The sequence below is a fragment of the Asterias amurensis genome, chromosome 12 (assembly GCF_032118995.1).
Source record: "Asterias amurensis chromosome 12, ASM3211899v1".
Taxonomy (NCBI): domain Eukaryota; kingdom Metazoa; phylum Echinodermata; class Asteroidea; order Forcipulatida; family Asteriidae; genus Asterias; species Asterias amurensis.
Genome location: NC_092659.1, coordinates 5,466,989 through 5,527,936, shown reverse-complemented (window position 1 = coordinate 5,527,936; position 60,948 = coordinate 5,466,989). Strand labels below are relative to the sequence as shown.

Here is a 60,948-nt window from a genome sequence, read left to right as displayed (position 1 = left end):
TATTATATTTTTTTCAAAATTGCGCGCGATCCTTACTTTGTTCCTCTAGCAGTATTTTATGAAGATTTTTTTCTCGTTCACAGCTCAATGAAAAAATGCTATCTTTAACCCCCCCCCAAAAAAAAAAAAAAACAACTTTAATAAAGACACTGGACAGTGGACACTTATGGTAATACGACCAGTCTTCTCACTCTGTTTATCTCAATATATGCATAAAGTAACAAACCTGTGAAAATTTGAGCTCAATCGGTCGTCGAAGTTGCGAGATAATAAGGAAAGAAAAAAATGACCTTGTCACACAAAGTTGTGTGCTTTCAGCAGATGCTTGCATTCGAGACCTCAGGTTCTAAATCTTAGGCCTCGAAATCAAATTTGTTGGAAATCACTTATTTATCGAAAACTACGTTACTTCAGAGGGAACCGTTTCTCACACTGTTTTATACTGTCAACCTCTCCCCATTACTCGTTACCAAGTAAGGTTTTGTGCTAATAATTATTTTGAGTATAGTTACCAATAGTGTACACTGCTTTTAAAAATTTAGTTATAATTAAATCTGTCAGTAATTAGAAATACTTGTTTCGTTATTTTCTGTGCGATAACTCATGCACATTATATCTTGAATGGATTTGATAAAAGTCATAATGAAACTAACGTTTTGATCTTTTAAAAAAATGCTCCATCTGGCGCGAAGTTGAAATGTTTAGGGAGAGCAAAGTTTATGTTTCACAACAGTCTGTACTTGCAACAGGTCTGTTCGCTTTTCCTTCATTTCTTATCCCGAAGAAAGACAGGACATTAACTCTTGCAAAGAAGCAAAACGTTTTCGTTAAATATACCATTATAAATGTAGTTCTTAGGGGGGGGGGGGTTGATGCCTCGATTGTTACTTGGCTTTCCATATGTTGTTTCAACTTACAGTGTTCGGCGATCTTGACAAGTTCAGACCTTGTTTGTATTCATCAGTGATAATATTTACCTACACAAAGAAAATAATTATTCTAAGTGTCACCGTACTTTTTAAAGAAGCATGTAAAATCAAAATAGTAGCAGCTAATTCCGCTTGATGTTGAATGAGAGACAATTTTGGCGCTCCATACATCGTCGTCTGCTGGCGGCTACTGTGTCTGTTGGATATCTGTCCAGGGTGTGGCCGAAGAGACAGCGAGACACGAAGTGACCAGTAGACTCATCTACTGTCAGGCCATAGACGTTACACATTCGTAGTGTATTAACCACATCTAGCTTGACGGCGACGCTCACAGACGATGAACATTTCATATGGTGCCCAAACATCACCCCAATAACCAAGTACGTCTGGATTCTTCCCATTGAAAACATGGGTTATCATGACGCCATAATCCTATACACCTGAATGTTTCTCATCATCAGGTTGGTCTGGCTCCCACTTCCGATATTCAGTCGGTTTACCATCCTCGTAACAGTTCCATTCACCTTCAACTTCAGCATCATTACAATTGATCCAAACACCTATTGGACCACCTCGGTGCTGAAGTGAAGTAAATATGAATTTATTTTCCCAATCTGAGCTCGGGGCCATTATAGATGCGTTGTTTCGATCACACTGCATCACGGCGGTGGTCCAGTTGCCCTCCATGGATCCATCCAGACCCAAGTAACAAGACTCAGCATAAGGCACCCATCCATAAGGGCACCCTCTCGCTGCAAACACACCATTGGTTACCATGATGATAACAAATAAAGTAGTAACTGCCTTAGAAATCATCATCAGATGCAATGAGCACACTTAACAATTTAAAACTGTCAGATTTCTTGACGGTATTTTGAGAGTTGACGATTCTTTGATGTAGTGTGGTGCAAGCAAAAAGTCAGAGTGAATATTGGAACCTTGTGACGCAGTATTCTATCGGCTTGAATTTTTCTGCGAAATATGGTCCTGTAGAAACAAAAGATAAATTGATTCAATTAAAGTACGCATTATTGGGTAAAAAGGAATGTTTGGTTATTAGTCGTTACTGGGATTCGGTTAAACCTGATTACCGTCATCAACTCACGCGGCCATGATTACAAAACACAGTTTGACAATCGAGTTTAATTTTGCACCAGCCACCAGGGAAATCAGTCAGACCCGTTATACCGGACGTTAACTAAACCACCAAGGTGATGTGTTCTTTTCAAATTCAGTGAAGTATGGACAATTTGATACGTTTTCAAAGAAACGGTGGCATAGGAAACTATTCAAGTGAGAAAAAGTGACCTTTGTTTCTTTCTCCTAACTTGTTTGACTAAAAGGCAGTGAACACTATAGGTAATTACTTAAAATCATTATTAGCTTAAAACCTTACTTGGTAACGAGTAATGGAGATCTGTTGATAGTATTATAAGACATTGTGAGAAACGGCTCCCTCTGGAGTAAAGTAGTTTTCGAGAAAGAAGTAATTTCCACGAATTTGACTTCGATACCTCAGATTTAGAATTTGAGGCCTCGAGATCAAGCCTCTGAAAGCACACAACTCCGTTTGGCAAGAGTGTATTTTCTTTCATTACATATTATCTCGTAACTTTGACTACCAATTGAGCTCAAATTTTCACAGGTTTGTTATTGTGCACATAAGTTGAGATACAGCAAGTGATGAGGAGACTGGTCTATGACAATTATCAATATAGTGTCCAGTGTCTTCAACTTAAATATTGCCCCTGCATTTAGAACACAGTCTTTCCCGAAGGTCTAACATATTAAATTTGCCATTCAAACCGTCGATAAAACAGCATAGTTTCAGCAAATACAACTCATTTGAAGTGCTACCAATAAATCCCTTCACAGTCTGAACGGAATGACGGACCCGCCATTTTGATCTTTGATTGTGATGTGGTTGGGTTCGTAAGCAATCACACCACAGCTGGTAACCGAGTTAATTGAAGTCAGAAATTGTAGTTATTCGTGAGTGTCATATATCATGGTCGCCTGCCAATGTCCACCACAATCCCAATGTTAGTTTAACGGCATGCGCTGGTATATGAGCGCATTTTATTGCTATTTATAGCTTGAGTGTTCGTTGCATCCAGCATGTGGTGCGGATGATATATTATTAAATGATAGTGAGCAAATTGGTGCGCCCTCTACAGTTTGTCGAGTAGAGACAGTTTTGACAGTGCATCATGGGAAAACGCCGGAATATTAATTGAATCGCCTATTAGCGTACGAACTGCGTATTATTTGGTTACGGCGACATTTTCTGGGCCGGTGAAAGCTTTTCTGAATTCCATGTCATGATTTGAAAGGTCACAAACCACACGTGTGTTGCTGAGTTGTGAGTGCGTTCGCTTTTGGATATTTGCCTCTCGGGAGAACGGTAGAGGGCGCAATGCTTTGGGTATCACCAGAGCTGTGTATTGAGAGAGTTGCGACATGGAGGGACCACTTTTCTTTGGTCACGTGGTTGCTGGGCGCCATGTTGTCTCCAAACGCAGCACAACCCGATGGGCAGACTAGTCTGGCACCCCGTGTTCGCCCATGGGATTCTTGGAAACAAAATTGCTTCTAATCGCAAGTTGTCGCAACGATCCTAGCCTTGCTCAAGGCAGTCGCATTATTCGCTCCGAAAAGACGCAGCTGTAAACCCACCCGCCGTATACCCTGTGCATGGTGTGTGCGATCACACCGAATGACCCACCCGTATACACACTGCCACATCGCACGAACTGTTCACACAAGTCATCGCACTCGTACACCACTAACCGCATGCGGAGGCCGTCAGGCCGACAGCCTTGTCGGGTCTGTATCTTCCCGTTTTAATGTGTTGTATTGAAAAAATTCCAATAGTGGACGAAATTGGGGGGGGGGGGGCTCTAGGATATGCTAGTATGCAGCTCATGAATATGTATATCGTTCGTCAGACCTATCAGACAACACAGGATGTGAGGCAAATGAATTATTCATTTTGACGTCCAATCACACACGCCTATCATGCTCGCTGAGCGTCCGTGGTGGTGGTGTGTGATGATGTAGACATGTCTCATCTTTCGCGGGCATTATGGTAATGAGCTGACCGTGGGAACTCTTCGCTTATTATAGTAATGAGGTCAGTGGCTTCAACACAGACCCTACAAGGCTGTCGGCCTGACGGCCTCCGCATGCGGATAGTGTACGGGGGCATCGTGTCGTGCGATGTTACGCACAGTGAATACGGGTGGGTTTTACGCACAGTGAATACGGGTGGGTTTTTATACAGCGGCGGTCTTTTTTCGGAGTGAATAATTCGACTGCCTTGAGCAAGGCTACAACGATCCAAATATACGGCTCTGGGTATCACCTATTTGGAATGGAAAAATGCGCTGAGTGAAAACAAAATAAACTAGAGGGGAAATGCCTTAACAGAATTGTGTATCCATTTTAAAAATGTTTAACACCAGCAAAACGCACAGGACCAGCCTAAACAATACACCGCTCATCTTGTGACACAAACAAATGGTAAAGTAGTCGCAACTCTATCCGCTCCCATGAATGTCAAGATATTCATTACAACTCAGAGACATATTGAACACAAAACAAACAGTCTATGTTAACATTACATTTTTTATTTCTTTTGTGCGAATTTCGTGAACTACAGTAAAATAAGATTGTCATCATTGATTTCAAAGTGCGTTGATAGACCATGCCACTTACGGCCCTTTTTGAAACAACGGCTTCGGATTTGAATTTGGCCCAGGCTAGCTTGGCCCCGCAGTTGTTTTGACGTTGTTGCGCGTGCTTTGCGTAAGTGCTCAAGGCTTCAGACGAGAGAACGGAGCCTGAGGCCGAATCCAAAGCCGAAGCCGTGGTTTCGAAAGGGGCAAACGTTGCCTTTACGTGTAAAGGAAAAAACCCGCGCACCTTGGTGCAACCCAAATTTTGAAAACACGCGATAATTGCATTGTCCAGTGTAATAAATATGATTGTTGGGGATTTGACATAATGTTTTTTATCATATTATATTTTCTATTTACAACATTCGGATCGTTATTCTCTATCAAATTGAACATGTGGTTCAACTATCGAAAAAAATAAAAATTATAATTAGCAATATTTTGCAAATTTTTGTCAAGTTTGTGGTTCATGTGAAAAACAATTTTATCCCGTCCTCCTTTTCTCTTGGTTTGAGCAGCAAAGGAGAATACAAAATATACTTTTCCACTTTTTGGCTGGGTTTGAGCAATAAAGGATACCAAAATTGAACCCCTCCTATTTTCGGCTGAGTTTGAGGAACAAGAGATACCAAACATATATTCCCCTTCCCTTTTCTCGCTCGATTGGATGAAAAAGGAATACAAAAATCTACAACATTTACTTAAAATTATCACCACATGCACCACAGTTTAACTTTGCTTTTTGCTTTCCCAACAATGCAGCATACATTGTAAACAAAAATGTTTGCGTAACTGAGCGTAACTATAGAACAACATGTAGTCTTGCTAACACAAATATATATCAAAAGACCTTTAAATTGTTTTTCTAAAAGAGAACACGATCTTTACTTTGTCCCTCCAGCAGTAATTTTATGAAGAAAACGTTTGTGTACACAGTTTCTTGAAAAAATGCTATATTTTACCCCCCCCCCCAAGAAAAAAAATTAGAAAGAAAAACAAAATGAAACATTTAAAAGTGTAGTTAAAATTGAACATGCAAAAAATAGTTAATGGCCTGACGTTTCGACCCTAGCAGAGTCTTTCTCGAAGGCTAAAAATTGAACATGTTAGTAATCAGAAATAATGTTTCGTTATTTCCTGTGCGTAAACTCATACACATTATTATATTGAATGGTTTTGATAACTGTCAGTATGACACTAACGTGATGATCTTAAAAAGCCAAACAAGGACTGGCGCGAAGTTGAAATGTTCAGGGCGAGCAAAGTTGATGCAACAGGTCTGTTCGCTTTTCCTTCATTTCATATCACGAAGAAAGACACAACATTAACTGTTGCAAAGAAGCAACACGTTTCCGTGAAATATTCCATTAAAGATGCATTTCTTAGGTGGGGGGGGGGGGGGTTGATGCTTTGATTGTTAATTGGCTTTCCATATGTTGTTTCAACTTACAGTGTTCGGCGATCTTGACAAGTTCACATCTTGCTTGTATCAGTGACAAGTTAAATACACAAGACGATAATTATTCTAAGTGTCATCGTACTTTTACAAGATCCAGGTAAAATCAAAATAGCAGTGAATGAGAGACAGTCTTGGCGCTCCATACATCGTCGTCTGCAGGCGGCTACTGTGTCTGTTGGGTATCTGTCCAGGGTGTGGCCGAAGAGACAGCGAGACACAAAGTGACCAGTAGACTCATCTACTGTCAGGCAATAGGCGTTACACAATCGTAGAGGATTATCCACATCTGGCTTGACGGCGACGCTCACAAACGATGAACATTTCCCGTGTTGCCGACAAATCACCCCAATAGCCAAGTATGTATGGATTATTCTTGTAATCACGGCTTATCATGAAGCCATAATCCTGATCACCTAAATGTTTCTCATCATCTGGTTGGTTTGGCTCCCACTTCCGATATTCAGTCGGTTTACCATCCTCGTTGCAGTTCCATTCACCTTCAACTTCAGCATCATTACAATTGATCCAAACACCGAGTAGATCTCCATGGTGCTGAAATGAACTAAATATGAATTTATTTTCCCAATCTGAGCTCGGGAACATTATAGATGCGTTGTTACGATCACACTGCATCACGGCGGTGGCCCAGTTGCCCTCCATGGATCCATCTAGACCAAAGTAGCAAGACTCAGCATAAGGCACCCATCCATAAGGGCACCCTCTCGCTGCAAACACACCCTTGGTTACCATGATGATAACAAATTGAGTAACAACTGCAGTTGAAATCATGACATCAGCTGCAATGAGCTCCTTAATTGTAACTTTGAAAACTTTGAGATTTGTAAAAATGTAAGTTGAGGCATCTTTGATATGGAGTGGTGCGAGCAAAAGTCAGTAATGAGCAATTTTTGAAGCGGCGCAGTATATGTCTACGAATAATTGTGTGAAGCGGAATATTTGTTGTTCAGTCGTTACCAGGAAACTGTCAAACCTGGTTGTTATTAGCAACTCATACATCCACGATGACAAAAGACAGGAAGTCCAATAACAAACAATTTTGCACCAGCGAAGAAATTATTAAACTCATTAAACCACGTGACAACCAACCACTGTGAGGCAGTTCTTTTCAGATTAAAGGAACACGTTGCCTTGGATCGGTCGAGTTGGTCTTTGAAAAGCGTTTGTAACCGTTTTTTATAAAATGCATATGGGTAGAAAGATGTTGTAAAAGTAGAATACAATGATCCACACAAACATGCCTCGAAATTGCGTGGTTTTCCTTTTACCTCGTCGACTAACACGTCGGCCATTTATGGGGGTCAAAATTTTGACTCCCATAAATGGCCGACCGTGTTAGTTCGCACAGTAGAAGGAAAACCACGCAATTTCGAGGCAAACTTGTGTGGATCATTGTATTCTACTTTTACAACATCTTTCTACCCATATGCATTTTATAAAAAACGGTTACAAACGCTTTTGTTTTGACCAACTCGTCCGATCCAAGGCAACGTGTTCCTTTAAATGACGTATGAACAATTGGATACGTTTTCCAGGACAAATTGACGTAGGAACTACTCGAGGGAGACATTAATGTTTTGTTGCCAATTATTTTGTTTGAAACAATTTTATCTGACCTGGGATTGGAAGGTATAACAGTATATCGAACTCCCCTGTTTTTTAAATGTTTTTTTTTTTTGGTAAGTTGGATTATCTTTGAAATGTTGGGATGCGGGCAAAGTAAGAAATACGCAAACTTGGGCCGCAGTATCTACGTATATTATTATGTTGACGACAAAATAAGAAATACATTTAATGAAGGAACTCATCGTTGCGTGAAGCTGACTCTTTGGTTGTTTATTAGTCGCAATACCTGGATGCAACCAAACCTGGTTATTGTTAACACTTCATACGCCCAGGATGAAAAAAGACCGAGTCCATCAAATTAATGACAATTCTGCCCGCGACAACCAACCACTGAGGCATTGTTTATGTTCGTTTGAGATTAAATGACGCACAACAAATTGTGTTTAACAAAAACGGCGACGTATGAAATTACTCCAGGGAGAAAAATTTATGACCAATATTTGCATATGATGGCAATTCTGTTTGACACAATGTATAATACCTTCCCCTTATAAATAATAGCAAATACACATCATTTGAAGAGACTACGGTACGCCTACACGGTCTGAACGACGGTGTCCGCCATTTTGAACGCTGACTTTGGATGGTTTTTAGGCAATCACACCCAGCTGATAACCAAACAAAGTAAAGCCAGACAGAATACGTGGAGTGCAGTGCACCCGATGGTCCACTCTCATCATGATCAAGATCAGCTTAAAGATGCTATGTCAGATTTTTGGCCGATTTGACCCAAAAATTTTGATTAAAATTCAATAGGTATTTTGATTGGGGTCGAGAAAAAGTTACAAGCTTTCATTTGAGCCATTGTTCGAAAAAGTCTGCCAATTATAAGTAGCAGTGAAATAAAGTGCTCAAAACTATTTTTTTGTCGGTATCCCGACAATATATATCACGTGACCAATTCTTATGTGTTTTATAAGAAACGTTTTAAATTTTTGTCATGGTTCCTGGCCATTAAAAGTAAAAGTTAAACTTTTTTTCGTTAGAGCGGGTGAAACTCTTTGAAATACCATTCACTCAAAAAAATCTATTTTTTAATGTTTGGGGCAAAAAAACTGACATAGCATCTTTAATAACGACAGGCACTGGTATAGGGAGCGCCCTTTTAGTGATTCCTTGTTCTTTTGAAGTGCACCCCACTATTGGAGTTTGTATGTATAGCATACAGTGCAAAATGCTTAAAGGAACACGTTGCCTTGGATCGGACGAGTTGGTCAAAACAAAAGCGTTTGTAACCGTTTTTTATATAATGCATATGGTTGGAAAGATGTTTTAAAAGTAGCATACAATGATCCACACAAGTTTGCCTCGAAATTGCGTGGTTTTCCTTCTACTGTGCGAACTATCACCGTCGGCCATTTATGGGAGTCAAAATTTTGACCCCCATAAATGGCCGACGTGTTAGTAAAGCTCGGTTTGCACTTACTGCAAATGCGACTGCGATACGAATTTTGATATCGGGCTGTTTTCGCATGACGTTCTACACACGTACCAATTTCATTATAATGGACATTCATGCGCTATAATTATGTTGTATCCAATGACATCTTTGCATGGTTCTGTAAAGCAAATACTTGTCATTATCATTTAAAATTCGGCGTTATCATTTGGTCTGCTTTGAAGTGCTGAATGACTATGTCACCTACATATACCAGAAGTGCGTTTTAGCGATCGTCACATACAGCAACTGCTTTGGGCTGAACTTGCCATTGTGTTATCACTGTAGCCATTAAACAGAAACAGTTATTGGTAACGCTCGCCATTAGCGTATTGTTCTATAGCTTCGAAAAGTTGATAGCTCTATGCGAAAACCTACCCCAGCAGTTATCTTTACCTTATGTCGGCTGTTGCTGCGTCAAACTATGCTCGTATGTAATTATAGTGTACACGTGTGGATTGGATGATAAAATTAACAATAACATGCATTTATATGAAGAATCTGATGCAACGTAAATAAAGGTACATAATGGCAGCATCCTGTCAAATGCTTCAAGGCTGGTATCGCGAACTTCGAAGTGTGACGTCAGGGGTGCTTTGTTGGGTCGTAACCAATAACTGTTTCAGTCGTGGTCAGTAATTAACTACTTGCCGATCGAAACAGTTATCGGCTACAACTGCCAAAATACACTCCAGATGTTCAAACTAGGGCCATCTTGATAGGACATCATGGGAAAGTGTCAACTTTTTTGTATGGTCACCTCGCAGCGTAAACAACATTTTTGGGTGGGTTCGATTAGCTTCCCCGGGTCGACACCGGTCTGCTGCCCCCCTGTTCGAATAACTTTGACGTCATTGCAGGGGGCTCACTCGGGTCAGCCCCAAGTGCCCTACTTGAAGAACGGGTCACTTGGGGCTGGCCCAAGGTGCACGACGAGAGGGCGAGAGGGCGAGTGTGATCGTTCGATAAGCTCCTGCAGGAGAAACACATTTCCAAAAAGTGGTTTACAAAATCAATCTTTTTGAAAATCAGCATACGGGCAATTGTGGACCATTAGTTGTTGAAATAATAGAATTTAAAAACATTCATCAGCCTCACGAAACAAAATATCGTTTTATGTCTCCCAAAACACATGAGAAGAAATTGCTGCTCTGCGTACCGCGAAATGAACTTTCAAAGGGTGCGTTAGATTAGATTCCCCGTGTCGACCCAGCGGTGCTCATTTGGGCGAGCCCCTGACAAGAGCTAATCGAAATATCTCACTCAACCTCTCGTCATGCACCATTGGCCAGCCCCAAGTGACCCGTTCTTTAAGTAGGGCACTTGGGGCTGACCCGGGTGAGCCCCTGGTATGACGTCAAAGTTATTCGAACGTAGGGGGGGGGGGGGGGGGGGGCAGCAGACCGGCGTCGACCCGGGGAAGCTAATCGAACGCACCCAAAATGTTGTTTTACGCTGCGAGGTGACCATACAAAAAAGTTGACACTTTCCCATGATGTCCTATCAAGATGGCCCTAATTTGAACATCTGAAGTGTATTTTGGCAGTTGTAGCCGATAACTGTTTCGATCGGCAAGTAATTAATTACTGACAACGACCGAAACAGTTATTGGTTACGACCCAACAAAGCACCCCTGACGTCACAAGTTCGCGATACCAGCCTTGAAGCATTTGACAGGATGCTGCCATTATGTGCCTTTTACATTGCATCAGATTCTTCATATAAATGCATGTTATTGTTAATTTTATCATCCAATCCACACGTGTACACGATGATTACATACGAGCATAGTTTAACGCAGCAACAGCCGACATAAGGTAAAGTTAACTGCTGGGGTAGGTTTTCGCATAGATCTATCAAATTTTCGAAATCTTAAGCAATAGAACAATAAGCTAATCGCGAGCGTTACCAATAACTGTTTCTGTTTAGTGATAACACAATGGCAAGTTCAGCCCAAAGCAGTTGCTGTATGTAACGATCGCTAAAACGCACTTCTGGTATATGTAGGTGACATAGTCGTTCAGCACTTCAAAGCAGACCAAATGATAACGCAGAATTTTAAATGATAATGACAAGTATTTTGTTTTACAGAACCATGCAAAGATGTCATTGGATACAACATAATTATAGCGCATGAATGTCCATTATAATGAAATTGGTACGTGTGTAGAACGTCATGCGAAAACAGCCCGATATCAAAATTCGTATCGCAGTCGCATTTGCAGTAAGTGCAAACCGAGCTTTACCGAAAAGCACTAAAGAAGGGTGTTAAAAATGATTGTTTTGTACACGATTACAATTGGTTGAATATGGTGTGACCTGAACGTCCTTATTGTTTGATTTTTTTGTATTGTTATGACTTATGGCAAAGATAAGTTGTTGCCCTTTTTCGTTCAAGTCTTTAAAGGAACACGTTGCCTTGTTGGATCGGTCGAGTTGGTCGATGAAAAGCGTTCGTAACCGTTTGTTATAAAATGCATAGGATAAAAAAGATGTTTTAAAAGTAGAATACAATGATCCACACAAGTATCACTCAAAATTATACGGTTTTCCTTTTTCGTCGCCAACTGTCACGGTCGGCCATTTTTGGGAGTCAAAATTATTACTCCCATAAATGGCCGACCGTGTGAGTGGACGAGGTAAACAGAAAACCACGCACTTTCGAGGCATATTTGTGAAGATCATTGTATTTTACTTTTACAACATCTTTCTAACCATATGCATTTTATAACAAACGGTTACAGAACGCTTTTCAATAACCAACTCGACCGATCCAAGACAACGTGTTCCTTTAAAGATGACACTATTGGTATTAGTTGTCAAAGACCAGTCTTTTCACTTGGTGTATCTTAACCGTATGCATAAAAACAACAAACCTGTGAAAGTTTGAGAAAGAAAACATTACCCTTGTCACACGGAGTTGTGTGTAATGCTTGATTTCAGTTCTAACTTTGAGAATTACTTCTTTCTCGAAAACTACTTTACTTCAGAGGGAGCCATTAGGTTAGGTTTTATGCTAATAATTATTTTGAGTAATTACCAATAGTGTCCAAAGCTTTCAGTGGGGCATTCCATAATCATGAAGACCAAAATTAATCTGCGATCATGGTGCCAGCAAAGTCAGCGGTTAGCATGTGACGCAGTATCAACAAGTATCTCTTTTTGTAACTGCATAGTATAGACCATGTGAACTTTGTTTACAATAAGTGTGACCTTGTACATTCTTTCAGCATTCTGGCAGGCACAATGTTACACAGGTCCTATGGGAAAGTCGTCATTGTGTGTAATAATATCCACACAAATCAAAGAATTGTGAAAGTAAAAGCTGGACAAGTTTTGAGATGTGCCCCCCTTTCATCATAAATTATCAAAAGTTGGTAAGAATTAGGCAGTGCAATCTCAACAAAATATAAGGTTTTATCATTTCTTCCATTGGGCTGTGTACAATTCCTGCCTGTAGGAACTCCAGGCTCTGTGGCTCTTTTGTAAACATGTTATGTCACAGGTCACATCGTCTATACTTGCCTGGAGTATACCCATTACACTTGCGGGAAAACCCCGTAACCATTTCAAGGCATTGTTATGAAAGTAATCGTTCATAAGTCGTTACTTGACTACTTTAAAATTATTATGATTTATCAATACATCTGGCAAGGACAACATACACACTAAGTGACGCAGTATCATTGAGCAAGATACTTTACTATGATTTTTTTCTAGGCCAATTTCGGAAAAAGAGCAGCCAATTTAACCATCAAGCTCTTCTATTTCGCGTGCAATCAAATGCTTATGAAAAAGGGCCATTCGATTCCGTTTTATGATTAGTCAAATATAATGTTTCGTCATTCGATTTAACAAAATAATCATTCAATTTAACAATTCACCAAAGCAGCATTCAAAATCGCAGTCGCTCCTTGAGGCGTGTGTGTCTCGTAAAAGAATGACGATACACTAAATTAAACATAGTGCTAAAGGAATTTGACTCGACTCAAAAACGAAATTGAATGGCCGAATTCTGAATTTGAAACGCAGTAACAACTAGAGAGGCAACACAGCTTCAATTCGAACGCATGAAAATGAAATTGACTGCTCATTTGCCGAATATGACCGAGAAAACCTATAATTGCTTCTCTTCACCCAGGGGAATAAATGGGTACCTGCGGGGGTAGAGGTTGATATTGTGTATGAAAAGCCACAAGCGCCCTACAGGCAGCTCAGGGCTGTATACTCCCTAGGGAGCTGAGAAACATTAAAAAAGGGATGTTATTGGCCCTATGACCAGGGCACTAATGTAAAGCGCATTGATACGGTTATTGTGAAATGCGCTATATAAGAATGGACCCTTCCCATGAAATATGCTAATTACAGTCACGCATGCGTACAGACCCTGTGGGTTGGCAAACGCCATAGAGTTGTGCACTAAGCAGACGCAATCAATCAAATCGTCAATCAAATGGCGAAGACAACAGTGCCCAATTTCATAGAGCTGCTTAAAAAAAACGAAAAACAGCTAAGTATAAATAACAAAATTATGCTTATAGCAGTTAGGTTGACAGCCAAACTACCATATCGCGTGTACAATGTTGGACTGGCATCCTCATTTCTGTTCAGCAGAAAATTGTTGAGCAATATTTTCTGCTTAAAGGGAAGGTACACGTTTGGTAATTACTCTGTTCAGCAGAAAATTGTTAAGCAATATTTTCTGCTAAAAGGGAAGGTACACGTTTGGTAATTACTCAAAACAAATATTAACTTAAAAACTGACTTGGTAACGAGCATTGGAGAGCTGTTGAGATTATAAAACATTGTGGGAAACGACTCTCTATGAAGTAATGTAGTTTTTGAGGAAGAGCTAATTTCCCACTAAAATAATAAAAGACTTCTAGCTAGGTCTTTTGTTCCTATTTGAAGGCACACAAATTCGTCCAACAATGGTGTTTTTTTCGTTCATCATTTTCTCGCAACTAACTTCGATGACCGATTGAGCCCAAATTTCCACAGGCTTGTTATTTTATGCACATGATGGGATACACCAAGTGAGAAGACTGGGCCCAATTTCATGGCTTTGCTTACCTTAAGCACAGAATCGGCGCTTACGGAAGCAGGGAATTATGTGCTTACGGCAAGCGTATTTCACGGGTTAGCGGCGAATTTGGGCTTATTCGCGTGCGTACTCCACGTTACTAGGCATTCTACGCTTACAAGGCTAGCGCAGAAATTCGGCGCTTGCAAGTAAGCAGGGAATCGTGATCGTAAGCGCAGAATTCGGCGGTAAACAGAGCCATGAAATTGGGCCCTGGTCTTTGACAATAACCACACGTGTACCTTCCCTTTAAGCAATGTAATTTTGATTTGTACACAAATTTAACGAAATCTAGAATGGTTACAGTCACGTGTAACGGTTATTATAAACAGTTTGTGGTTAACCCTTTGGTGCACATGGCGGTTACTAGCGACCAGCAAAAACACATCAAATTGGACTTTTATAAACAATCATAACTTAAAAACTACAACCCCCATAAATACGACCCCCACCCCCTCATTCGATTGTTTAGAGCGATTGTTGAGCTTTCGTTTGGTGTGATGTTCAACAGGGGGTGCAGTTGAACAAATATGAGAAAAACACCCCCACTAAAGGGTTAAACAGCAATCGTTCCTACCAACAGCCTATCTGAGGAATGAGAAATGTAACCAGGTTCGTATTGGTCCAAGACATCACTGTCTCATTCTCGTATACAAAACAAAATGTGATAACCCGACAGAGGGCGCGCTTTTCTTCTTAAATTCATAACGAATGATCGAACCAAGAATAGACTTGCGAAAAGCTAGCTGGCGGTACGGCGTGCTTCCCATGGTAGCGAGAATAGACTTGCGCAAAGCTAGCGGGCGATACGGCGTGCTGCCCATCCCCCATGGTAGCGAGAATAGACTTGCGCAAAGCTAGCTGGCGATACGGCGTGCTGCCCATGGTAGCGAGAATAAACTTGCGCAAAGCTAGCTGGCGGTACGGCGTAGCTGCCCATGGTAGCGAGTCTTGGAAATAATCCATGGGAAGGTCGTGGAACTAAGACTATAACCAGGGCCCAATCACAAAACATGTAAGCAGCCGTTTTGCACTTACGGGTCGTCCCTTAGCAGCATTTCTATTTCATAAAGGTGTTTACCGTAATCATGGGTAAATCTTAATTAATATTTTTATCTATCTGTTTGTTGTTAAATAATTTTAAGCGTTTTTGTCTGTACTGTTTGAATCATGGCCAGTTTTAATTTCCCCAGTGTGGGATAATAAAGTTCTTATCTTATCTTATCTTATCTTATCTTAAATGCTGGCTAACCCGCGGTAACCTCACGAGTGACGTAATGCAATTGCCAGTCAATGGTGAACGTACATATTTTATGTGCGCCTAGAAAAGTTCTGCTAACTTGAGAAATCATGGTGAAACACGTTTATGCTTTTACGCACAGTTTCTGCTACAGTACGTAGCCCTATATGACTCTTTCACTGTGCTGTATAGACGATGTGACCTATGCTTACATTCAAAACGCCCCCTGTTGACAAAACACTGCATACGTCATGTTTCGCCGGGCAAAAAGGCGCGCAGTCATCATGGTAAGATTGTATACACTTTCTAGCTGGCTGCCAAAACACAAAGGTTTTGCCCGGCGGTAGGTGCGCGAATCATGTTAATGGTTTTCGAGTGACGTCAGAGGTCACATCGTTTATCATACGAAAGTGCAAGGCCACCAGGGCTACTACTGTAAAAGCACAACAACTTGCTTACTGCTGGTAAACAGCTTTATGAAACTGGGTCCAGTTCACGGCCGGGACACACAAGCATTCTTATTGACCTGCTTTGTGGGGCCCTGCTATTGTTGGTCTATTATTCCCCTTACTGGAAAACATTTCAATACTTCAATGCCGTGAAGTTCAAACATAGAGCAATGTCATTGCTCACAAATTTATTTTGTTTTACCCATTACAATATAGCCATGGCTTTTCATGCATACGCATACAATTAAAGTATACCTTTCTAAGAATACCTTTCAATAAACCTGCCACATTATGGTGATCCGGGCAGTTTGGAAAGGCAGCTGCTACACTATGGAACTCTCTGCCCACATCCCTAAGAGACATAACAGAACTGAAAAGGGAGCGCACTGAAAACTAGAATTTTTAAACTGAAAATGTTCACTGAACGGTTAATCGATTTTAATTGTTAATAATCAATGTATTTTTAGCCTCTGTTAATGATTGCAAACTTTTTGTAGTTTAGATTTTATACCAAATTGCATTATTAATTTTTTTTGGTATACCTTAGGAATTCAAATTGTTTAGTTTGTTTATTGTTTTTAAGAATGTTACTCCCATTGTTAGAATTCAATTTCTTATTTTTTATTTCGTCCATAATGCCATGTTCAGCGCCCTATAGAGCATGTCTACACGAATAGGGCGCTATATAAGTTTTTTTTTATTTTTTATTATGCAGTCATTCAATAATTAAAATACAATGTTTATAGACCTGGACCCAATTTCATAGAGCTGCCTAAGCATAAAATATTGCTTAACATTTCTGCTAAGCACAACTAAGCAGGATACCAGTCACATTTTGTTCACAATAAAATGTTATTTTAGATGATAACCTCATTCTAGCCAGCATAATTTTGTTATAATCTTAGCAGCTCTTTGAAATTTTGCCCTGAACATGTTGAGCCTCAAGCGGGAAAAATAAGGACCTTGTCAAACAATGTAAGCTTAATACAAAATGTCAACATTTCTCAATGATGTAGTAAAAAAAAATTTGTTTACTGCAGCTATACCCATACATGTGTTTTTCCGTTGGGATATGATCGAACCTGTCTATGGAGAGTTTTTAACACATTGTTAAGAATAGTCGGTTAAACTGTTTTTTTTTTTCTCACGTAGAAGTCTGGACTAAAATTATTTCGTATCTTTATGCGCATTTTTAACCCGTCACCATACAAATATATAAAATTACGTAAAGATAATAGTAAAATACATTGTACAAAATCTTGCGCTAAAAAGGTTTTGGGAGCATTGATTTCCATTTAAAAAAAAAACATGGCATAGTGTATTTTAAAACAATTAGCGGAAAAACGATCGCACGATGAAAATCAAACCAAAACACCTCTATAAAAATTAACACAGATAAAACTTTAGTTGTTTGTGTTTGTACGCCTGCTAACTTTTAAAGAAATGTCCCTGTTGTTAAAGGCACTCAGTACTTTCTCGAGTAATTTGCCTGTGATATTTTGTTCACAGGACTCGAGAAAGTTCTGATGAGTATAAAGTGCTAACACACATCAGTGTATGGGTAAAAAAATTAATATCCTCTACAACGTGTTCAAAACTAAGTTTTGCTCGAAGGTTCGCATAGTGAGTGTGGGTAAATAGGAAGAAACTATAAAAAATAGTAAACTTGTGGGTACAACACAATCACATGGTTGTACCCGCAAATTTACTATTTATTTATAGTTTCTTTTTACGAAAATGTCAAGTCGTGAAATTTGCTGAATTCCATTTCAAGTGTTTTCAATGAATAAGAAAATCGAGTCATATGATTATAAATAGATTTTGATTTAGTAAAAAAAACAATCATTTTGAATACCCTTATCCAGCGCTTTTCTGACAGATTTGCAAAAAGCCCCGTTACGTAATCACTCTCAAAACGTCATAGTTGGGAGCTCCAATTCGTAAAGCCGCTTTGTTGCAGCGTGGAGGTATAACAAAGCAAACTCCCACAAATGACGTCAACGGCATTTTCCTTTGACGCGCGCTCTCAACGGCAGAAGTGTTTTTAGTTTTTCAAAACCTTTAGGTTGGGGCCAGATTTTTTAATCGATTATTACGAACAATTCAGAAGTGTACACATAATATCAAAATTACATTAAAATGGTCAACAAGTGCATTACAAACAAGTTAAAATACCATTTCCGTTAAAAACATTCCGCTCAGGTAGCTGTCTCGGTCCGTCACAGGCACAAGAAAATCTGCTCACATTACTCCTGTGCTTACGAAGCTGCATGCATTGGCTCCTCGCAGTCAAGTTTAAAATTATTTGTAAATAATGTGTATCTGAGTTGTTAATATCTTAACGGTATTTGACCTCGGGTCTTGTTGATCTTTTTCACACAAGTTCCTCAACAACTCCCAACTTTCATGTGATATTGCCTGAACAAAAACTGTCTTATGCACAATGGAAAATAGGGCTTTTTCCTCTTATTGCCCTTAATTTTTTTTTTTTCATAAGTACCTTTTTATGCTGATATAAATCATCTTTGAACATCTTAAAATACCTCTTTAAGTTTTTTGTGCAGCTTAGTGTCTAAGAGCATTTCTCAAAATTAGATTAGGCGCTATATAAAAAAAATTAATGTATTATTGTTATTTTATTATTATTTTATATTAAAAAACGAAACAATATTACTCCCATATGCTGTATAACTACCTAATTCAAACCTATCAGGGTGTGGCCAATTGGAGAACAGTTAAAGGATTTGGGTACTTTTGTAACACAAAAAAAACAATGTCCACAGATTTTCATTAAAGGCAGTGGACAATTTGGTAATTGTCAAAGACTAGCCTTCACAGTTGGTGTATCTCAACTTAAGCATAAAATAACAAACCTGTGAAAATTTGTGCTCAATCGGTCATCGAAGTTGTAATATAATATTGAAAGAAAAATAACCCTTGTCACACGAAGTTGTGTGCGTTAAGATGGTTGATTTCGAGACCTCAAATTCTAAACTTGAGGTCTCGAAATCAAATTCGTGGAAAATTACTTCTTTCTCGAAAACTATGGCACTTAAGAGGGAACCGTTTCTTACAATGTTTTATACCATCAACCTCTCCCATTACTCGTCAACAAGAAAGGTTTTATGCCAATAACTATTTTGAGTAATTACCAAATTCGTCTCAGTTTTAGCATGTAAAACGTATTTACCAGTTGAGGTATTTTATCATAACTGGTTACTTTTAGTACGTTTTATAATTTTAAACTCACTGAAACAAACAATATGTTCGTGACTTGTTGAACTCATTTCTCAAAAACTACAGCACCTCAGCAAGTAATATTTTAAGGGAAGCTTTCTGCCATCATTATCTTTAAACCGTATAGAGTAAAGCTGTGGACCCTTGTGTTTTGTCTATACCAAAATAATGTCTTTAATTTTTAAAACGATTAACCAAACAACGACCACACGATGATAATCACACCAAAAACACATAGGCCCCATACACCCGTTATCAAACACGCCCATACACACGTTGTTAAACACGCCCATACACACGTTATTAAAAACGAAACAACTATCCTTTAAAACCATCTGGTCCCAATTTCATAAAGCCTGTAGAAGTAAAAGCTTGCTAAGTACAGACAGATCTTAGCAGCCGGGGTTACGAGCCAAAAAGTCCATCAAGCTTACATTGTTGTGACTGGTACCCCACCCAAGTATTTGCGTAGCATATCAATTTGCTAAGCAGTAATTTCTGCTAAACAGATTTATGAAATTGGGTCCATGAAGGCGGTAGGGACACATTGGAGAACAGTTAAGCCAACATCCCGATAATGGTAGACAAAGCACAGCCTGCCACAGCGAGTGACAACATCGGGTATCTTCCATTGTAGGAAGCAGAATTCGGAGTGGTGGCAGGTTTAATAGGAACATTGGACCCGATATCATCTTGGTGCCAGTCACCGCCACATCGAGGGAAATTACGTGGAACTGGTGGTAGGTCTTTATCCGAACCAACTTGAATAACCATCGTCATGCCAGCCTGAGAAACAAAGCACCAACTTTCTTTAAAGTTTTATAAAATACATGAAATTACAGACCAGATAAGCTTGCTTGTAGGCTGCCATCGCTCACGTAAAAAAAATGGATTGCACATGTCGTTGACCACCATCTTTGATGTAAAACAAAAGAAAAGTACACGCGTGTTACTGGTGTTTTTTTCTTTTTAGTAGTTCATAGCCTGAACATCTGACGTCACACATCGCGAGGCCAGTGATTTATGCCAGATACCTACCTTGAGCGTACGTCAGGATCTGTACAAATGTACCTTTGACCTTCGCAGTCAATCATACGTAAACGTATATTATGAACAGCATTAAATGCGTACATGTTCATACATGCATTATGCACACCACGCGCTTGCAGACGGCAGAAAGCTCAGCATGCAGCTGACAAACATCACCTCGGGCCAATCAAAAACAGATAATATGGAAAGCTTACGTCACTGAACATTATCCATAGAAATCATATATTCCATCCAATGAAATCGTTGGACCCTTAAGACAAGTGCCTGACTACCAGTATAATTATCATTATATGTACGTACCGTGAAGTGGAATGATACATGACAATGAAACAGCCACCATCCTGGGTTATCTGCCACGAAACGTACAATGACGTACCCACCAGATAGCGGGGCGACTGTGTCTTTGTGGGGTACATTATGAGTGCGGCGAGTGATGTTACCTGAAAAAAAGAAAAGATATCCGAGTCAACTCCACCTTTAGTTAGTTTTGTACAGTTACAGGACGTGGACAGAAATAAGTCTCTCAAATGAAAATCAGATTTAATACATAATATGCAAATCGTTAAAAACATGCAATCCCATGCTTTATAAATTGTCGTATATTAATATGTTATGTACGACTAGGCATGACCAAGTATGCGTTGGTTGGACGACATCAGAGAATTTGGAATCATCACATGGATGCGACAAGCTCAAGAAAGACCAAAAGGGAATGGTGATGAAGAGGCCTTCCTTCTGCAGTGAAGTGACATAGGCTAGATTGATAGATATGTTTAAAGACCCATGAACAATAGTTGGTCAAAGTCTTAGAACTGTACTCGGGCAGGATAGTGTTTTTTGCTAAGGGTACTCCACACAAAACTTGGCTACATCTGATTTTGAATATCTAGGTTCACTGCACATGTTTTAAAAAAAGCTTTGTATGTCGTACAATTACGATTGGTGACACTTTTTGTGTACATAACAAACAAAAAAATCATAATATATTATAGCATATTGGGACTGAAAGATGTGTAAACTATAAATTAAAATTATAAATTAAAGATACATTTTATCTAGACATTTGCATTTTTGACATGAATTCTAATCTTGTCTTTTTGTTGGTGAATTTACATTATTTTTTACAATTTTCCCTTGTACATTTTAAATACTGCTGGACTTTGAATTGTTGTTATTTTTTTTATAAATTGTGTGCAGTTTTAATGTTTTGTAATTCTACTGTGTTTTGGTGTATATGTAAAGATTGAGAGCCGACGTCATGAAATTTCCAGCTTTTGATTTAATAAAGTTGTATCAGATCTAATCTAATATAACTATGGTGGGTGGATACCTGCTTTATCTAGTCGCTTGACCTCCTCAAGTGTCGTCTCCTCTCCCAGCGTGTCTTGGGCCACTACTTGGAATCTATAGCCGTGAATGTGCATCGCATGAGCATTCTCGAAATTACCCTGGTCAACAAGTACTATTTCAACAACCTAGAAAAAAGGAGAGAATCGTAGTTATAACATTCGGTTGAATCCCGTTAGGTTTGGAGATGACAAGAAAAAACAAATCACGTAATCACGGGAAGCAATTTTCCCGCTCGGTTGCGGCAGAACCAACAGGAGGCGCTGTTTGCAAGGGATTTGGTCATGAAAGAGATAAGAATAATGCATCGGTGTCGTGTGCTGTCAAAGTAGACATCAATTTGCTTTCGCGGTTTTGGTAAATTAATAAGCAACATTTGATCAGATTTCATGTCAAAATTCCGTAACTTACTCGAATGTACTAAAATATTGAGTCGTGAATGCGTTAGTTCACGCATCAACAATTTCATGACTTATTAATATCTAATAATAATAATATTAATAAAAGTGGCTTCTTTATAGTGCTCATACCCGTCACCCATCAGTGACACAACAAGATGCTTCAACATTTCAGTATTTTCCTGCAATAATTAGCCATATGCAGTTAATCCAGCCAGGAACACCGGGGCGGACCCATCTCGTTTCGATGAGTACACTGGGTTCTTTCATACGTGCGTTAACACAACACACGGAACCAACGGCTTTACGTCCCATCCGAAGGAAGAAGCATCTTGTTCGTGGTTAAAGTGTCTCGCTAATCGGACACAAGTGTCAAGATTGTGACTCGAACCCACACTCTGATGATCAAACACCAGCGCTTTAGTCCGGTGCTCTTAACCGCTAGGCCATGACACGCCATGTGAATTGATTGATCATCAATTTCATGACTTATCGACAATTATTGAACATTACCTTCCCAAGCTCGACATGAAGAACCTGTGTACATACACAGTGCTCATTCTTACAGCGTTCCTGATGATACGCCAACACACTCTCCGTGCTGCACATTTCAAAATCAGACAAATCTTGGTACTGCGTGAGAAGCGGCGATGATGGATACTTAAACGAAACGCGATTTATCTGCGGTGATGGGACTCCTTTATAGGTTGAAAGATCACCTTTGACCCCGAATGCTGGATTGTACACGGGATGGTTGTAGTCGTTATTGTTGATCAGTTCAAGTTCAAGCACCATGTAATGAGTTTCATCTGCCTCTGGAACAGGAACTTGCTCAGTGCCGTTCACTTGACAAGAAAACACAAATGGGTTGGTGTAAAGATACAACTTTAATCATTTACATGTGATTGTTTTGCAAAAAGCATTACAACGGTCGTGAAAACGAAATCGAAGAAGGCAAAAATCAACTAAAGGGATTTGGTTGTTTTTCGCAATGAAAACTTTACTGTGATGTGCATACTCTGGTTAACAGTCTTAAAAGAACGTTTGAGCAATGGTCAACTATAAACTAACATACTTGCAGACTTGTGTCTTGCAGTTCTTGTAAGTGCTGGGCTCTCGTGGTAAATTATAAAGCTCCCAATATAACCACCTACCTGCCTCAAACCACCCACTGGACAAATATATCATTTTTTATCCCCCAAAATTTCAATGTAAGAAGATTACCGCACGTGGCTTCTTACATTGAGATTCCATTAGGGATTATTTTTCTTGTGTGGACATCGCGCCGGAGTTTCGACACAACTTTCTTTTGAAATAACATTTTCTCGGGTTACTTTTATTGTATCATGACAACTACATTATAATGATTAAACAAATCCAACGGTTCTAAAAACTAAAGGTGTACAAAGCGTTAAAGATGTCTTGTTAAGATGGAACCTCCATGGTGCAGTTGATACTATAATGTACACCATTCTAAATAAAATAAAAATAGACGGGGTAGGCCTCGGAAGAGGTGGGAAAACGACATCATCATGAACAGCACCTTCTATACCTGGAACATCGAAGAGCGCAAGATAGGCAAGAGTGGAAAAAGAAAGATTCGTTGAGCCAACGTCCTGCGGGATACGGTGCAAGATTGATTGATTGATTGATTGATTGATTGATTGATTGATTGATTGATTGATTGACTGATTGATTCTAGATACTTACTAGACTTGACTCAAGTCCCAATCCAATGCGATCGCCAGAAACCTATTGTTCAGTGATATATTTGTTTTGACGGCGAGCGAGTGATGCTATACGAGTTGTTTGCTGCGAGACTTGAATCAAGTCTAGATGCTTACCTGCTGCGCTTAAGTCGATGATATTCTTTACATACTCAGAGCTCTTCCTATTGAAAGGATTCACGATGACTTCTGATGGATAAGGCTGTTCTACTTCCGGTGGGTCGGGTTGGTCCGCTGCCCCCTCATAGACGAGAAGAGCCAGTTCCTCAAACCCGTGGCAGTCACGCCCTTTAATCCGCATCCAGTACTTTCCGATCTCGGCACTGGCGTCTAAGATAAAGTCAAATCTTTCCCCGGTTGACATACCGTACGCCCCGGCTTCCACCGGTTGAAGGGGAGCTCCATCGCTGGCGATGATGGTCAGATTGTGATGGTCGATGGACACCTCCACTAAGCAGTCCATCAAGTTATTACTGATGGTGCGGAATCTGTATCTCTTGCCCCTCTGGACGTGGAAGACCTCTCGGGGCGTAAAGACGCTCTGGTTGGAAGACTCGTCAATGAATTCGCGGTATCTACCTTTAAATAAATAAATCATCATAATAATTTAGTAATCTATCATGAAACAGCATTTATGAGGCGCACTTTACTGTAAACAATTAAAGGTGCCGTTCTGGAAGAAGTTTTAGTTGAAGTTAAAGTATTGTCAAAATTGTTTGGAAAGCAAGCGTGAACAAGTGTTTTTAAAGTTTCTGCCGGAGTATTGTGATGGGTTGTGCATTTGTCTGAGGTCTTCCGGAAGTGAATTCCAAAGTCCTGGTGCTATGAAAATAAAGTGCCCTTATTGGTTTATACTGCGCCCATTCCATAAAACGAACACAAGTGCACAACAAAATAATTACATACATTGATTAAGAAGTTAACAACTGGTGAAAATTAGGGAAATACCACACTCCCACTAAAAACAAATAAATAAATAAAACATGAAGACACAAAACCCCTACAGGATTTTCCAAACGGTAGTTAATTTAAATGCATTTTTATTTATGCAAGTCGCCAGACACACAAGGCCTGAAGGACCCTTCAAGGTGTGGGCACTTTTTTTTCAGGGGCCGCAGCCACCTTCCTGAGGCTGGGACTGGGTTACCCCCCCCCCCCCCCCCCTTTACAGTCGCTACGGATTTAGGCTTGGGTATTATCCATCTGGCTGGTACAGCAGAAAGCACTACCCAGTTAATCGAGGCAATCTAAGGGTCTTGCCACGACAGGGACTCGAACCCACACTCTGCTGCTCAAACACCAGTGCTCGAGTCCGGTGCTCATAACCGGCCAAGACACGCAATTACCTTTTCCATTGATCAACATAGAATCTGGCGCCAGCTCTAGGTCCCCATAGACAATCCTGGTGAATCTATCAATCATCAATTGATTGACCCAATCCTGCATTATTATGACATGTTCTTGCAAATCATAATCGTACAGCTGGCTGTGTATTTCGGCAGGAGCGGCTTGCCGTATGATGAGAGATCCCACGGCACCATTGGACCGGGCGATCCCGTGTGCGTGCCAGAAATGGGTGCCGACCGTTTCGGCTTGGAAACGGTAGGTGAAGCTCGAGCGATAGGGTATGGGACATTGTGTGACTAGCGGAACACCGTCCATGTAGGGTGTTCCTCGTTGGTGAATGCCGTGCCAGTGAATGGCGATACTTTCTTCGTCGATCATTTCATTGTTGACTTTGACCTCGATGGTGTCAAACTCACAAACCTGCAATTCAATACAAAGTTATTTGTGTAACCTTTAACCTGTGACCCGGGTGGAGGACCAGCTTGTCAATCATCTAATGGCTAATAATGCGCTATTTCTTTAAAGTGACCCGGTGATCTGAAGCCAAATTCTTCGACACCCTTGATATCCAGCACCCCCCCCCCCCCGAACGCTGTTCGAACTAGGGAACGAGAGATGGGGTGGATTTCAGAAAGAGTTATAGTAGTCTTATCTCAAGTTAGGACAATTACTCGTCTTAACTTAGGACAATTTAGTCTTTTGTTTTAGATATACCGCGCAAGTGTTTAGCACCGCGCGACATTGCTGCGGTGTCTTCAGTACCTAGATTTTGCACAAAGACACAGCAGTTGTTAAATTTTGTTTTGTCGCATTGGTATGCCCTAGGACTAGTCCCAAGTTGGGACTAGTCCAAAGTTAGGACTAGGACTAGTCCTAACTCTTTGTGAAATCGACCCGTGGATTTTTACCGACCTACGGAAGCGTGCCTTCACAAGGAGTTGGGACAAGTCTTATCTCGAGTTAGGACCAGTTACTCGTCCTAACTTTGGACTATCCATGCAATTTGTATATCTCCTAGGACTAGTCCTAAGTTGGGACTAGTCCTAAACTCTTTGTGAAATCGACCCCGGGTCACGCTCAGAGGCTTTTATGTTCTATTTAGCACTACCTCATACAAATACAGACCTACAAGATCTAAACCCTGTGCAGTGAGGAATTTTGTTGAAAGCAGGGGCCTTTGGTGTCAGGGCTTAAATTAATCTGCTCCCCTGGAAATGTTTCTAAGAACACTGTTTTCCCCTTTAAGGATTGTGTTTGTTTACCCATAAAGTTACGAAATAATAACGGGAAAAAACGTTCGTGTTTTTTAGATTTCCTACTTGAATACTCGGTCCGGGAAACTGCCTGTTGATTGTGACAATTCCACGAGGCACTCCATTAATGGGTATACAGTGCGGTCTAGTGCAGTCGGTCATGTTGTACGGACAGTCGTAACACGATGTAGACATGCTGTAATACCACTCCACAGTAAACTCATAGCGGCAGATCATTGGGTTCGGTGGCCACTCGCATGTTCGGAAACATTCGTGAGCTGTATAAAGAGTTAGGGTTTTCAAAATGTTTGAACATTTCAAAAGTGAACATTTTCAAGGCACTGGGGTGGATTTCACTATGAATCTGAGTTTAGTCTTATCTCGAGTTATGACGAGTTACTCATCCTAGCCTTTGCAATATTTCCTAGGACTAGTCTTAAGTTAGGACTAATCATAACTCTTTGTGAAATCGACCCCTGGAAACTTTGAGTAACTATACTCAAAAACATTTTTTGCTTGAAAAAAATATAAGGTCGAGAAAAATCAGCAGCTACGGACAAACAAACGCCACAACAATCACCTCAGATAACCAAACAAAGACTCAAGCATAATAACACAAAACAATAAAACATCTAAGAAAAACATAATACAACTTAAAGGCACTGGAGACTACTGGTAATTACTCAAATACTTGTTAGCATAAAACCTTACTTGGTGACGAGCTATGGGGAGCTGTTGATAGTATAAAACATTGTGAGAAACGGCTCCCTCTGGGGGAAACGTTGAGAAAGGGGTAATTTCTCACTCAAATTATTAAAAGGCCTGAAGCCCTCTTCAGATTGATAAAAAAAGTGAACGGTTTAAACGAGCAATGAGGGCTGATGATAGTATACAATATTGTGAGAAAATTAAGAGGCGTAGTTTTTTTAGAAACAGGTAATCTCAAATATTAAAACACTTGAAGCCTGCAGCCTTTTTAGGCATCTGGATGCACACGAATATGTGCACCAAATGTGCGTTTTCTCAACGCCGATGACCATACAGTGGACACTATTGGTAACTGACAAAGACCAGTCTTCCCACATTGTGTATCGCATAAAATAACCAACCTGTGAAAATTTAAGCTCAATTGATCTTCGAAGTTGCGAGATATTAATGGAAGAAAAAATAAAACACCCTTGTCACACGCAGTTGTGTGCTTTCATATGCTTGACTTCGAGACCTCAAATTCTTAATTTGAGGTCTCGAAATCAAATTCGTGGAATTCCTTCTTTCTCGAAAACTACGTTACTTCAGAGGGAGCCGTTTCTCACAATGTTTTATATCATCAACAGCTTTCCAATGCTCGTTTCTAAGTAAGTTTTTATGCTAAAAACAGCTCCCCATTACTTTTTACCAATTAAGGTTTTTGCTAATAACTATTTTGAGAAATTATCAATTTTGTCCACTGTCTGTAAGTTAGTACAGATACAAGTGATATAATCGATTCCACCGCACACCTCACCTATTTAAAATCACTCCATGCAAAGTTTAAAATAATTGTTGTTAATTCACTTACCATCGGTGCGACAATCAACTCCAACACGTAGCAGGATGAAGTACATCAACGATGTTTTCAAGATGGTGTCTAGCGCAAAGCGTGAGGACGCCATTTTCGTTGAGAAAACAAAACTATAATGTCCCGCGGCTATAAGTGTGTCACATGAACATTTAGTTTGGAAACCCTCTCTCGCGTTCGCATAGGCCTCAATATTGAGGACACAGAAACTTATTCACTTTACTATGAATAACTCGACGCATGAGAGGGTAACAAATATAACACAATTCGGCGTCATATATCGCAGTCATCCTAGCTGTGGGTAGTTTTTTTTTCTTTTTCTTTGTTTAAGCCCACCTTAAACTGTCCATGACCTGGCCCACATTCCACGAGTAACCTTTAAAAATGCATTGTGATCATGGTTTGTATAGAACGCCGGTTAATAATAATAATAGGTTAACCAGAACTGACTGAAAGTGTTTACAATTTGAGAGATACGGATGATTGTTAAAACATCTGTGCGGCAGGCTGGAAATGAACAAAGTTCGAGTTCATGCAGAGTTGATGACATCTTATATTTTTATAAAATTATTATTTGTATTGACTGTTTATCGTGGAAACTATAACTCTAAACAACCAAACCAAAATAAAAGGTATAAATGAAATTGGCTGCTTATTTGCCGAAATTTACCGAGAAACCTAAAAAAATTAAAAACTTTAGTACAATGAGTGGTTTTGCTTACATTTGGCCTTCTAGGTTTCTGATAACAAACCTTCAAGTACACACAATTTAATGCTTTTATAAACTGCTACCTGTTTGTTTCACCCTTGCACACATCGGTTCAAACTTAAAGGCAGTGGACACTATTGGTAATTACTCAAAATATTTTTTAGCTTAAAACCTTTCTTGGTGACGAGAAATGGGGAGAGGTTGATGGTATAAAACATTGCGAGAAACGGCTCCCTCTGAAGTGCCATAGTTTTTGAGAAAGAAGTAATTTTCCACGAGTTGAGGAATCAATGGCTTCGTGTGGGTTCGAGTCCCGGTCGTGACACTTGTGTCCTTGAGCAATATACTTTACTATAATTGCTCCTCTTCACCCAGGGGTTCAAATGGGTACCTGCGAGGGTAGAGGTTGATATTTGTGAATGAAAGGGCCTTTGGAGCGATATAAATTGTTGCCTCGAGGTTGTATACTCCCAAGGGAGCTGAGAAACATTTAAAAAAAAGATGTTATTGGCCCCATGACCAGGGCATAAATGTAAAGCGCGCTGATACGGTTATTGTGAAATGCGCTATAATAAGAATTGGTTATTATACTTTATTCGTAATAGCAGTAATGTACGACGTTACTGTCGCTATCCCCATACAAAGTGCTAACTGTGAGGTACGGATGGGTCCCCCAGATTTATTTTGAATACTTGATGGGTTATTTTCCTCGTCCCTCCTCGTCCCAACGAAAATACTCCTCAGTCGCATTCATGCCTTGGACGGTCTGACACTGCTCCGAGTTATACGGGAACAGGTACAAAGGATTCTGAGTAGGCAAGCTGATCGGCTGGGATACGTCACCATCGGTCATGCAGCAGTAGTCGATACGGGTATTCCTGTTGTACACTCCTGATGGTACGGTGCCATACCATGTGTTTGCGTTTACGTCTTCGTCATCCCAAAAGATGAAACCAGACGACATCACTATAAAAAGGATAAAGAAAAACATTTAACTATTCTACATTCATAGAAATGTACGGAAGCCGGATAGTGCCACGAGATTGCCACACACTTATCTGGCAGCCGCCACTTATAATCCGGCGGATGCGACTTAATTATCTGGCGGCCGACACTTATTATCCGGCGACCACCACGAAATTATCTGGCGGCTGCCACATAATAACCTGAACTACAATTGCCCTTTGTGGGTTAGGGGAAAAGTGTAATCATACATGTAGCCAGAGACTACGGAAGCCGGATAGTGCCAGGAGACAATAAGTGAAGTATAATTATGTGGTGGCCGCCAAATAAATGGTACAACAAAATATGACTAAACCTCATACATATTCATGAGTGAGAGTCGAGTTCTCATTGGTCCATTCACCACGTGCCAGGTGGAAATTTTTCTAATACCAAGCGCGAACGCGGGTATTCACGCAACTTGGTGAAACAATGCGCGTGACATAGTTACTGTACTTATCATGCGCATTACCATTGTGCGACGTCTTCCGATGGCGCTATTCTACTTGTCATGCGCTTAACGATCGTGGAACATTTTATAACAGCTGAAACAACAAAAATGGACTGAGCTAGATCCATTACGTCACCCAAACCATGTTATATTTGTTAATTATCGCACTCATTAAAATAAATAATTATTTCACTTCTTATCTCCTTGCACTATCCGGCTTCCGTAACTTCTTGGACAGCTTGGTTCATACTTTTTTCCTTTAATGTTGTTTACTTTCTACTCAAGTTTGAGTTTGAACAAACTAAAATTGACTTGAGCTGGACTTGAATCAACGACCTTCGGGTTTTGTGTTACGAAAAGTACCCAAATCCTTCAATAACCTGACCCGACGCATAATTTATACAATTTAAAAAATTGCTAACAAATCAAACCTTACTTCTTGGACAGCTTGGTCCGTACTTAAACACACAGTATCTCCCCTGCGGCCAGTCACAGTCAACCTCGTCCCCATGATCACGTATCTTCATGCAAAAGCTCTGCTGGATGAAATTTTTGTTATATGGTCCAAGGAGTTGGATTCCAGTTGATGGGTACCAGAAGTTTGTTGAATGAGTATCATCTTCCGTGTCGTGATAACGGGAACCAGTTTCCCAGATGACTCCAGAATCAACTGGGCAGCCGCTTGTAGGCGCTGGTAAACCGTAAACGCCAGAGGGCCAAAGTATACGATCTGTTCGGAAAACATCTGTTCAAAGTTGACAACTAATATACACATATTGACTGGCAATGAGGTCACTAGTGTACGTCTTTTCCCTGAGGGACTTTGAGTGACCAGAAGAGGGACCTATTTCCTGAGGCTGAAGGCCGAGGGAAATAGGCCCCTATTCTGGTCACTCACAGGCCCGAGGGGAATAGCCGCACACTAGTTACCGAATTATGCCAGTCAATATGTGTTTTATAACACACATCTATCTTAATGTGAAACAAGAACCAGCAATCTGGAAAAGAAAGGAAGTTTTGCAGTTGCTGTCCACGGTTCAAGTCAACAGAGGGCGCTGTAACCATGCAATATTTTCAAAGACTAGTGCTTGCTAGTTCCCGCAAAACACGCACGCGCAATCACTAGACTACATTAGTTCATCCCACGTGACCGTGTTTCAGCCAACCATAACACAGAACAAACAAGAGGTGTGTTTATAATTCAATTTGTTACTCGGGAAAGTCCCTGACATGTTCAATACAATGCTTTGTGAATGCAGGTGTATAAGATGCTTCATTGCTCAACACAGTTTAAAAATGCAACAAAAACACACCTTTTCTTTGACAGTCACGCCCATTTTCTTCACCAACTCCGACACATGTATGGTCCTGTTTAAAGAAAAAAATGGGCCACGGTAATTTAAAAACAAAAATGGCCGTTAATATATAAACATTGACATGGTGTATAATAAGTTTAAAGGCACTGAACACGTTTGGGTCAAAGGCCAGTATTCTCACGTGGGGTATCCCAACATATGCATAGAATATCAATCTTGTGAAAATTTGACTCAATTGGTCATTGAAGTTTGCACGAGAATAAAACAAACGAAAGAAAGCACCCTTATTGTACAAAACGTGTGTGCTTCCAGATGACAGTATAAGGTTTCAGGGCTGAAGTATTTTATTGTTATTTTTTTACTGAGAAATGACTTCTTCTTTTTTTAACTGCGTTTCTCACAATGTTGTGTACTATCAAAAGATCTCCATTGCTCGATACAAAGGAAGCTCGAGCAATTATCGTAAGCGGATTCGAACAAATACAGTTTAAAACATTACAACTAAGTCAACATTTGACATGGCCAAAAACATGACTAACAAACGGTATCAAAAACCCTTAAAACTGATAAATTCACACAATCAAACGTGTATTTTCTCTGCCATGAAAATATCGGTTAATAAACACCATAAGCGGATATGAAATATATAAGTTGTATTCATTCAAAACTGAGTCAATTCTTTATAATTACCTGATGTAAACTGTACATGGAAAAATCCACCCGAGCCTTTCTCTCAATCGACAGATATGGTTATTTATATTTTATTTTTTCCCTCAAAAAAATGACGACTAATGAAGCTGAAACCTTTCCAGGTAAATTATGTTACATTCATATTCACACACAGTAAGTAGGGGTTATTATGTCATGACCCAAAACTTGAATTGCAAAATGTATCAAAACCCTTTAAAGGCAGTGGACACTATTGGTAATTACTAAAACATAATTATTATCACAACACCTTTCTTGATTACGCGTAATAGGGAGAGGTTGATAGTATAAAACATTGTGAGAAACGGCTCCCTCTGAAGTGACGTAGTTTTCGAGAATTTGAGTTTGAATTTGATTTTGAGACCTCAAGTTTAGAATTTGAGGTCTCGAAATCAAGCATCTGAAAGCAAATAACTTTGTGTGACCAGGGTGGTTTTTTTTTTCTTTCATTATTATCTCGCAATTTGACAAGTGATTGAGCTCAAATTTTCACAGGTTTGTTACTTTATGCATATGTTGAGATACACCTTTAAACTAATAACTTTACACAAGAAACAATTAAGATTTCTTTAATTTATTGCTAAGATACTAGTCTGCTATGGAAATATTGGTTTCTTAAACACCACATTAAATTGAACACACATCACATTAATCAACACGATAAATTACCTGCTGTGAATTGTACATGTAAATCCAGCCATTCATTTCCCTCAATCCACCAGTGGAGCTATAAGCGCCACTCAACTCACACTGCCCTCCTCTCAGCTGGAAATTTGCAGAGATGCATTTCCGATCGTTCTCTCAAGTCCTTTTGCAGATCTTCTGACTCGGGAATGTTTCGTTCTTGTAGACATTTCCGGTCGAGACGAAGTCAACAACGACACACCAAATGGATTTACCTGGATGCATTCCATCAAATGTGCCATTTGAGACGGTTAGTAACACAAGTGTGGACAGAAAAAAACAGAGTCAAAAAGCAACCCGGCATTATTTCACTTGTGTTTTGTTGTAATTATTCAACTAAAACGATCTGTTTTACGGTAAACACGTCAGACTCACACGCAAAGAGAATGATGTATGTTACAGACCCCAAACAGTCAACTCAAATGAGCCACTCCTTGCTATGTGCTTTAGGAGCTGTTATAAAATGTTCCACGATCGTAAAGCGCATGACAAAAGAACGCTTTGAGCCATCATTGGAAGAGAAAATAAAATGGGGATAGGGCTAATTGCATGTACTTATTGCACTTAAGGTACTATTGGTAATTACAAACCTTAATTGGTAACTAGCCACGGAGAGCTGTTTATTTTAATAAAACAAAAACTTAACCCTGAAATGTTTCTCAGGCAATTTAAAGCAAACTGTCTGTCTGTCTGTCTGTCTGTCTGTCTGTCTGTCTGTCTGTCTGTCTGTCTGTCAGTCTGTCTGTCTGTCTGCCTGCCTGCCTGTCTGTCTGTCTGTCTGTCTGTCTGTCTGTCTGTCTGTCTGTCTGTCTGTCTGTCTGTCTGTCTGTCTGTCTGTCTGTCTGTCTGTCTGTCTGTCTGTCTGTCTGTCTGTCTGTCTGTCTGTCTGTCTGTCTGTCTGACTGTCTGTCTGTCTGTCTGTCTGTCTGTCTGTCTGTCTGTCTGTCTGTCTGTCTGCCTGTCTGTCTGTCTGTCTACCTGTCTGTCTGTCTGTCTGTCTGTCTGTCTGTCTGTTTGTCTGTTTGTCTGTTTGTCTGTTTGTCTGTTTGTCTGTTTGTCTGTTTGTGTGTTTGTTTGTCTGTTGCTTTTTGTCTGCTATTTGAGTGTTTGCACACGTTCGTCCTGGAAAAAGAACCTGCCACACACCGGGGGTGACCCAGGGAAGCTAAACGAACGCACCCAGTGTTGAGGAAGGGTTTCCAGTACCATTACCCTGGTTATCGTTGACAATGACAATCGATAGTCTAGGTGCCAAACCTTAACCAAAATTGAACTCTTTAAAGGCAGGGGACACTATTGGTAATTACTCAAAATAATAGTTGTCATAAAACCTTTCTTGATTACGAGTAATGGGGAGAGGTTGACAGAATAAAACTATATGGGAAACAGCTCCCTATGAAGTACTAGTTTTTGAGAAAGAAGTAATTTTCCACGAATTTGATTTCGAGACCTCAGATTTAGAATTTGGGGTCTCGATATCAAACATAATTATGTGAAAGAAAACAACATCGTGTGACAAGGGTGTTTTTCTTTCATTATTATCTCGCAACTTCAACGACCGACTGAGCTCAAATTTTCACAGGTTTGTTATTTAATGCATATGTTGAGATACAATAAGTGGGAAGACTAGTCTTTGACAACTACCAATAGTGTCCACTGTCTTTAAAGGGTTTTTCCATTGTTTTGAACCAAGTTTTTGTTTCGCGATGACATGAATGTCTGCTCACAATGAATGCGGAGTATTATATGGTATATATTTTACCGGTAGAAGTTACAGCTACAAGAGTTGTCAAGTTTTGGAGAAAACAAGTAAAAAGTCTAAGAGTTTGTAGGGAATTCTTTTAAGAATAAATAAAGCTTTCTTTGTGCACAAAAGACGCACGCTTTTGTTCCCTTCTTCTTTTGAAAACTACTGAGGTGTAACGACAACGAGGGGCGCATAGCAAATGCTCGTCCACTTCATCGTCAGCTCTGGTCAGAGAAGGTCTCGATTATTAAGGCAGTTTTCTTCGCTACTATTTTCTTTAGCCAATGTAGCAGGTTTGGACTTGCCTTGGTGGTGTTTGCTCCTCACAGGGAAGAACCTGCTCATTGGTTAAAGTTGTAAGTAATAGATATTAATTATTATTAACTAGTAATTACCCCGCCTAGGCAGTTGCAGGCATTTTCCCATAACTTAAGGCCTCGGCAGTTGCAGGCCAATCTAATTTACATTGTTGGTAAAGTTATAAAATTAGTTAACTCTTACCACAAAAAGTTACGTTTTCAGGAGAGTCGCGTAAATACCAATACCAGTAAATTTATATTATGCTTTAATAATAATGGAGACGTTAACTATTTTCGTGACATTGTATTACTCATTTCTCAAAATCTACAGCACCTCAACAAATGATATTTTAAGGGAAGCTTCTATTATCATTATCGTCAAACCGTGTAAGGTTAATATTTATCTGAAGAAGTTGTGTTTTTTATGTTGTACAAAAAGTAGGACTAAACCCTTTAAACAATGTTACGCGGGACACAAAATATTTTAACATTGGAACTTTTATTTTTAGAACTACATTTCACCTTTAAACATGATTGATTATTTATTATTGTCGCCCTATTTTTTACTGGGGATCTAAGATTATCACAATTTTATAAGAAATTTAAAAACATTTTTTACTCGGGCTTGGATATTATAGGGAATCAAAACCTTTGTGTATATAGCTCATAAATATTCTCAGCTGAAGTTTAAGGTTTTTTTTAGCACAATTTGTCAATTTGGCTCAATCGAAAACCAAAAACTGACCATTTCCAACACTGGCAATACTTCGCCCGCAGAGGGCGCACGTTTAAAACATATACCATTGTCGTTGGGTATACAACTTTTATGTGGCTGTTCACGTGCAATCTAGATAGCAACATGTCGTCAAGGGGACTAACATTGGTTTGTTGAGAGTTATACTTTCTCTTCAACTTACTGTTTGAGACTTAACATGTCAGCTTATCCCAACTATTATTATCTTGTCCCGTGAACTTAACTGATCGAGAGAAATATTACTATTTGTATTATGTAACAACGTTCGTTGTGTCCCCCACCCAACCATACAGCGAACTGTGTACAAACCATGGTCAAACTACTTCTGATAGCGCCCTCTTTTGAAAATTCACATGGGCTACGGGAGGTAGCCTGAACGTCTGACGTCATTCTTCGAGGCTCGTGAATAACGCCCAGAGACCGTCCAAAAACTGGCATGTGATTTGACTTTTGACCTCTCATAGAGATACGCCCAAATTTTACACCAACCATACCAAGCAAGTACCGTATCCCCCATGAATGTACTGTATACATTATTACCACACACGTGGACACACACGTGCGGACGACGACCGAAAGTAAGCTTTCCATATCTGTGTTTTGATTGGCCAACCTAGGTGACCTTAGACCAATCAAAACACACCCTAGCTTTCAGTCACTGCATTTATCAAATGTTATTATAATACCCAATCGAATCACTGGATCTGAATAGCTGGTACCTGTCTTTATCCTTGCGGATAAAGACAGGGGCCCAGTCTATACAGGAGGAAGATTCAAAAGAGGGCGCTATCACACAATTGTGTACACAGTTTGCCTTAGGGGGTACCGAATCGCCAGGGGACAGAATTTCCTGCCACACCGTCTTATCAAGTCGACGAAATTTACTTGTTTCCCCGAAACAACCTCTTCAAGACCACCGACCTACTCAACCTTAAAGGAACACGTTGCCTTGGATCGGACGAGGGAGTTGGTCTATAAAAAGCGTTTGTAACCGTTTTTTATAAAATGCATATGGTTTGAAAGATGTTTTAAAAGTAGAATACAATGATCCACACAAGTTTGCCTCGAAATTGCGGGGTTTTCTTTTTACTGTGCAAACTAACACGGCCGGCCATTTATGGGAGTCAAAAATTTGACTCCCATAAATGGCCGACCGTGTTAGTCGACGAGGTAAAAGGAAAACCGTGCAATTTCGAGGCATGTTTGTGTGGATCATTGTATTCTACTTTTACAACATCTTTCTACCCATATGCATTTTATAAAAAACGGTTACAAACGCTTTTCAAAGACCAACTCGACCGATCCAAGGCAACGTGTTCCTTTAACGAACATTATTTTAGCATGTAAAACGTACGTGACATTGTGTTACTCATTTCTTAAAAACTACAGCACCTCCCAGAGAGTTATAATTTAAGGTTTAGCTTTCTATACTATCATTATCTTTAAACTGTGTATAAGTTTGATGTAAACTTGTGGACATTGTGTGTTGTGTTACAAAAAGCACCCAAAAAGCACCTGCTGTAAATTTCCTGTTAACGCTCTTTTCTGATATAAACCGTGGGATCTTAAGTTTTATTACACATGACAGTCTTTTTCTTTGTAGAAAGCACCCCACCACCGCAACCCTTTTACCTGCTACTTTTGCAGATTGCTACAAGTTACTTCTAAATCTAGATAAACCGTTAACGTTTAAAGTGAAAAGGTATTTTGATAAATATTTGTATATGTATATCTACACGTATGTTGTACATTTTATTGCTATTTTTTTTGTTTTTACAATAATATTGATTTTGTACATTTCAGTATAAAATATTAACAAACCACAAATCACCATTTTCAATTATTTAATAAATATAAATTTACGTTAAATATTCTACGAAGTAACGCTAAAATCACTGTGACATAAATTGTCTAGATCTTTGAATAACTGGACTTTTTTCGATAATTCTATTACAACAGTAAATCTTTTTTATTAAGTTACTTTACCACGTTATACACTTCCAGCCGGTAAATTTTTAAAATGGGTACTTTTTACGCTTGGTAGCAGCAGACTAAGTAAAATAATAGACATTTTATCGCAAATACTCGGTAAGGCGCAATATAGCTAGCTTTTTTTTTTTTTTTTTCTTAAGGAGTGCCCCCTGAAAAAAAAAACAAGCATAATATCCCATAGGGATAGCTAAGTGCTTGTTTCAACAGACCATTCCACGAAAAAAAAAATGAGATAATGGTTATTGGACTATGCCTCACTCACTAGAAAGTGATGAGAGACACAACAACTAACATCACCTGCAATCATAATTACCGTAAAACCGGACGTTACTTAAGGTATTTATTTACTCTACATAGCTGTCAAGTTTGATCGGTAGATAGACAAGCATGCACCCCGTTCAACAGATATCGCTTGCGCACTGGGTATTTGCGGAAAAACATATGGACATTTACCTGGTAAGTCTGCTGCCACCTAACGTTCCATAGTCCTCACAATTCTTATTATGGGTTCGTTCGATAAGCTTCCCTGGGTCAACCCCGCAGTGCTCACTCGGATGAGCCCCTGCAAGAGCTAATCGAACAATCAAACTCGCCCTCTCGTGATGACGGCATGCACCTCAGGTCACCCCCAAATGACCCACTCCACAAGCAGGCCACTTGGGGCTAACCCGGGTGAGCCCCGTGCCCCCGTCAAAGCTATTCGAACGTACCGGGGCAGACCGGGGTCGACCCAGGGAAGCCAAACGAACGCACCCATTATCTAAAGGGCTGACTTCGGGCTGTGTGTTCTTGGCGCAAGTTCATTGTTCTCTCACGCCCGAACGTTGAGAACACATCCCGAGAACAATACACTCGGAACAAGATCACACACCACCTTTCAGCAGGGATCATTGGAGAACAATACTCGCACAAAATGGCACTACATCATCATCGTTCGGACGGTAGATACATCCTACGTGTTCTTGGGCATCCAAGAACACACCGTCCGAACTCGATCAAGAATGCTGCACCACATAGGGCCCAGATTAAAGGCACCTCCTACCAATGATCGGCGTGTGTAAGTTCGGCTGCCAGCCACAACTAGCCACTACTTGGTAGATGAGAAAGTATTACTATCAATGTAGGGGAATTTTGCACGCCGTGGCACCAACCGTTCTCGGTAATGTGCGCACGCTTAGAACTAAGTAAACACAAAATAACTTTATCTGGTAAGTCTGCTGCCACCTAGCGTTCCAAAGACTTCAATTGTAGAAGCAAATAGCTACTACTTGGTAGATGAGAAAGTATTACTATCAATGTAGGGGAATTTTGCACGCCGTGGCACCAACCGTTCTCGGTAATGTGCGCACGCTCAGAACTAATTAAATTAAAAATAACTTTAGCTGCGGTAAGTCTGCTGCCACCTAGCGTTCCAAAGACTTCAATTGTAGAAGCAAATAGCTACTACTTGGTAAATGAGAAAGTATTACTATCAATGTAGGGGAATTTTGCACGCCGGGTGGCACCAACCGTTCTCGGTATGTGCGCACGCTCAGAACTAAGTAAACACAAAATAACTTTATCTGGTAAGTCTGCTGCCACCTAGCGTTCCAAAGACTTCCATTGTAGAAGCAAGTTCAATACAAAACAATAATTCGCTGATAAATATCAACATTATTATAGTATTTACATAATAAAAGGTAAACCTATACAGGATAATAATATTGCTGTTGGTCTAACTATAATAAAACCAAGCACTAATCATAACCTGGTTTATTATCTACAAACTCCTCATATTATCTTCATTAAAAAGGTTATCAAAGCGCTAAAATTTTTACTAAAATTGATCGTCGAATGTCATGACGCACCAGTCTACCAAATTTTTAAACAAGTCTGAATCAATTTCTAATAACCCCAAACCAATATTAAATCTTTTTACACAATTCACAGCAGTCCACTCTCTAACACTGTCACGAGGCCGAGTATTCTCATCGGCGGGACAAGTGTTGTGTTTTATTGAATTCCCAGTTGTAAAACAAAAACCCACAACTATCATTTGAACGTTTTTGGGGATCCTAGACTGCATGGACTATCCCACATCAAAGAGAGGGGGGGGGGTAATTAGTTCCAAGGGTTCTGTTTTATGTTTTTCTTATGGGATTTCCAGCAAACTCCCCCTCCCGTAACACCACCAGAAGGATACTGTCACCAATTACTATGTGTGGCTAGAAGGGACTACAGTCACTTGGCGAAAAAGTCATAGAACTTTAGATGTTGTGACTATGATCATCACTCAGCAAAGTATTCAAAACATGAAAGTAAATTTACATTGTCAGTTTGTTGAAGAGGATGGTTGGAAAAGTGGATAACATTTAGAGACAGTTGGAAATGTTGGTTTTTTATGGCCCTACCGGCTGTCATCTTCATCGCTACTACACTGTTTGCCATTGACGTAGTTATCAAATTCAGCCTTCCAGTTGACCATGTATTTCGTGCTCCAGTCGTCGAACTGCTGCTTCCATTTCCTCTCGGCTTCACTAATATCACCTGAACAAAGAAAACAATATAAGTATTAATACTGCCGCATAACCGAGTCGCAGTGTCTATTAAAGGCACTGGACACTATTGGATAACTAACACTCTAAATAATTGTTAGTTAAACAACTTTAACAGGCGATGGAGAGCTGTGTAGTGAGTATAAATTTTGTGAGAAACGGCTCCCTCTGAAGTTAAAACGTAGTTTTTGAGAAAGAAGTAGTTTCTCACTAAAATCATTTGAAATGAATTTGAGACCTCAGTTGATCGGTTTCGAGCATCTGAAAGCGTACAACTTGTGCGACAAGGGTGTTTTTTCTTCCATTATTCTCTCGCACTTCGACGAGTTCAAATGTTTAATTTGTTTATTTTTTGCATTCGTGAGATTCACCAAGTGAGAACACTGGTCTTTGAAAATATTACCAAATAAACCTTGCATGTTCAATGAAAGAAAAAAAAACACTCTTGTTGCATCATACTTTGTGTGCGTTCAGATGCATAACAAACTGCTTCAGTTGTAGTATTTTATTATTTGAGTGAGAAATTACCTCTTTCTAAAAAAAGGGTAATACTTCAGAGGAAGCCGTTTCTAACACTGTTTTACACTACTAGAGCTCTCCATTGCTCGTTACAAAAGTTAGTGAATTTGTATGCAACGGTGTTTTTGAGTAACTATCTATTACAGTTTCCAGTGCCTTTAAAATTTCGAGCGAAAACAGGTGAAACCTTTATAAGTGCTTTCCTCAGACAGGCCAAATTTATGTGGTATAATATTAATGACATGGTGTGTGGTATAGAAGTCTCCCAAAAATCTCTATAGAAATCTCCAGCTAACAAAAAACTGCACGTATTGTTTGAAGCTATGCATGGCGTGGAGAAACGAGAAGAACTGCAAACAAATAGTAAACTTGCGGCTACTCTGTTGAGGGAATGTTGACTTTGAACAGAGCCGATTTGGTATCGACGTTTCGAACAGTATGCTCTGCTCGTCTTCAGTTGAAAACATGCACGTATGGACGGGATACACAGCAGTGTATTTCTTTTACCTGTCTGAGTAACCAACGATGGAATATACTCCCTCCAGAATGCACACTCCTTTGCCCTTGGCCCATGACCAATGAAGACATCACCATTGTTAATACTCTTATTAAGAGTGAAATACTTCTGGCTGTCCATAGTGTAGAGGGGCCAGTCACCGTCTGGGTCATCTTCGTCCGCTTTATTGGGATTTCTGAAAAGTTCATGTGAAAAAATAGACAATGGTGTTAATAAAAGTCAAAACACTCACACACAAAAATGACACTCATCAGTTGCAGTTGTAGCTAGGTATAGCTTCACCCTTTCCTGCCAAATTCCAGGGTCAGAAGTGGACCAAGTGTGGCACAGATTCTGTCCCCGGGGATGTTGTCGTTACTGCATTGTATCCAATGAAATCATTGGGTCTGTAAAGCCAGTGCCTTTGTAGGGGGATACCATGCAGTCTATCAAGAATTGAAATATGAGTATTCACCGCATCGTTTGGGTCGCAAGACTCATTACCGACCTTAAGTTCAAAGCTCGTACTAGATTTCTTCCTCGGACCAATGAAAACACAGTATAGAAATACGTCACTGCCTTGTATCCAATGAAATCATTTGGTCTGTAAAGCCAGTGCTTGTGTTTGGGGAGACCAGTCTATCAAAAGATTTGAAACATGAGTTGGGGTCGTATGACTCGTTTCCCACCTGAAGTTCAAAGCTATAGAATTCTTCACAGGCCAACAACTATACTAAATATCAGTGTCACGAAACCCGTCAACGCTAATTCATCATTTGGAAATTCCAACAATGCTTGACAGACACTAATGGATGAGTCTACTGTTGTTAATTAAGCACATTGGTATGTCAACATTGTTTCTTAATCAATCAGGCTGTTGATGAACTTCAGGATCAAACCAATTTCAAATACCCCAAATATCTTTTAATGGGAAGCTTATAATCGCCTGCTCAAACTATTAGGTCATAGTGCAAAGTTGTACTAGGGGTTTCATAAAATTGCTTTTGCATGTTTTGGAGCTTCTGGTAAATGGGGCTTGTTTATCAAGAGTGTGATCTTCCATTGTATTGTTGGGCAAACAGAAATAGTAAGTTTTCTTAGTAAAACAATTGTTAAAATTTTGATTGATTATTTTCAAAATCATATACACATTTTACATTTAATGACCTTTTGATTACAACGAGTATGAATTTGCAAGTAATGGCCTTACGGCACTGAGCATTGACTCACATTTATGAGAAATTGTAGCAAAGAGTACATATTGTCCACAATGAGATTCAACCAATTTAAAGGAACACGGCGTTGCCTTGGATCGGTCGAGTTGGTCTTTGAAAAGCATTTGTAACTGTTTGTTATAAATTGCATATGGGTAGCAAGATGTTGTAAAAGTAGAATACAATGATCCACACAAACATACCTCGAAATTGCATGGTTTTCCTTCTACCTCGTCGACTAACACGGTCGGCCATTTATGGGAGTCAAATTTTTGACTCCCGTAAAAGGAAAACCACGCAGTTTCGAGGCAAATTTGTGTGGATCATTGTATTTTACTTTTAAAACATCTTTCCAACCAAATGCATTTTATAAAAAACGGTTACAAACGCTTTTTATAGACCAACTCGTCCGATCCAAGGCAACGTGTTCCTTAAAGTTTTCAGAAATTGCTCAATAAAAAAAAGGAGGAATTAATTATTTGAACGAATTTTGGCGAAGATTGGTTTTAAATGATTGGCTATTTTTTTCCTCAAAAAATTAAACATCACACCAGTTGGAGCTTCCATCATTAACATTATTTGATTTTAGTTGTTGAATTTGCATCGGGGTAAAGAAATATTGGTTTAACTCTTGCACCGTTGTGGGTAAGCCGTACTCATTACTTTCCCGAGTTGTTTAAACATTGTCACTATTAAAATGTTGTGTTCTTAGGAACTAAACTATTGCTATGTACGAGCCCCATGTTGATCTGTGTTGGTTTGCATTAGAAGAAGAAAAAATCACAAATAAGATGGTTGCCATTTCTGCATGAGTTAATTGTCCCATACCTATTATTACCAGGGTTATTTTTTGTTACAGCTTCGTCATCCAAGGAAAGTGTATAGTTCAGCATAGACCCCACATTATTCCAAGATTTCTAACGCTAACAGTGCATCGTATACACTTGGTATTGATTTTGAAACAGCAGTATTTTGCCGACAAACTCCCCCCGTGTTCGCTGCGGCAGGCTACCCTATCCTTCTCCCCAGTCACCCCATACCCGATCAATACACAAAGTCTCTCTTACTGTATAACCCAATTTTTCCCCGGACTTGAAAATGTCACAGGAGGTAAATGATACGGCGGTGGGCAGAGACCCATCCATCACGTGTCACTTTAGTGACGTAATCGTTGCTCTGGTGACTCTGTCACGGAGCATTTTGACCTTTTGGCGCGAAAAAAAAAAAAAAAAATATGTACACGGGATAGTATCAACTGGCGACGTTGCACCCCAGCCTATTAAAATTGAACAGTGTGCGTTCATCATGGGCTTAACATGCTTCAGGGCTATATAGATTTGAAAAAGGTTTTCCAGTGGATTTTGCACAGAACTCGAGGCAGTTCAGTTCTTATCACACATTGGTATAAGGGTATAAACCAATAATATTCTTTATCCCGTATGCAAAAAATAAAGATCGTTTAAATCGTTGCGATACCCGCTGCTAACACGTTGGATTCGTACTGCCTCTAACCACCGGAATAGTCAACACATCAGGGCCTAATTTCATAGAGCTGCTTTGAACAAAAAAACAAATTTTAGCATGAAATTTCTATCTCGATAAAAACAGGATTACCAACCAAATTTCCACATGATTTTCAGGATGAGCAAACAACAGCTGAGTACCAGTAACAAGCAATATGCAACACATGGAAATTTGGTTGGTAATCCTGTTTTTATCAGGGAAGAAATTTTATGCTAAGCAAATTTTTGTGCTTAGAAGCTCTATGAAATTGGGCCCCTGCTCTAGCAATACACAGGTCGTGGGTTCGTATCTCAACCAAGTGATTCGCCTCTGGACTTTTTCACAGAGAACTCGGTGAAGTTAGTGAGTATAGTGCTCTATACACATCACTGTATGGGTAAAAACTCATCTTCTCTATATCAACGATGCAAATACCTATTAAATGAGTGATTTGTAACCTGACATCCCGCCCAAGTGAGTTGCAGTTGGAATTTTCCCCCACAGATCTTGGGAAAGTATACCGAGTAAAAAGTGCTCAATACACATCAGTGACGTAGGATACCATGGTTAAATATTAATTTCACGTGATAGCCGTACCCATCTGCACCTGCGCCAAAACAAAGGTACAATTTTAGGGGGCGCAAGGGGGTGTACCATCTTATGGGGGGAACATTTAAAGGCACTGTACACGTTTGGTAATTGTCAAAGACCAGTCTTCTCACTTGGTGTATCCAAACATAAGCATAACCTAACTAACCTGTGAACATTTGAGCTCAATTGGTCGTCGAAGTTGCGAGAAAATGATGAAAGAAAAAACACGCATGTTCGACGAATTTGTGTGCTTTCATGTAGGAATAAAAGACTATTTTTTTTAAGTGAGAAATTACCTCTTTCTCAAAACCTATGCTACTTCAGAGGGAGCCGTTTCCCACAATGTTTTATACTATCAACAACTCTTCAATGATCGTTATCAAGTAAGGTTTTAAGTTAATATTTGTTTTTAGTAATTACCAAACATGTACCTTCCCTTTAATTGCCAATACAATTTAAGTTTAGTTTTGTATTTCGATTTTCAGAGCGAACCATGACAAATTTGAGTTACGTGAATAATGTGGTTCTTACCCTGTCCTTGCAAAGTTAGCCCAGTACCTCATCATTTTCCGACTGAGTTCTGCTTCAGCTTTGTTGTACCCGCTGTCTGGATCCAGAGGTATCCCAAAGATGTATGCGATCTCGTCACCGTGTAAAACGCCCATCCACAACGGCCAGGGGTTATTGGAAGCTCGGTCCGTAAACCTATAATAGTAGACCGGGTTGCCGGCATTTGCCACGGCCACAGCGAGCTCGTAGACGGGGCACGCGAACAGATAATCCCCCACGGCGAGCTCCACAGCGTCCCGCAAGGCGACCGGGTCGTTCGGACTTAGCCACGGCGTGTATTCATAATCAATAGCGTTTATCCCAAACGAGTTCACTTTATGGAAACAGTATTTGATGGCCGTCACGTACTTTTCTCGATCCAGTAAGCTCGTGTGAGATTTGGAGTACCCCGGTACCTCGTACAATATAAACCACATCCCTTCGTTTGTGTTACTTCCTAAAAGCACCTCGCACTGCTTAAAGGCCCCTCTCTCTATCGACGACTGAGGGCGTTCGGTGAGAAAAGTGCCGTCGATGACTGGTACGAAGGGAAACTCGACGAATTTCCCCGTGACCCATTGCCACTGGAGAATCTCCATGACATCTCTCCCTCGCAAACAATCGACGACCTGTTCCTTGGTCAATGTGACCCCGTTAACATCCTCGACACATTCGAGACGTTCGGCAAGTATCATTCCCCTCTCCAACCCTACGTCCATGGTGTAGTAAGCCCAAGGGGCGGTGGCTGAAGCACTTTCCACGGCCAGGCGTTGGTAGAGGTGCCTGCTCAACGGTGACACCATATGAAATGCAATACTAGCCGCACCAGAGCTTTCACCGAATAGAGTCACCTTGTCAGGGTCCCCTCCGAAGACATGGATGTTGTCTTGTACCCATTGTAGTGATAGCACCTGATCACGAAGCCCTTGGTTCCCCGGAGCACTTGGGCTGTCCATAGCAAGAAACCCAAAGACCCCTACACGGTAGTTCATTGACACGACGACCAGCCCTTCTTCCGCCGCTAGCGTCTTTCCGTCATAGACATCCAACGAGGCCACGCCCGAGTAGAAGCCACCACCGTAGATCCACACAAGAACTGTGGAGTTCGAAGGTCGTGGGTACGGTACCCAGACGTTCAGATTCAGGCAGTCCTCGTGTAAGTTCACATTCGGGTTCCACATTTCAGATCCACGGAAATCTTTGAAGGTCTCGTCTGGTAACTGGAAACACCCAAATCCAAACATGGTGGCGTTGTAGGTTCTTTGCCACGGTGAGCGTGGCAGTGGGGGTTTAAAACGAAGGGGCCCCTCGGGGGATTCGCCGTATGGGATCCCGAGGAAAGCATCGACTGTTTTGCCATAAACTGACATCCGCTTGCCTAGAATGCGCCCCGTTGATATCGTCTCTATTGGACCTAGGTCTGGAACACTCTGCGGAGCCACCAACGTCCTCATTATGAGAAGATAGAAAATGCAGATCGTCATATCCCACGTCATTCTGTGTCCAATGTTTGCTTTGGTTTCCCTGTTAACATCAAAACAAACAAAAATCAAATATAAATCTACAAACTTTGACATATCATTGTTATCCAACAGGAACGCAACCATTGTCAAACTTAAGGGGGTTTGCTACTTTTTGTAGATCAGCTTTTTGGCCATGAAGAAACTCGTGAATGAATATGATGTTATATAATTTACCGTTAGACGTTTTAGCTTCATTAGTCGTCAAATGTTTGAAAAAAAAGAGGTGAAAATCACAGTGCAATGTTTTCAGGAGGGTAGCGTAAATTCGTTGTACATGTTAAATAATGTCCGTGAAGTTGGAGTACTCATTTCTTAAAAACCTATACAGCACGTCAGCAAATAATATTTTGAGGAAGCTTTCTAGCATCCTTATCTTTAACCCGTATTAGTTTAATGTAGATCAGTAAACGTTTGGGTTTTGTGTCGTACTTTAATTGCCCAAACCCTTTAAAGGTACGGTTACTATGAGTAGTTATTCATCAAGTCATGCAATAATTGCTGTATACTTCAGAGCCCATATTTCTTTCCAGATAATGTTCAGATTACAGATTTAGAAAACCGTCTCTGACACTCAGCATGTAATTACTGTGAAACCTGTCTAAAAATGGAAGCGAACACAATGAGACCACTAAAGCACTTTTTCCGTTTTGAAAGTTTAAAATGAAAAGCCCGAGGACGGCTTCGTGCCTGAAACCTTTCATGTGTTAAAATTACTGTTTGGAAACTTACCTCTTTCTCAAAAATTACATTTCTTCAAATGGGTTAAGCCTAAGAATGTTTGATCATATCAACAACTCTCCAGTGCTCTTTACCAAGTAAGTTTCTATAATAATTACGAAAAGTTTTCATTTCCTTTAAAGCGTAAATATTTCACTGATGTTTTTAATAATGGTGTCTCTTTATTTAAACAGAATGTAAAAGTCACACATATCGCGGTGAATACATTATTTACCTCTCATTCAAATCAGCCTGACCAAACCGAGGCTTGAATGAAATTAGTAGTCTGGTACCTTGTTCATCTAGCTAGCAAGATGCTGAAATAACACACACGAGCTTGACATAGTGTACATTTTGGATCTTTGATCAGACATGCACAACTGTGGCTATATAACACATCAGAGTATTCACATTTTTTGTTTTGTTTGTATCATATTTCGAAATAATATTATTATTACCTACCTGAGATAAAGCTTTTCTGACACGCAGTGCTGGTTCGCTGCACCGGCCGTTAAGAAAATCTCACAGTGTGTTTCCTCAATGAAGATGTTGCGCCCAGTCGTACATCATCTTCCGTCTTACCATCTTCCTCATCATCATCATGCTCTTATGTCTTAAAAGAAATCTGCACCAATGCCTTGCAACGTCACGGGCGGTCAACCATGCCGTTAGCCCAGTTGTTAGAGCAGCTAGCGCTCTCCTCCTCTGCGCATCCAACACAGAGTTCCCGGAGTATTCTGATCAGCTTGAAGCCCGCCGGGGTAGAGCGGGTGTGAGCCTCGAGGAGAGAGTAACAACTCCGTAATAGAAACACACGTGTAACTGAATCTACGTAATGGTGTCAGTGATCGTTTATTCTAAGTTCCACTCACTCCTGGAAAAGGACGAGAGAGAGAGAGAAGTCGAGTTTAGGGTGGTCAGTCGCGGTTAGGGCCCCGGGCAGAAATTGAACCCAATTAGAGGACACGGGTGCCGTGTTCCTGTTCTCTTTGAAAGCATCGATCCTCATTAGGTAACTTCACCCGGGGATAAAACAAAGACTTAAATAAATCCAGGGTAGGCCTACTGAGTATGTGTGTAGGTACTCTGGTAATAAATATTATAAACACACCCGCATTTAAAGACACTGGACACTATTGGTAATTGTCAAAGACCAGTCTTCGCACTTGGTGCATCTCAACATTATGCACAAAATATCAAAGATGCTTGGTTTTGGGACCTCAAAATACAATTCTGAGGTCTCGAAATCAAATTGGTGGAAAATTACTTCTTTCTCGAAAATTACTTTACTTCATAGGGAGCAGTTTTTCCCCGTGTGACAAGGGTGTTTTTTCTTTCATTGTTATCTCGCACCTTCGACAACTAATTGAGCTCAAATTTCCACTGGTTTGTTATTTTATGCATATGTTGAGATACACTCAGTGAGAAGACTGGTCTTTGACCATAATTACCAATAGTATCCAGTGACTTTAAATAAGTAATGCAACATTAATTGATATATATTATTAATAGAAGCCAGTTCTGGGTATAACCCCGACGGGTCATGCTTTAGTGCTTCATGGCTATACACGTGCTATCTTAGCAGGTGGGTTTCCGTACTGAATTGGACACACCAGGCTGAGCAAATAAATGAGGAAAATCCTAAAAAGATACCTCAAAAAAAATGTATTGATAGACATCCATTTACTACAACCGATTATTGAATAGATTCACATGGTTCGTTGAATATAAGGGGGTTGGTTGTGGCGACAACAACCTTTTTATCCTTTTGACAACCATTATATATAATGTAACTTCACGGCTGATGGTTGCACTTTGGTATTGTCACTTTTCAACTCGGCTCCGTTACGTGCTGTCTGGTACCTTCCATACATACATTTTGTTGTGAAGATTTTAGTTGTGTAAAGGCTTATAGTTTGATGAACAATATGACGAAAAAAAAAAACTGTTATCCTTTTCAACTGAGTTTATGATTAATTGTCTCATTCTTCTCACGTAGCTATTTAGTAGGGTCAAAACGTGAGGCCAGTAACACTATTTTGCAAGTACATGTACACCATGTAATGTTAGTTGGACGCAGTGTTTGAGTTTCAAGGGATAAACAAATCTACCCATCCTACTTTTTGGTTAGTTTTGAGCAGCAAAGGATAAACAAATCTATCCCTTCCACTCTTCAGCTTGATTTGAGCCTTAATGGATAAACAAATCTATCCCTCCTTTTTCTTGCTAAGTTTGTGCACCCGATACTTTTCAACTCGGCTCCGTTACGTGCTGTCTGGTACCTTCCATACATACATTTTGTTGAGAAGATTTTAGTTGTGTAAAGGCTTATAGTTTGATGAACAATATTACGAAAAAAAACTGTTATCCTTTTCAACTGAATTTATGATTTATTGTCTCATTCTTCTCACGTAGCTATTTATAGTAGGGTCAAAACGTGAGGCCAGTAACACTATTTTGCAACCCATGTACACCATGTAATGTTAGTTGGACGCAGTGTTTGAGTTTCAAGCGATAAACAAATCTACCCATCCTACTTTTTGGTTAGTTTTGAGCAGCAAAGGATAAACAAATCTATCCCTTCCACTCTTCAGCTTGATTTGAGCTTTAAAGGATAAACAAATCTATCCCTCCTTTTTCTTGCTAAGTGTGTGCACCCGATACTGAATTCGTTCTCCCAAAAATATTTCATGGAGAAAAACAGCATAATTTCAACACTTTGAAAACATCTTCAAGAAAACTTGCTACATATTACCGAAAAAGGCAAAAAATAAAAAATCATAGTTAATTGTGAACGTGTTATTTGTAAGAGATGTAAATTTGCATCGGGGATAAAGAATATTATATTTATATTATATAAATATTTGTTTATTTTTTTTTTACCCATACACCGATGGGTATTTCCTTCTTTTTTCCATACATATATATATGCTTTCCTAGCCTGTCTCATTCGCTAATTATATACTTCGTCTCCCTCTTCCCAATCCTGATGATTTTGTTTACCAGTAGACGGAAACTTTAATTGCGGTGATTTTGACACCTTGTTTGTTACAATCGGTCTAGTATTGTTGTTGCGGCATGTGCTTGAAAAGAGCCCATTTCCATTGTTGCAGTAACTCCTATTGACAAGAACAGCTTTTTAAAAATCCCGCTATTAGCTTTACGCTGAATCAGAGTAGAGATCAACCATGGGCTCTTTCACCTGCTGTAAGCACATACCGCGACAACAATACTCGACCGATTGAAACAAGCAAGGTGTCAAAATCACCGTAATTAAATTTTTCGTCTCCTGGTTTTTTCTTTTTTAGAATACGAGTAATAATTTTCAAATTATAGGTGATTTTACATCAGCCGAGTTACTTTTTTGGGGGTTGTCTTTAGGTCCCTTTAATAAGCCGTGTTAGAATAATTTATGGTACAATAACTTGCTGGATAACGAATTACCGCTAAATTCGAATTCCTCAATCTATCGACATTTGCTATGTCACATGATTGGGGCAAGCTTTTGCGTAGAGACAATGAACACCCATACACAATTCTGAATGGATGTGTTTGGCACAATGGTACCATGGTTTGCTCATCTAGAGGTTGCTACACAAACCAATTGACATAGCATAGCAACCAAAGATTATAGAGCGCCGCAAGATGCGGAACTGAAGCTTTATCTATTGTTGGAACGTGAAATACGCATGGGCGCCATTTTAGCAAGTGAATGTTTTCTTTCCCATTGATAGGAATGGTCATTGTCTGCACTGATCTGCACTGATCTATTGTTGTATCAAAAGAGTTACGAAATGGCATCCAGTTGGATTTCACATTTCAGCCCGAGTTCCGCATCTTGCGCCTTACGGCGCTCTATAATCTTTGATAGCAACTGTCTCTATAGTCTGAGGAATTCAAATCTAAGCTGTATTCTGTGCCTATTAAACGAGTCATTGTACCAGACAATTCAAATCAATTCAATTTATATTCAAATTGCTTATTGGATGACCAGTTTGAAACAACTAATTTGTCGAAAGTCCAAACACTGAAGTTGGGGCTGAATGCCCAAACCACACGTTTCGCACTGAGGCTTCTGTCCGAGACGGGAGTCGAACCTGAGTCCGCATTGGTGACAGGCAGGGAACAAACTACTCAGCCAACCCGACCACCGACAAAAATCTGGACTATACTTAACCCCATTTAGCACTGGCCCAAATGCTGGAAAAATGACTTGATCGAGAAAGCCAAAGTTCGAGATACCAATCGAAACTATACTGTACAAAACTTCAGATACAATTTCTGGCAGCAGCTGTACCCAAGAAGAAGAAGAAGCAGAAGAAGAAGAAGGGCATCAGCTTCAGGGGTAAATATTGACGTCATTTTCAACATGTCAGATATGATTACACTTTAATAAAGCCAAAAGATTTCACCAACCCCGTGTTTAAGGCATTCTAAATATACCGTACGCTCTGACATTCCCTGTTAAACAACCGATGAAGTCATTGGGTGAGATGGTGTACGTGCGCCGACGTGTCGAAGCGATAGCCGGGCGGCCGTTGAAAAGCTATAAGAACGAGACAGAATCACGGGAATGGGGCAAGCAGCGGAAGCGCCAAGCATGGCCCCCGGGAGAGCGAGCCGAAACCCAGGGGAGGGGTAGCAATGCTTTGCTTGGCTCCACGTGGCGTCACGGCCCACACAAGTGCGTCATAAGTGTGGGGATACCAAAGGTAGGCGGGGCTCTGGGGGATGTTTGAACGTATCATAGGTGGTAATGGGGGAGGGTGGGGGTTCAAACCCCATTGCCTACTCAGTATCACATTGGATTCAAAACTGCTGTGAATTCAGTACATTACTCAACATTGCAAGCTTTATGTTTCCCTGCCCTGCCATTACACCAAACAGAGCCAATGATTTCATTGAGCTGTATTAAAGGAACGTTACAGAATTGGTAAGAAACAAAACACGTGAAGACCACAGATTTACATAAAACTTAGACGGTCTATTGAAGATGATAGTTGAAAACATCTCTTGAAATATTTCTGTCTGAAATGTCATACTTGATGAGAAATGAATCATCTAACTTCGCTCAGTGTGCGTTTTATTCATTTTTATTTTGGCATCGATGCAATGCAAAATTTGTAATCGGTTTTTCACTATTCTCTCGTGAACAAGATGGCCGATCGATCTCGAACTTCTACAGGTTTGTCAGTTTATGTATTTGGTGGATTACATAAAGTGCAACTGTTTTGTTAGCAAAAACCAATTCTGTAATGTTCCTTTAAGTAAAACATATTTATTGCGCATCGTTTGTCTGCTGAGCAGGATACCAGTGCTATTTGTGTTGCTCCTTATTATGTTTTACTCATTAAAACATCGCATTAATTGAAATCAAAGTAATAAACTAAAGACTTTGAACACTATTGGTAATTACTCAAAATAATGATTAGCATTAAACCTTTCTTGGTAACGAGTAATGAGGAGAGGTTGATGGTATAAAACATTGTGAGAAACGGCTCCCTCTGAAGTGACGTAGTTTTTGAGAAAGAAGTAATTTTCTACGAATTTGACTTTGAGACCCCAGATTTAGAATTTGAGGTCTCGAAATCAAGCATCTGAAAGCACACAACTTTGTGTGACAAGGGTGTTTTTTCTACCATAATTATCTCGCAACTTCGACGACCAATTGAGCTCAAATTTTCACACGTTTTATATTTTATCAGTGTTTTGTTGAGATAAATCAAGTGAGAAAACTGGTCTTTGACAATTACCAATAGTGTCCAGTGTTTTTAAGAAAAGAGCAATGCGCTCAAATAATTACATACACTAACTGTTGACATGTTATAAGTCATTTCAGGTAAAAAGTGTTGGGAAATATGCAATAAAAATATCTTGGACGTTGTGGTTTAAAACAACAATTGGTACCCCAACGTCTGGATAAGTGGGAGGCTGACACGCCCATAAGGGTTTAGAAAGATCCCACGGGCTTGCTGCATATCTTTGGGATCACGCGATGTCCTGACATTCTACCTCTTTGATATTGTATCCCAAGGAGTAATGGCTCTAGCGGTATGCCGAGACACCAGCAACTCTTGAAACCATAGGGTTTAGCCGTATAGTTTAAAGGCAGTGGACACTATTGGTAATTACTCCAGGAATAATTATCAGCATAATGGGAAGGGATTGATGGTATAAATCATTGTGAGAAACGGCTCCCTCTGAAGTGACGTATAGTTTTCGAGAAAGAAGTAATTATCCACCAATTTGATTTCAAGATCTCAAGTTTAGAATTTGAGGTCTCGAAATCAGGCATCTGAAAGCACACAACTTCATGTGACAAGGGTGTTTTTTCTTTCAGAGTTATCTCAAAACTCTGACGATCAATCAAGCTCAAATTTTCACAGGTGTGTTACTCTCTGCAAATGTTCAGATACACCAAGTGAGAAGGCTGGTCTTTGACAGTTACCATAGTACAGTGTCCAAAGACACTGGAAAGCTTTGGTAATTGTAAAATACCAGTATTCTCTCTTGATATATCCCAACATGCATAACATAACAAACCTGTGCAAATTTTGACTCTATTGATCATCGACGTTGCAAGAAAAACAAAACTGTAGCATTACCCGTCGAGTCAAAATATTGACACTTCACTTGCCGTGCGCGTTCAATGGATGGTGGAGCTATAGCAAAGTTAAAAGTTTATTCACTCCCGGTATTGGAGTTTGCTTTCTACTCTAGTAGATAGCACACAGCGCCCCATTCACCACATGCGTCTATTGCCTCGCCGCGAAAATGTCACGAGAGAGTTATTATTAACCCGTCATCTGATATCACAGCACAATTGTCGCCTTACAAATAACACCGGGTGCCAATGTCATCTATGACTGATCCCTGTTTAGCGGCGAGTCGGGAAACAGATCTGTCCTCGTGCTCGTAAACCCGAATTACTCCGAATTACTTTTGATACCGAAGACCCGGCGTTTTTGGCAACCAGTCGCTGGTGAGAGGTTCGGACGATATTGACGTTAATTGGAAGCCCGTGCGATGGTGGGGCGTGAGTGGAAAATTTGAAAAAAAAATCAAACAAATTTTTACAGAAAACGCAACGTATGACCGTGTTCTGTTCAGCTGTGATGTGCATTTAACGGTTGCTGAATCAATCCATTACACTCTAAAGGGGAAATAATCCGTATTTACATTTAAAATTAAATCTTTTAGAATTGAGTTTTAAATGCTTAAGATTTATTTTCGTATCTAAAAATTGATTGGTCCCTAATCACAGTCATTTTGATTGACTTTTAAAAGAGAGGGACTCTTAAAAGAGTCCCTCCCTTTTAGAGTTTAACACCTCTTGATTTTACACCGATGTGTGTTACAGGCAGTGGACACTATTTGTAATTACTCAAAATAATTATTGGCATAAAACCTTTCTTGGTGACGAGTAATGGGGAGAGGTAGATAGTATAAAAAACTGTGAGAAGCGGCTCCCTCTGAAGTGACGTAGTTTTCGAGAAAGAAATAATTATCCACCAGTTTGATTTCAAGATCTCAAGTTTAGAATTTGAGGTCTCGAAATCAGGCATCTGAAAGCACACAACTTCATGTGACAAGGGTGTTTTTTCTTTCAGAGTTATCTCAAAACTCTGACGATCAATCAAGCTCAAATTTTCACAGGTTTGTTACTCTCTGCAAATGTTGAGATACACCAAGTGAGAAGGCTGGTCTTTGACAGTTACCATAGTACAGTGTCCAAAGACACTGGAAAGCTTTGGTAATTGTAAAGTACCAGTATTCTCTCTTGATATATCCCAACATGCATAACATAACAAACCTGTGCAAATTTTGACTCTATCGATCATCGACGTTGCAAGAAAAACAAAACTGTAGCATTACCCGTCGAGTCAAAATATTGACACTTCACTTGCCGTGCGCGTTCAATGGATGGTGGAGCTATAGCAAAGTTAAAAGTTTATTCACTCCCGGTATTGGAGTTTGCTTTCTACTCTAGTAGATAGCACACAGCGCTCCATTCACCACATGCGTCTATTGCTTCGCCGCGAAAATGTCACGAGAGAGTTATTATTAACCCGTCATCTGATATCACAGCACAATTGTCGCCTTACAAATAACACCGGGTGCCAATGTCATCTATGACTGATCCCTGTTTAGCGGCGAGTCGGGAAACAGATCTGTCCTCGTGCTCGTAAACCCGAATTACTCCGAATTACTTTTTATACCGAAGACCCAGCGGTTTTGGCAACCAGTCGCTGGTGAGAGGTTCGGACGATATTGACGTTAATTGGAAGCCCGTGCGATGGTGGGGCGTGAGTGGAAAATTTGAAAAAAAAATCAAACAAATTTCTACAGAAAACGCAACGTATGACCGTGTTCTGTTCAGCTGTGATGTGCATTTAACGGTTGCTGAATCAATCCATTACACTCTAAAGGGGAAATAATCCGTATTTACATTTAAAATTAAATCTTTTAGAATTGAGTTTTAAATGCTTAAGATTTATTTTCGTATCTAAAAATTGATTGGTCCCTAATCACAGTCATTTTGATTGACTTTTAAAAGAGAGGGACTCTTAAAAGAGTCCCTCCCTTTTAGAGTTTAACACCTCTTGATTTTACACCGATGTGTGTTACAGGCAGTGGACACTATTTGTAATTACTCAAAATAATTATTGGCATAAAACCTTTCTTGGTGACGAGTAATGGGGAGAGGTAGATAGTATAAAAAACTGTGAGAAGCGGCTCCCTCTGAAGTGACGTAGTTTTCGAGAAAGAAATAATTATCCACCAATTTGATTTCAAGATCTCAAGTTTAGAATTTGAGGTCTCGAAATCAGGCATCTGAAAGCACACAACTTCATGTGACAAGGGTGTTTTTTCTTTCAGAGTTATCTCAAAACTCTGACGATCAATCAAGCTCAAATTTTCACAGGTGTGTTACTCTCTGCAAATGTTGAGATACACCAAGTGAGAAGGCTGGTCTTTGACAGTTACCATAGTACAGTGTCCAAAGACACTGGAAAGCTTTGGTAATTGTAAAATACCAGTATTCTCTCTTGATATATCCCAACATGCATAACATAACAAACCTGTGCAAATTTTGACTCTATTGATCATCGACGTTGCAAGAAAAACAAAACTGTAGCATTACCCATCGAGTCAAAATATTGACACTTCACTTGCCGTGCGCGTTCAATGGATGGTGGAGCTATAGCAAAGTTAAAAGTTTATTCACTCCCGGTATTGGAGTTTGCTTTCTACTCTAGTAGATAGCACACAGCGCTCCATTCACCACATGCGTCTATTGCCTCGCCGCGAAAATGTCACGAGAGAGTTATTATTAACCCGTCATCTGATATCACAGCACAATTGTCGCCTTACAAATAACACCGGGTGCCAATGTCATCTATGACTGATCCCTGTTTAGCGGCGAGTCGGGAAACAGATCTGTCCTCGTGCTCGTAAACCCGAATTACTCCGAATTACTTTTTATACCGAAGACCCGGCGGTTTTGGCAACCAGTCGCTGGTGAGAGGTTCGGACGATATTGACGTTAATTGGAAGCCCGTGCGATGGTGGGGCGTGAGTGGAAAATTTGAAAAAAAAATCAAACAAATTTCTACAGAAAACGCAACGTATGACCGTGTTCTGTTCAGCTGTGATGTGCATTTAACGGTTGCTGAATCAATCCATTACACTCTAAAGGGGAAATAATCCGTATTTACATTTAAAATTAAATCTTTTAGAATTGAGTTTTAAATGCTTAAGATTTATTTTCGTATCTAAAAATTGATTGGTCCCTAATCACAATCATTTTGATTGACTTTAAGAGTCCCTCCCTTTTAGAGTTTAACACCTCTTGATTTTACACTGATGTGTGTTAAAGGCAGTGGACACTATTTGTAATTACTCAAAATAATTATTGGCATAAAACCTTTCTTGGTGACGAGTAATGGGGAGAGGTAGATAGTATAAAAAATTGTGAGAAGCGGCTCCCTCTGAAGTGCCATAGTTTTCGAGAAAGAAGTATTTTTTTCCACGAATTTGATTTCGAGACCTCAGATTTAGAACTTGAGGTCACGAAATCAACCATCTAAACGCACACAACGTCCTGTGACAAGGGTGTTTTTTCTTTCATTATTATCTCGCAACTTCGACTGAGCTCAAATTTTCACAGGTTTGTTATGTTATGCTTATGTTGAGATACACCAAGTGAGAAGACTGATCTTTGACAATTACCAATAGTGTCCAGTGTCTTTAACACTGTACATACTCAAAACTTTTACAAGGGTAAAACCGAAATTAATATTTTCTATATATCCCCGACTCAAATTTAACATGTATTCAACCCCTTGATTTTTTGACGTCTTTTGTATACACAAGTCATGGTATGACGTCACAGTAAAGCAATACAGTGCTCCAGATGTGTTTGGGTGACAGCAGAGCTGTGGACATGTGCCACATGATGAACACGTAACGTTTCAGTGAAAAATAAATCTACATTTTAGTCAATCCAAACTTAAAGGCAGTGGACACTATTGGTAATTGTCAAAGACTAGCCTTCACAGTTGGTGTATCTCAACATAAGCATAAAATAACTAACCTGTGAAAATTTAAGCTCAATCGGTCATCGAGGTTGCGAGATATTAATGAAAGAAAAAAACACCCTTGTCACACGAAGTTGTGTGCGCTAAGATGGTTGATTTCGAGACCTCAAGTTCTTAATCTGGGGTCTCGAAATCAAATTCGTGGAAAATTACTTCTTTCTCAAAAACTACGGCACTTCAGAGGGAGCCGTTTCTCACAATGTTTTATACCATCAACCTCTCCCCATTACTCGTCACCAAGAAAGGTTTTATGCTAATAATTATTTTGAGTAATTACCAATAGTGTCCACTGCCTTTAAGCAATACAGACATTGTAAACAAACAATGGTCCGGTGGTCAGGCAAGGATTCTCATTAAAGCCATTATACACTTTCGGAACAGAAAAAAAATAAAAGTTCACAGATTTACAAATAACTTGGGTTTACAGAAGGTGAAAGACTTCCCTTGAAATATTATTCCATGAAATGCTTTACTTTTTTAGAAAACATTAAAACAATTATCAGTTCTCGATAGCGAAAATTACGGATTTATATTAAACACATGTGATGACACGGCGAAACGTGCAGAAACAAGGGTGGGTTTTCCCGTTATTTTCTCCCGACTCCGATGACCGATTGAGCCTAAATTTTCACAGGTTTGTTATTTTATATATAAGTTCTGGTACACGAAGTGTGGGCCTTTGGACAATACTGTTTACCGAAAGTGTCCAATGGCTTTAAAGGCAAAGTATACATTGGGTTTAGGAACCGTTTGATTGTTTTAATGATATTATACGCCTCTCTTATAATTTATGCGTGACGTCAAAATTCTTAACCAAAATGAGGCTAGCGCCCATCGCCTCGTTTTGGGTTAGCATTGTGACGTACCTCATGCATAAACATAGGGTGCGTTCGTTTAGCTTCCCTGGGTCGACCCTGGTGTGTGACGTTTTTTTCTTTCCTGGACGAACGTGTGCAGATAATTACCCACGTTCGTCCTGGAGAAAAAAAAAACGCCACACACCGGGGTCGACCCAGGGAAGCTAAACGAACGCACCCATTAAGAGAGGCGTATATAGTGTAGATACTATCAACATTGTGAACATTTCTTGCTGCATTTTTTTTTAAATATCGCAAAAAATCGGGAGCAGTTTTGTTCATGAAAATCCGTAACTTGAAAACACAATTGGAGAAACTTTTCCCAGATTGAATTTGTGTTAATCCCTTTCTATAAAAACCGCATTCCTTATAATAGTGGTAAAGTCGTTGTTAAATGTTATACATTGTGAACGGCTGCAGTGCTGCTTATATCCAATGGTCATCATTATTTTGGTATCCAAAGTTGTACCCCTTCTTTTAAAGGATTTGGGTACTTTTTCAAAATGTCCATAGATTTACATTAAACTTACAGGGTTTGAAGATAGTGATAGTCGAAAGCTTCCCTTCAAATCTTACTTACCGAGGTGATGTAGTTTTTGAGAAATGAGTAAAACAATGTCATGAAAATACGTTTGTAAATGATAAAAATAATTTTCGTCTCATGAGACGAAAATTATTTTCATGACATTGTTTTACTCATTTCCCCAAAACTACAGCACCTCAGCACGTAGTATTTTCAGGGATGCTTTCTACTATCATTATCTTCAAACTGTGTAAGTTTAGTGTAAATCTGTGGACATTTTTTGTTTATCCTACAAAAGTTACATACACCCTTTAAGGAGCCATGCTACATTAAAATCAAGGTACACGAACAATAAGCCTTTTTGAGATATGGCGGACAATATGCTACAACAACAGTGGAAGGTTTGGGTTCAATTGTGTGTATACAACCAAACCAAAACAGTACACTCCTATCACGTCCGCCATACCTCAAAAAGACTAATTACATTTTGCAGGCGTTTACTAATTGCTCAGATTACTGTACGGGATATAATTGCTAATTTGTTACAAACAATGCAAATCAACTACAACTTTGAGTTGTTCGAACAGATTTAGCGTCCGATAGTTAGGAACTACAGTTCCTTCAAGATGTCCATGAATTAAACACAGATGTTTCTTTTTATAGGTTGTCTTCTTATAGCATTATAGACAAACGCGCAGGTCAAGATTCAATTTCCCAAGCGCACTAAACATCAGCTTTAAAGGGAGTAGACACTATTGGTAAATACTCAAAATAACTATTAGCATAAAACCTTACCTGGTAACGAGTAATGGGGAGAGGTTAATATATAAAACATTGTGGGAAACGGCTCCCTCTGAAGTAATTTGGGAAAGAAGAAATTTTCCACGAATTTTATTTCGAGATCTCAGGTTTAGAGGTCTCGAAATCAAGCATCTGAAAGCACACAACATCGTGTGACAAGGGTGTTTTTTTCTTGCATCATTATCTCGCAACTTCGTCGACCGATTGAGCTAAAAATTTTCACAGGTTTGTTATTTCATGCATATGTTGGGATACACCAAGTGAGAAGACTGGTCTTTGACAATTACCAATAGTGTCCATAGGTCAAGTAAAACTTTGGTTTTGGGACCGTTAAACAATATTGTAAATGTCTACAATAAAACTTACATTTCATGGAAATGAAAACTTACTTTCATTTAAAAAGTGGTCCCGTTTTTTAGATGTCGCCCAAAATCCGGAGCAAATAAAATACATGCAGGGAGAATATTCCCTACCAGAAATACACAATCAAATTTGGGGGCATAACAACATGTATCTTTATTACATAAAACGTGCTGTACAATCGAAACCTGCTGCAGGCTTCGAGCCAATAGTTCTTTAATTATTGTCATTAGTTTAAATAGTGACTATCAAACGTATACCTTCCCTTTAAACGTCTGCAGTCCTCGCACACACGTGACTTAGCGTTAAGGTCAAGGGAAGGACGCGTGGGCAGTATGTATGACGTCATTCGGCATGCCGTGTTAAGGATGGGTCATTCTATCACATAGCCGTCTTGTAAATCAAACTTGAAGGCAACTTGGATCATGCCCAGCACCTGTAATCATTTCTCCCTTCAAAACTGATCCATCGTTTCCCGTGGATGGAGATTTTGTGAATGTTGAGTTGGTAAATATTACTCCACTGGTATATATGACAGGAGGGGAATCAATTTGCAATACAAAGGTCATAATTGATATCGTGTGCAATTGCGTTTTTTTTTTTTTTTTCTTCTTTAGAATGGTAAAAGCTGCAGCAATATAAATTGTAATTTGAAAACAATC

The 60,948-nt window shown here is 39.7% G+C and overlaps 5 protein-coding genes across 5 annotated transcripts; all 5 read right to left on the bottom strand.

Annotated features, from left to right (window-relative positions):
• Window positions 1-1,361: 1,361 nt before the first annotated feature.
• Window positions 1,362-1,706, bottom strand: LOC139945380 (asialoglycoprotein receptor 1-like). The gene has a single exon (XM_071942728.1). It carries the CDS (start codon window positions 1,704-1,706, stop codon window positions 1,362-1,364), a length of 345 nt encoding a protein of 114 aa, XP_071798829.1.
• Window positions 1,707-6,341: 4,635 nt separating this feature from the next.
• On the bottom strand, window positions 6,342-6,815 carry LOC139945375 (C-type lectin domain family 17, member A-like). Its single transcript, XM_071942723.1, has one exon. It carries the CDS (start codon window positions 6,813-6,815, stop codon window positions 6,342-6,344), a length of 474 nt encoding a protein of 157 aa, XP_071798824.1.
• Window positions 6,816-16,146: 9,331 nt separating this feature from the next.
• LOC139945071 (uncharacterized) lies at window positions 16,147-28,102 on the bottom strand. The gene is made up of 8 exons (XM_071942325.1): window positions 27,837-28,102; window positions 26,345-26,556; window positions 25,025-25,445; window positions 23,796-24,257; window positions 22,465-22,796; window positions 21,537-21,681; window positions 20,507-20,646; window positions 16,147-19,942 (listed from the first exon to the last, which is right to left on the bottom strand). The coding sequence occupies exons 1-8, from the start codon at window positions 27,928-27,930 to the stop codon at window positions 19,715-19,717; spliced, it is 2,034 nt and encodes a 677-aa protein (XP_071798426.1). The 5' UTR covers window positions 27,931-28,102; the 3' UTR covers window positions 16,147-19,714.
• Window positions 28,103-29,245: 1,143 nt separating this feature from the next.
• On the bottom strand, window positions 29,246-32,948 carry LOC139945374 (uncharacterized). The gene is made up of 4 exons (XM_071942722.1): window positions 32,922-32,948; window positions 31,312-31,366; window positions 30,435-30,728; window positions 29,246-29,511 (listed from the first exon to the last, which is right to left on the bottom strand). Exons 1-4 carry the CDS (start codon window positions 32,946-32,948, stop codon window positions 29,246-29,248), a joined length of 642 nt encoding a protein of 213 aa, XP_071798823.1.
• Window positions 32,949-36,769: 3,821 nt separating this feature from the next.
• Window positions 36,770-47,922, bottom strand: LOC139945013 (acetylcholinesterase-like). The gene is made up of 4 exons (XM_071942241.1): window positions 47,607-47,922; window positions 44,887-46,428; window positions 41,059-41,243; window positions 36,770-40,024 (listed from the first exon to the last, which is right to left on the bottom strand). The coding sequence occupies exons 2-4, from the start codon at window positions 46,398-46,400 to the stop codon at window positions 39,885-39,887; spliced, it is 1,839 nt and encodes a 612-aa protein (XP_071798342.1). The 5' UTR covers window positions 46,401-46,428; window positions 47,607-47,922; the 3' UTR covers window positions 36,770-39,884.
• Between the last annotated feature and the right edge of the window lie 13,026 nt (window positions 47,923-60,948).

Bases quoted from the DNA above. Each gene is read 5' to 3' on its own strand.
- LOC139945374 (XM_071942722.1), bottom strand. From the start codon at position 32,948: ATGGCACATTTGATGGAATGCATCCAG. The intron at 31,367-32,921 runs GTAAATCCATTT...TTCTTTAAACAG, and splicing joins ATTTGATGGAATGCATCCAG to GACCATACATGTGTCGGAGT. The intron at 30,729-31,311 runs GTGTGTTTTTGT...TTTTCCGAACAG, and splicing joins GCGTGACTGTCAAAGAAAAG to ATCGTATACTTTGGCCCTCT.
- LOC139945013 (XM_071942241.1), bottom strand. From the start codon at position 46,400: ATGACGTGGGATATGACGATCTGCATTTTCTATCTTCTCATAATGAGG. The intron at 41,244-44,886 runs GTAAGAACCACA...TGAACTTTTCAG, and splicing joins GCTAACTTTGCAAGGACAGG to AAATCCCAATAAAGCGGACG. The intron at 40,025-41,058 runs GTAAAAGAAATA...TTCTTTGTTCAG, and splicing joins ATCGTTGGTTACTCAGACAG to GTGATATTAGTGAAGCCGAG.
- LOC139945071 (XM_071942325.1), bottom strand. From the start codon at position 27,930: ATGGCGTCCTCACGCTTTGCGCTAGACACCATCTTGAAAACATCGTTG. The intron at 26,557-27,836 runs GTAAGTGAATTA...CTCTTTATACAG, and splicing joins AGTTGATTGTCGCACCGATG to CTCACGAATGTTTCCGAACA. The intron at 24,258-25,024 runs GTAATTGCGTGT...ATTTATTTAAAG, and splicing joins TATGTTGATCAATGGAAAAG to GTAGATACCGCGAATTCATT.
- LOC139945375 (XM_071942723.1), bottom strand. From the start codon at position 6,815: ATGGTAACCAAGGGTGTGTTTGCAGCGAGAGGGTGCCCTTATGGATGG.
- LOC139945380 (XM_071942728.1), bottom strand. From the start codon at position 1,706: ATGGTAACCAATGGTGTGTTTGCAGCGAGAGGGTGCCCTTATGGATGG.